Here is a 71,081-nt window from a genome sequence, read left to right as displayed (position 1 = left end):
AAAAGTGGAATGGAGTCTCAGACTCTCCCTTTTGATGCCCACTGTGTAACATAGTTATTCCGTTCCGTATCAAAAAAAGAAGAAGCATAACCCAGGGGAGACTCTCCCATAGGCTACACCTTGAGAGAATCTCTCTTGGTTGTGCTGCGCGCAGTGGCTCCACACACCGCGCAGCGGTTAAGTTCAGAGTATGCAGCTGCCAGAGATCGAATCTATGCGCAAAGCCTTGGTATGTTTAAACCGCAACTTGCGGCCCGATCCATGACCAACTGCACTACACTCCTGGGGCTCCGTTCCGTATCAAATTTAACAATAAAGTAAAAAGGTGCTAAAAGGAGCTACTTTTTTAGTAAAATAATTTATTTAATGGGAGCTAAAAGGGATTACTCAGCTTTATTTAAGGGCCTGTTTGAATGCGGGAAAAAAATTGGGGGTTAAAAATATGAAGGGGGATAACATAATATGGGGTATTAATTTTGATGGGTTGGCCCACATTGATTTGATGTATATGAAGGGGGGATAAAATAATACGTGGTTTGGATGGGGTATTAAAAAGGGGGATAAAATTTAACTTCGTTTGGATGGTTTATAGAATGGGGGGATAAGAAGGGGTGGATGATGGGAAAAAATATCAAATTACTATTTTGCCCATGTGCAGAGTTATATTTAATTATGTATTAAAACCAGTATATAAATTTAAATATCAATATATTTAATCAATTTTGCACAATTGGAAGTATTAGAAAATGAATTTATTAAAAAACGTATATTCTATAAAATTTATATTAAAAAACGTTTTTAATATAAATTGTTCGTATTTATGTATGGTTTTTTTTTTTTTGGAAATTGTTTTTGTTTGTTTTAATGAAAAGACAAATTAGGATAGATTTGAATGGAATTTTTTTTAATTTAGATTGAATGGAAAGTGAAAGTTGGTTGAATGGTGAATGGTGGATATATTTTTGAATGGTGGATATGTAGTTGAATAATTGTTGAATTTTTGGTTATAAATAGCAAGCAAACTTGGTTCAAACTCATTCAATAATTTCAATTACAAAAACTTGTTTCATATTTCTTTTTAGTTGTATGGCTGGTCGTCTGCCTCCTCGTCACAATTGGGTCCAGGCTGAGGAGATGCTGTTGATTAAGGAACTGAAATCAATGGCGGTGTCCCGATTGTGGACCACCAGCAGTGGACACTTTCGTCCAAGTTACATGAGCTACTTGAAACGTTTTATGAACAATAATTTTCCCGATGCTAGCATTGAGGAATGGCATATTGAAGCGAAGATAAAGAAGTGGCGCCGTACTTGCTTCATCATTGTCAACCTACTTGATCGTCCCGGGTTTGAATGGGATGCAAGTCAAAACATGGTGGTGGCTGAAGACGACGTTTGGGATGCATTCGTCCAAGTAAGACTTAATAAAGTATTATAAATTTTTGTGAAATGTCAAGCTATTTTTTGTTCTTAATTTTTTCATTTTGACTTAGGTTAACAAACAAGCTAGGGAGGCAAGAGATGTTCAATTTCCACTGTTTGAAGATTAGCGTGTTTGCTTCATTCCTCCTCCCGAAGAGCCCGAGGAGTAGGTCAAGATGGCGGAAAAATAAATAGCATTATTCATGGATGTTATGTCATTTGTTATCTCTGTTCATGATGTTCGAATATAATGTTAAAACGTCTTCATTTAAAATAAATTACAACTTGTCTCCGTTCATAACATGTGAATTTTACATAATATTGGAACATCCAACTTCATTCGGAATGGAGAACAAGTGCCAACAAAATACAACCTACGAAACCTAAAAAAAAACATAGAACAAACGACCAGCATCCATTGATTTCATGTTGAAGTCCCACCGCACTTGCAGATGTAGAACTTTTGGCTTCCAACTTTGTGAGCTCGTATCTCTTCTCGTGAAACTTGAGCAATGCTTCTTCGGCTCCATCGAATGTCTTGTATCTTTTCGCCATGCTTCCTGAGTATCCATTAACTTGGAGTTGAGCTTCTTCCCAAGTTGTATAGATGCCCGGCTTACACCCAACGAAAACCACCCAATAATAGTCTTTTTCTTCACCTGTCATTGAATATTCTATTCGAAAATAACATTATAAGTCACCACAAACGCATGAACCAAAATGCCTTTTAATCACTAATAAATAGTTGGAAAAAAAAAACTGCATTTGGCTTAAATTTCATCATCGCCAATTGACACATTTAGGACACAGACTACGACACAAGTAACAATGGTACCATATATAAGAGGACTTTTGTAGTCAAATAGTTGCAAACATGTAGCTCAGATTTGTAGACATCTTTTGCAAGGACTAGGCTGCAACATGAATTGCCAAATGACCCTCTCAAACATTGCCCCGCCTAAGTCCCCAACGTGTCTTGTTAAATTTTCATCATAGCCACATACATAGATATACACACACAGGTTTTGGCCTCTGTTTGTGGGTTAAAGTTGCAGGTTTTGGCTCAGTTTGTGGCTGCATGTTCATTGAGTATATACATGCAGGTTTCAGTTCAGTTTCGTGGCTCAGAAAACTTTCATCATAACCACACAAAAATCTGAGCAAAAACTCCCAGTTTTAACTCAGGAATGCAGGCACAAAACTTAAGCAAAGCCCCACAGTTTTCACACATACACAGAAGGCCACAAACCTGCACGTATGTACCCATAAACTGAGTCACAATATAAAAACCAACACATCCTCACCAAAACTGAACCAAAGGCACATAACAGAACCAACCAATGCAGTTTTGAAGCACAAATAGAACCACAATACTAAACCAAAACCTGCAGGTTTTACTGAACCACAATCTGTTTGCAGGAAACTGAACCAAAACCATGGCAGAAACTTGAGCAAAACATAACCATAGGCCACAAAACTGAACCAAATAGATAATCAAGAGAAGAAACTAAACGAAAACTGAACCAAACAGACAAGCAAAACCAAAATTGAACCAAAAGTGTAGCAGACAGATGACGAGAGCCAAAACTGAACCAAAACTGTACCAGACAGACAAGGCCAACCAAAACACAACCAAAACAAATAAGCACAACCAAAACTCAACAAAAACTGAACCAAAACAAAGAAGGAGAACCAAAACTATAGCAAACAGATGAGCAGAGCCAAAACTGAACCAAAACTGAACCAAAACAGATAAGCACCGCTTAAATTGAAAAAAAACTCTAGCAGACACATGAGCAGAGCCAAAATTTAACCAAAACTGTACCAAAACTAAGCACAAAACAGGACCTGAGCATAAAACACAACCTGCATGTACGAATAGTGACCAAAACCTATAGCTTTAACCCACAGATATAGTACAAAACATGCAGTTTTCAATGGAAACAAACAGAGCCCAATACTTGCAGTTTTAAACCAAATGAAACAGAGGTCAAAAGCACAAAACAGAACCAAAATGCTGCATAAGTACATTATGTAAACATAGGCCAAAAACTTGCAGTTTTATTCCACAAACAGAGGGCAACCTACTGAACCAACCTCTGCATCTAAAAACAGAACCAAACACTTGCAAATTCATCCACAAACACAAGCAAATGGTAGCCAAAACCTGTACCACCACACACACACACACACTCACTCAGAAAATCAGAACCAAAACCTTATCCCACAAAATTGAACCACAATGTAGGCACAAAACTGAACCAAAATACTTTAGTTTTAACACATAAATATAGGCCAGAAACATTGATACAGTTTTATCTCATGTATCCATTTGGCTCAGAAATGTTTCATCATAGCCACCAACATATGAGGGCTTATTCATAAAATATTCTAACTATCTGTTAGAAATCGAGAGACATATGAGGGTTTATTCGTAAAAGATCGAGAGGATTACCTACTAATATCTCATGAATAAGCCATCACATGCCTCTCAATCGCTAATAAAGAGTTCAAAACCATAATTAAGGCATTTGGCTCAGAGTAGTAGACAAATTTTTCAAGGCATTAGGCTGCAACATGAGTTGCCAAATGACCATCTCATGTTGCCCCGCCTAAGTTCCGTACGTGTCTTGTTAAATTTTCCTCACAGCCACACACACACACATACAGGTTTTTACCTCTTTTGTGGGTTAAAACTGCAGGTTTTGGTTCAGATTGTGGCTCCATTTTGGTTCAGTATAGACATGTAGGTTTTGGTTCAGTTTCTGGCTCAGAAACTTTTCATCATAGCCAACCCAACCCAAGACCTGCTTGTTTAAGCAGAACCAAAACCTGTATTTCTTACCCACAAACATACCCCAAAAGTGAACTTTAACTTGCCTGTACCAACAGTTGTAAACCACAAACAGAGGCACAAAACTGCACCAATTTACACACAGTCACTCACAAAACAAAACAGAACCAAAACCAGACCACAACCAGCAGCTTTAAAGGAAACCAAGCGGAGGCCAAAACCATGGCAGAAAACAGTCCAAAAATGAAGCCACAAAACCTTGCAATTTCACACACTCACTCACACAACTGAACCAAAACGATGGCAGATAACATATCATACCCATAGGGCCAAAACCTGCTGCTTTAACCCACCAAAAGTGGCCAAAACCTGCAGCTTTAACCCACAATTAGAGTAACTGAACCAAAATTGAACCAAACAGACAAGCAGATGCAACAGTGAACCAAAACTGTAGCAGACAGATGAGGAGAGCCAAAACTGAACCAAAGCAGATAAGCAGACCGTACACTTAACCAAAATTGTAGCATACAGATGAGCAAAGCCAAAGCTTAACCAAAACTGAACCAAACAGACAACCACAGCCTATGAACAAAGCCAAAACTTAACCAAAACTGAACCAAACAGACAACCACATCCAAAACTTAACCATAACTGAACCAAACAGATAAGCAGAGCCCAAACTGAACCAACACTGAACCACATAGATCAGCACAGCCAAAACTGAACTAAAACCAGCCCCAAACATGGCCAGGAACACATCCACAACCTGCAGGAATTCTGCAGTGCTAAAACATAACCAAAACCTGCATTCCTACTTAACACACAGAGGTAGAAAGCAGAACAAAAACCTACATGTTTCATACCACAATTGAACCACAGAAACAGTAACAAAACAGATCCAAAACTCTGCAGTTTACACCCATAAACAAAGGCCATAATGGATTGGGCTCAGACAATATATAAAAATCATAAAGGTACTCATGGCTGCAACTATTGTTACCCCGCCAAGGTATCAACCTTATTTAATAATGAAAATGTTTCATCATTGCCCACAAACATAAGTACAGTGCAACTTGAGTCACCCAGGAACCTGCATTTGTATAGCATCAACGTCAATATCATTCAAGGACAACTGTTTTAGCAGTAAATACCATACATTGTTCACATAACCTACATTACATTAGAAGATATAATCTACCATTGTTTGTAGACCAAAAGGCTATTAACATTACAAGGGCCCACATGTATACGAGTGAAAGATTGGCCACTTCAAAAATAGGCCATATGAATAGAGTTAAAAGAGCGGCCACTACAAAAAATAACGTTCCATTAGTCAAACTTCAAACGGGACCAAATATGAGACCATCCAGCCCGGCCTCAACCTAAGCTTGTTTTTGATGATCTTTGATGCCATAGAATAGGTCCAACCTATCTTCAGCTGCACAAATGATGGCACCTAACCTAAATCGTTGGGTATCGGTAAGGTCAAGCTTTTCAAGCTCAAGAGGCACTTGGGTGCGACGAGCGGATAGTTTGTTCGAATACCCCATTGCATCGGTCATTTTCTCCATATGACTATCACTTTTTTCTAGCCATACCTCCATACTTGCAGCAAGGGATCCACATCACCCATTCGTGTCCTCTTCTTCCCCTTTGAGTTACGGTATTGGCTGGAGGTGTTGAGGTTCGGGGAGTGGATGTCGAAAGTGACGTACGATGTGCGGAGTTTGAAGTCATGGAGACTGGAGGTGTAAAGGCTGGAGGTGTGGAGGCCGGAGGTGTGGAGAGTGGAGGTGTCGTGCCTAAAGGAATTTCATTTGACATCCTCGTCAGTCCACTTGTGGGCATGCGATGAAATTCTTCACCAAAGTATGGAAAGTAGCAATCCTCATTCTCCTCAATTTCTTCATTATGCATGACATGTTCATTTTGTGGCGGTCGCGCCATTTCAGACGAAACCTCCGCTCCGTCCCCGTTGGCCCTATCCTTTCCGAATAGGATTTCCCAATCTTCAAAGTAAAGGAAACGCTTCCCACCAACCTCTTTCGCCTTCTTAGGGTAGGCCTACAAGAACATTGGAAGTTTAGAACATGATTTCATGCCATAACATATCAATTGAAGCATTGGAAGTTACCTCTTCGTAGATTTTCCACACCTCGTCATCCACGTCAATCCTTTTGTTGACATGGTCCCACCCAAACCCACTAAGTTTTAAAACGTCGATTAGTTTGGCATATGTTTGTCTCCAATACTTGACTTTGGAGTCAATGTGTGGGGAGGCCTTAAGTTTGCTCTCCGGCATCACCTTTTCCATCTCTTTCTCAAGTAAGGTGAAGAACCCGGGTTTAAACCCATTCTCAGCCCTCCATTTGTCACACAATTCAGTTAGCATGCATTTCATGAGGGCATCTTCTTCAGATTTCCTCCACACCCTACGCATCTTTCCAGTCTTTCTTCTAGGCACATGACCTTGTTGGGTATCCTTTGCTGAAAATGGATTTGAAGTTGGACAACAAATTATTATTTATCAAGTTTATGATGAACTACAAACCGGAATTCAATTACAATAAAGTTCATACAATGTTCTTCAAATAGAATTCAATTACACCTTAAAAGTTATTGAAACCGCAATTAGAATGTTTACATCATAAAAGTTTTTCAAATACTTCATACAAATACACTAAACAAACTTCCTCATTGTGGGAAAACCTCTTGTCCCCCACCATTTGCTAGCCAATGGTTGTACATGGCTGTAGCCAATGCATCCCTCTCCTCGGTCTATTGATTGGAAGTCTCTATGGTAGTGATGTGATCATCTGCCTCGACCTCGTGTATGTGGTCACGTTCCCATGCCGTGTACTCGTTCTCAATGGGATCGTTGGGCATCTCTCTTTTGATAAGGTTATGGAGAAGGCAACATGCTGTGACGATACGTGTTTGAGTCCTAATGGGATAATACGAGTGAGACCTCAATATTGCAAACCGCATCTTCAACACACCAAAGCTTCTCTCAATCACATTCCTAGCAGCGGAATGCTTCATGTTGAAGTACTCCTCTTTCGTAGTCGGCATATGACCTTGCCTCCATTTATTAAGGTGATATCGTTGCCCGCGGTATGGTGCTAGAAAACCCTCAGCATTTTGGTATCCGGCATCAACAAGGTAGTAATGTCCTGTACGAAATGAAAGTTAAGGCATTAAAAGAAGGGTTCATACTAGGAAGCGAGTGAAAGGAAGGTGAACTAAGGATTTGCCACATACCACGAGGGACTTTAAAACCATCGGGTCTTGAAATAGCGTTCGCCAGGATCCTAGAGTCAGTGGCCGACCCTTCCCAACCAGACAAGACGAAGACAAACTTTAGGTCTTGACTACATACACCTAAAACGTTTGTGGCAATCTCACCCTTCCTTGACCTATAGCGTGGCCTGTCAACGGCGGGGGGATTAACTGGTACATACGTCCCGTCCAATGCCCCGAGACAATTCTACGACAAAATGAATACATTATTGCAACTATCTTGACATGGTGGAGTAGAGAAAACCATATGGAAGATTTACAAACAATTGAAATGAAGTTTACCTGAAACCAACTCCATCTACTATCGTGGTAGTTAGGAGGTACGGGCTCAGGTCTTACTAGGAGCATGTCGAACAGACGCAATACACCTTGAAGTATGACATTGAAATGTCTGCTTACAGTTTCATTCGATCTCCAAAAATGCAATTTCGTACGCCTCTGTTTTGTATGGTGACCAAGGATATACAAGAAAATGGCTACCCTCTCCTCAAGACAAACATTGCGCGAGTCTCCTAACCTAACACCTCAAAGAAGACAACACAGCCTAAAAAACGTATGCCTATTTACCCTCAACTGCTCATGACAATCTACTTCATTACCATTGACTAGCCTATTCATGGCATCTACTTGGGTCTGGTAGTAGTTTGGATTTGGGGACAACTCAGGACGGGGATAATGTGCCGTGGACACGATGAAGCAATAAAGTCGAAACACGCCCATTGCAGCACGAATGTACGTGTTTAAGGCGATGAAGGCCTCTTCCTCTTCTCTTCTCCTTATTTCTGTTCTGTTTAATCTTGGCATTGTAAAAAACCTAACAAGGGGTTCATGAATAGAACAAAAACACATTTTCTTAATTAGCAAAGTACAAATACTTATTTATTGTTTTATTATCTTAAACGAAACTATTTTGTTCAATCCGAGTTATCTACACACAATACATAGTCAGTCACACAACAGTTTTTTTATGGTCTTGTGATTAGTTCAACTGTTTATGTCATAAAAACTAACAAGACAATGACAACAACTTTTGATAAACTTTCAAACAATAAGTAAACAAATAATTTCAACACCAAAAAAATAAACAATATACAATGTAAGTTGAAAAAGGAAAAAAATAGAAACTACTACCAGATTCTTGCCTACATTGAAGGTTGTTGCCCTTTTACCCGTCTGTGCACTTTCGAGTAGTTATTCTTTGTAAACTTTTGTTACTATATATTTATAATTGTTTTTCTTCGTAGATATTGTGGTTCATTTTTATAATATGGCCAAATGATCTTTCCAAAGGTACTACTAATAAAGTGTAGTCGGCAGTAAGATTCACAATCAAAAGCAACCAAAGGCCAGGAAGTAGGAGTAAGATTCTAGGGCAGCTGATCCAATAAGTTTGAAGAAAAAAAAAAGAGTTAAGTAGATACGTATGATACTTGAGAGTTTTGGGTTTGGAATTTTTACGTGAACGATCAGTGCGGTAGAATGTAAATATAGGATCTTTCTGAGTCTATCTAACCTTTTTCTTAATCTTTTTACATATTAACTTCGAAACCAGTCTAGAACAGAAACAATTTCAAACGTTGGCTTTAGTTCTTTATTAGTACAAGCAAAATGAATTGAGTTAACTGAAAACCCTGTTTATTAGTAAAAACTCATCAATGGATGTTAGATTGATGTAATCCAACTCATCATTGAACCCTTTGGATGAAATTCTACCCGCCAGCATAAAAGGCCATGGAATCACTGAAGAATTTTGCAAAGGTGTAAGTAACACACAATGAGTGAAGAAGAAATCACAGCTTCCATTATACTTTTTACAGATACCACTAATAATAGAACAGACATGACTTGCATAAAAAGAAGGCTCCTTTTACCATAAACCACACACACGGATCTGATCAGAAGAAGAGCCACCAGATTTTGACTTTAGCCCGTACACACACACACACACACACAAAGAACAGAGAAGAGGACCCCGTCGACACACACACACACAGAGATCTGCTCAAATGGAAGACACAGTAAGCAGAGGTCAGATGAGGAGCCATTTTTGCGTGCACACACACACGCAGGGGTGATTTCGTACACACACACACACAGAAATAAGAGCACCCCGTACACACAGACACAAAAAGAGTTCTGCAAAAAATGGAGGCCATATCTGAGTTGAGGAAGCTGGTTCGACTGCACTCCAAATCGCCACCCAAAACCCTATTTCTTCTCCTCCGCAGAGAACAAATGAGTCGGCAACAGAAATGAAGCCACAAATCGAGACCTGGGGTTGGGAAAAGGGGATAACCAGGGGTGATTTCGTCCAATTTCCTCCCCTCCACAGCCTGATTAAATTTGGGGAACCCAAGAGGAGCCCAAATTTTGAACCGGAGAAACCCTAGTACGCGTGAAAACGAAGAGGGGGTAAAAATGAAGACCCCTGAATTTTTCATTCCCAAACACCGGCTTACCAGTCTTTTACCCCCTCTTATATTTCCCCCCCTCTTTTAACTGCACCCAAACAGGGCCTAAAGCATTTGAGTGGATATCTTGTACGAGAGGGCGAGAGGGGATATGACGGTTAACCAATGCGGCTAATGGGTATGGTTTGGATTTATTCGATTTTTGAAGGGTTACGACTTTTGCGTATGAAAATGATAAACCGCGAGATAGAATTTGGTATGATTTTAATTTCTAGGCTAACCTGAATCCCAAAGAATGATCAATTTCGATTATAAGTTTAATTACTTCAAAAATTCAAATATGATATATATCGTATGGACGTACTCAAATATAGATGAGTGTTGTAGTATTTTAGATTCTCCGATTCTATAATTAATCTCAGTGTATATCTGAATTTTGGATTCTTCAACTTTAGAACCTAACCAATCTGTGGTTAATTTATCATTCTCCCTTTAATTGGCAACGAATTTACATTTCGGTATGTCTCGAAAACATTTTTCTAGACAATATGCACTAATAGAGACCGAAGCGCGTGCCTAGGGTGTAATGTGTGCTTCTCCATTCTTGTTTTCTCATTGTTATACCTTTTTTGGGTTTTAGATTGGATGCTTTGGCTTTTCTCATTGTATTCTGATGAAATCTTTGTTAAGTGCTACAGTACGTGGTTTTGGTATGGAATTTCCAAGTTCAAAAAATAAAAATAAAAAATGATTACCCATATCTATTCATTTTGTTTTTTAATTTTTTTGGGTAATGATGGGCTTCTAATGCTAGGGCCAGCGCCCAGCGGGATGTGATAGATGGGAACGGGACTCGTGCCTACGGCTGCAAACGAGCTGAGCCGAGCCGAGCTTTACGGTGTTCAAGCTTGTTTATTAAGTTTTTAACGAACACGAGCTTGAGCTCGGTGAAAACTTAACGAGTCGAGCTCGAGCCGAGCAGGTTTTGGCTTGACTCGAGCTCGAGCTTGTTCACGATCCTTAACGAACCAACGAAAAATGTATATATATCCTCGCATAGGCCTAATACAACCAAAAATATTTTGATTGTGAAGATATATATCTTTCATTTTCCTATGGAGCGGGGTGTATTGATGTGTGTGTGCTCTCGCTTCCCTTGTTTAACTAGACAGTGAAAACGGAAAAAACAAATTATGAAATAACAATAAAAATCCTAAACTTAAGTATATATATCCCGGCTCGCGAGCCGACTCGAGCCAAGCTTATCCTAGCTCGAGCTCCGCTCGTTTACAAAACGAGCTGAAAAAATCGGCTCGAGCTCGTTCATTTAACTTCCGAGCCGAGCTTGAACGAGCCACTAACGAGCCGAGTTGTTCGTTTGCAGCCCTACTTGTGCCATTCTCTGTAACGACCCGGATTTTTACTCTATTTTTTTTAAATACAAATTTAAAATGTTAAATTCTAATTCAATAATTAGTTAGATTAATTAACTAAAATACATTATTATGTGTATATTGATATTACAAACAAAATCGTATACGAAAATTTTTATACTTTAAATATGCACACATTTATATTAATCCCTTATTCTTTCTAACTAAACCCTAAAAACCCTAACTAAAATCCTATCCAAACCAAACCCATACTTATCCCACGTTTCCACACTCCATTCCCACGTCCCTACAACAACCAATCCCTCCCCCATTCCCCATCTATTCGGCTGAGATAGTGGAGAGAGGGAAATAATTTCTCTTCCTTCTCCTGTATTACTTTCTCCCATTAATTTCCATTCCCCATTTTTTTTGTTCCACTACGAGAGAGAGAGAGCATTTATAACTCCCTCCCTTTTCTTTTCTTTTTTGTCCGAGAGAGACAGAAAGAAGAAGAAAGCAAAAGAAAGAATAAGAAGGAAGAAAAGTACTACCGTTGCGGCCACCAGCCCCGCTTACGAATCCACCATTTTCATCCGTCCTAGCTAGAACTCCAAGGATTAAGGTAGATTTTTCATTACCTTTAACTCTAAGTATATTATGTGATTATTATGTGTTAGAGTGGCTTTATACGAACCCAATCGAAAAACATAGATTTTAGGATCGAACGTTGAAACCCATATGCATACTCGATGTCCGGGCCGCCAAATCAAAACTAGCGCCCGCCACATGGGACCTCACGGCCGCGAGCCTCCTCCCTGGGACAGAACACGTTTTTAACTTGGATTTGATTAGTAATCTTTAATGACTTGCATTACTACTGTTAACATTTATTTACTATTTTCTATTACGGGTACTAGATTAGTTTGTATGATAGTAACATAAAAATATGTTATTATATGAAGTTAATGCATGTACAAAATTGTTTGGGTGAATTTTTTTAAGTAATGAGTTTACAGTACTATATTGTTTTGAAAGCACATGGATACAAGACTTAAGAAGTTAACGACACTTGAAAAATTATGAAAATATATAGTTGAAAGAATAAAGTAACAGTTAGAAGAATTTAGGTAAAATAAAGAATTTAATCTAAATAACACTATATATGTAGTTTAGTCAGTTCAGTAGCGGAGTAACTTGTTAACGTTAGTTCAGTAGCGGAGTAACTTGTTAACTTCCATTTTGTAAAAAGAAATGTTAACAGGAATATAAGTTTTCGTCACATGCATACTAAACAAAAAAAAATATAAAAATAATAATAAGGTTTTATAAGTAAAAGAAATATTAATTTCACTAATATTAAGTTGTGTGTTTTAGATTATACTGTAATCGACTACATCGGTAATATTATTTGAAGAAGCCTAAAAGTACTAGAACTACTAAAGTATCCCTACGGCTTACGAAATAACTTTTCAATCCTCAAGTATTATAGTTTACTATAATGAACTTATGTGCAAAATCCTAATGAAACCCAAAAGTCACAAGGACAAATTTGAATACTTTATGTGAAATATTCTTGGGTCTTTTGAACTGTTGATAATGTATTGCTTCAGTGACTCTTTATGATCTGTTGTTATTATTGATCCACTTGCAAATACTTTGGTGTTGAAGCATATTGAAATTTGTTGTGAAGTTAGTTTGGACTTAAGCTCATTGGATATGGGTGTACGGTGGTTCAATTATCCTGTGTAGGTGGTGATATTATGATATGTTTACTCGTCATTTGAAATAATTGCATTGTCGATTGAACTGAGAACGTGGAAAGGACATTAGAGACATTGGAGGAGTTGTGGACTTAGAGAACTTATGTAGACGTTGTTTTAGTTAGCGGAAAAAGGAAACATATGAAAGGTGGTGGGCTTAGCAGGACCTTAGGGGTAGCCTGACAGGACCTCGTGTGATCGGGGGCAGCCTGGTAGGACCTTGAGGGCAGCCTGAAAGACCAGGTGTGGTTAGGGTGGCCAAGCAGGACCTTAGGGGTAGCCTAGCAGGACTTCAGGTATTGAGGGTAGCCTAGCAGGACCTTGAGGGCAGCCTGATGGACCTAGAATTGTGGGGGTGACCAAGCAGGACCTCAGGGGTAGCCTGGCGAGACTTCAGGTATTGAGGGTAGCCTAGCAGGACCTTGAGGGCAGCCTGATGGACCTCGAATTGTGAGAGTAGCCTACTAGGACCTCGTGTTATGGAGGGTAGCCTAGCAGGACCTATAATGTATATCCAGTGAAATTCTGAGTTTGGAACGTGGTGAATACTGCGGTGTTGGAATGATTATAGAAGCTGAGATTCTAGAATTTACTTAAGTTGAGATAGTTATATAATGAAATAAGTTTTGTGCTATTCAATTCTTACCTCCTTTTATTATAAATGTGATTGTTTGTAGAGTAAGGGTTAATGGGTAAGATTTATCTACTGAGTTTCAAAACTCATTATAGTGCCGTTGGGCTAGCGTTTCATGCCAGGTAATCAAGAGACCGAAGAGCAGAATCCGCTGCAAGACGATCCGTACCAGAGTGAAGACCTCCCTGCTGAGGAAGGGGAGTTTGTTGAGTCTTGGAGGCCATACCCTTAAAAGCTCTGTTAATTTGACGTACTATTATTTAAATTTTCATAAGTGTTATCACATTTGTCAAACTCTATTTTATTTTGTTGATTTGTAAGACAATTAAGTAGGTTTGAATTTGGTATTTGTGGTTTCCGCTGCTAAACTCTATTTAATAAAATTTCATTTCTTATATATCAGTTTTATGAATTATTAAATTAGTTGAAAATGATTTAATTAACGTGTCCGAAAATCGGGGCGTTATATTCTCTCTCCATAATGTAGTAGCAGCATTTTTCCGTACTCTAATTTGGTGCAAATAAGTTTAAAAAATATGCACATTTAAGTATCTTTTGAGTCAAAAATTGCCTATTGGGGCGGAGGAATACCGTTTTTATGTCAACGTGGGGAAATAAAGCATGGAAAGGTACACATTTTGTTTGGGCCATAAGGGAGCCCAATAAACCCCTTGGCGGGCTTGGACTACGGGGACTACCTCCAATTCCATGTAGCTGAATGGACTTTTTAGCCCATTAAACACTTTTGGATCAAATAGTACTTTGGGAAAATGACGGCCAATAACGTGTTTTGATAATTAATATCCGGCAATGACATTTTCTCCTGCAAAATGGAAATTCCATTTTCCTGGTAAAAAAGAAAAACAACTCTGCTAGCACCCTAACCAAACACACACCCACACTCACTCAAGTCCCGCACATATTGGAGGTAGCGCGGGCGTGTATTTGAGTGTGTAAGTGAGTGTGGTAATATAATTATTGAAAGAATAAAGAGAGAGTCCTTTTGCCCGAGAAAAATCAGCTTAATTGTATATGTATATAGATGTTCGATCCAATCTTCCTATTAAGATAATTTTTCACAAGCCCACTCGGTTTTTTTTTTAAATCATTGATCGGCACGGGTTATCCGTGCATGCCCCATAGTGAGCCTCGCGTGTACGTATGTGCAACGTCGGTGTCCATAGCAATTTTGAAAAATAATTATGCTCATATATTTTGAGGAAAAGGTAGGGCTAAGAGCATCTCAAACTTTGATCCATTTTGAGACTCAAATTTAAAATTTGGGCAAAACTCAAAAAAAATCATCTTTAATTTTTGATCCAAATCCTTTCTCATTTTGAGTTTTACCTATTTCTTTTTTCAAATTTGAGACAACCCAAGTCTCTCCCTATTTTTTTTTCTCAATATTCCAACGGCTCTTTTCTCTTTTCAACGGGTCATTCCATGCCATTCTAAGATCATGGCATTGGCTTTCCCATGCTTAGATACATGCAACTCTCTCTCTCTCACATGGCTGCTGCCGCCAGAATGAGTTCCTACAGATGGAAAAGAAAGGAGGGTATATGGATCAGAGTTCTGTGGGTGGCGTTAACTGGTAAGTGGTAAACTGTTTGCGTGGTTGGCCATGGTTACGGAGGTGAGCCGAGTTCTTCTTTTTCTTCACAGCAGTCAATCACTGTCTACCCTAAATCAAATTTGTTCCCTTCTATATTATTTACATTGAATACTTAAAAAATAATATATTTGGATAAAAAATTATTTTGCCATTGAAATGAAGCTGATTCAAAATGAATTTTTACCCAAATTTTGATACGAGTAAAATTTTGGGTTAAGATTAGAGATGTTCTAAGCGGTACGGGTGTAGCAATGCCAAACGACATCTCAACCAGACCAATCACTCGCACGCACTCCTAACGAGAATTGAAGCTCTCCCTCGTGGAGGAGTGGCTGATATTTTTGTTCGATTGCATCTCCGAACGCTAACTGGCGAGAGAGATAGAGAGGGAGAGAACAGAGGATAGAGAGAGACAGAGAAACCATGCATTCTCGTTTCACATCCCTCACCCGATCCCTCAAATCCAACCCCCACCACCACCCCACCCTCCTCTCTCTCTCCACCCTCCTCTCTCCTCCCCACCCCTTCTCCTCTTCCTCCTCCTCCCCATCCACCCCCTCTCCTCCCCCCCACCATCATCCCCAAACCCTAGAATCCCTCCGCCACCGCCTCGCCGTCGAGTCCCCCACCCTCACCGACTTCATCCGCCTCCAATCCTCCGACGACTACTCCGTCGAGGTCGGCACCAGGAAGAACCCCCTTCCCAAGCCCAAATGGATGAAGGAGGCGGTCCCCGGCGGAGAGAAGTACACGCAGATCAAGAAGAAGTTGAGGGAGTTGAAGCTTCACACCGTGTGCGAAGAGGCTCGGTGCCCTAATTTGGGCGAGTGCTGGTCTGGCGGCGAGACTGGGACCGCCACCGCCACGATTATGATCCTTGGGGATACTTGCACCAGAGGTTGCAGGTGATTCGTTTGAATAGGAGTTCGTTTTTGGCGTATGTTGAAATTGATTTCCATTTCGTTGTTGTTTTTCGTGATGAATGGTATTCTCAATCGAAATTTATCATAAATCAGTGATCTTGTAAGCAAAAAGGTTAGTGGTGGCTCCATAAATGTGTCATGTAAATTTTGAAAAGCACAAAATTGTAGAAACGCAAACTATAAGTGTTTGTCATGTAGAGTTTTTAAAGCTCAACATTTCCAAAACTCGCACTAAATTTTTTTTTTCTTTTGGATGAAATCCAGTTACTATACACACAATAAATTTTGTACCTGAGGTTGCAGCTGATTCATTTTGATTATGAGTTCGTTTCGCGTAAATTGTTTTTGATTTGATTTCTTGGTTGTTTTTTTGTGATGAATGGTGGAATCGACTATTATATTAGCGAATGGTATTCGCAATCGAAACAAGCGATTTATTTTGTTCGTTTCATATGAATTTGGTAATTGCACACACCTACTTCGAATGCACAGGCGTTATTTCTGTTTAGTGATTTCGGCCTAAAAGATGTATGTGCACATACTTTCAAATGCAATTGTCGAGAAATGATTTATTGTGCAATTGTAGATTGCCCCCAACATCTTTGGAAATCGTTGGATATGAATCACATTATGATAAATCCAAGGGACAATAAGTCCAAGGAGTGGGCGTGTCGTCAGGAAGACAAAACATATAAAATCCTAGCTTCAGGGTTGACTCAAGCCCTCTTTGTACAATGCAATTTGTTGGGTAAAATACCCGGTCACCCACACAACGGAAGCGTAACGTAAAACAATCACACAAAAGAGACACAATATTACGTGGTTCCCCAAACTCGGGTACGTCCACGGAGAGAGAAAAACTTCCACTAATATTGAATGAGTACAATGAGATACAAAATACCCTACTCTAGCTCTCAAGCTCTTGATATTTTTATCTCTCCCACACTCACCAATATTCTCACACAATTTTGCTCTCTGCCCTTTTTTTTTTCCACTCACACAGCACACTTGACTTTTCTCTTGGTTCTCTGTTTTTTTTCCTCACTTATCACACACGGCTCAGTTAGCCTATTAATAGGCTTGACAAAAGCTGGCACACGCCTCTTCATCTGCCGAGATATATCTTGAACTAGCCACAAATGCTCCTTGGGACTTTCCAAGCATAGCCGGCTAATTAAAGAGAGGATTCTAGAGCCAAACAGCCAACCCATTTCACTGCTGCACCACCAAACCAATTAAAAAACAAACCAACCATAATTATTTCCTTTTTCTTTTTCAATATCACATGGGCAAAACCCAACACAATTTTCGTCCAACCCCAATGACGATCGGAACTTTTCAGGTTTTGCAACGTGAAGACGTCGCGGACTCCCCCTCCTCCAGATCCAAATGAACCGTCAAATGTAGCTGAGGCAATTGTGTCGTGGGGTTTGGACTACGTGGTGATTACTAGTGTTGACCGTGATGATTTACCCGATCAAGGAAGCGGTCATTTTACTGAGACAGTGCAGAAATTGAAGAAGTTGAAGCCAGAAATGCTTATTGAAGCCTTGGGTATGAATCATTGTTCTCCTACAATATGTGGTTTAATTTAACTTACCCGCCTCCAGGGAATGTTCAAAGTACGCATTTTCAGTTGTGACATCGATTCAGAAAGTATGTAGTAGTATTTGAGTCTGGCTTGCACGCTATATCGCTACATATAGACTGTTGGATCACTAAACCATTACCTTATGTTACGAAAACATGGGGGCTATAAGCTGAGAACTGGATTAATGCAGTAGCTTTTAAGTTTAGCAAGGTACTTTTGCATTTTTGGTCTATTTGATGCATTAAGAAAACATGACTGCTACTTTATATTGAAGTAAATATGAAAAAATGACAATAGTTCAGATGCATCATCGATTCACCCATATTCGTACATTTATTGCTTCGGTTTTAAATGCTGGTTTGATTATGACTGTGCAGTTCCTGATTTTCGAGGAGACCCCAGCTGTGTAGAAAAAGTTGCAAAATCAGGATTAGATGTTTTTGCTCATAACATTGAAACGGTAGAAGAGCTTCAGAATGCAGTAAGAGATCACCGTGCTAATTTTAAACAATCCATAGATGTTTTAATGATGGCCAAAGACCATGCTCCTGCCGGCACACTTACAAAAACTTCAATAATGTTGGGGTGTGGGGAAACACCTGAACAAGTGGTGAAAACAATGGAGAAGGTGAGGGCAGCAGGTGTAGATGTGATGACATTTGGTCAGTATATGAGACCATCAAAGCGCCACATGCCAGTATCTGAATACATAACGCCTGAGGCGTTTGAGAAGTATCGAACTCTTGGCATGGAAATGGTTTGTTCCTATCCTTTCAGTTTCGAGAATATATGATCTTGATATTTGGTCAAACTGGTCCTTGAAGGTTACTCGCTTGTGATGTTTGCTCTAGCAGTTTTAGCAGAAAAGTTTTTTTTTTTTTTTCCAGGCTATTACATTGTGTCGTTGGGATTTCCTACTCTGGTGACTAGTAGGATGTGCCTGGCTGGTAGGACAGCCGCCCTCCCTCACATTTTTCCACTCATATATATTTTTCAATAGATCAAACCACAAATTGTCTGAATGCTTACAGAAGGGATATATCTATGTGAAGTACTTAATGTTATTTATACCTTCTCTGGCTAAACAGCTAGTTGTGAGTGTCATTCTTCTTAAGCTGGACTCGGGACTAGCTATGACCATTATGCTACACCCATAAGTGCAAATACAAAACAAATCTTGTTTGTTGGAGATCCACTATTAGTTTAGTTTTTATTATACATGTGGCCAAGTGCTATAGGGTCGTGTCTTTAGACTTCTGTTGCTAGTTGGATCATATCTTTGATGTTCTGTGGGCCACAGGTTTCATTTGAGTGGATTTTCTCCTACTTTATTCTGAGTTTGTAAGCACAGTTTTGCCCTAGCGATTAAAAGTATTAGTTTCTCAGGTCCATTTTGCCTTGGGCATGGAAATTAGATGAACCGTGCACTTGGACATATACCAACACATGATACCATATGCCTAGTCTAGGTGTCATAGGCCATGTGCAATTTGCTAGAATAGTGATTCTGCATTTTGTCGAGAGGATGATAGTAAGAAGAAGACTTCATCTTTTGAAGAATCTCCATAAACACCATTCAAAACTCACTAAAGTTCAACTACATATGCTAGGATTTGTGCTCTAGAATAGGTAATTATGAAACTTTGACTAACTAGTGATTTTAGGCCGAATGCACAGTTCAATGTGTAGTGATTAGTTACTCAATCACACAATCTGGTTGTCATGACCCGATAGACCCATATTGCAGATCTTGTTTTAGTTATCTGAAACCTTCCAAAGTACCCTTGGCTAAAACCTACTAGTAAAATGTTGATAAATCCCTAACTTGATCACCCAAGCGTAAATAGGCCAAATATAAAGTGATAGCTTTGCTCGGTTTTCTTGTCTAGGAACTCGAGCAACACATGCAAAGGGAGCTGACTCATGTCCAGATTCTCACACTCAATTGCCTCTGAACTTTTTGTTGTTGTTCTTAGCCTTACCAAGTTACCATAATTAAGAGAGGAAGACATAAGAATGAGACTCTAAATGGAGTAATATATTCTGTAACTTGCAACATTATGCTTCCAAGCATATTTTCTTAGAGCCAACATATAGCGACCAAGCTCGAATATCATCTCATTTGGTACTCTTACCATTCATTTACAACTTAATAAGCACGCAGAAGAGTTGAGGATATTTATTTTGTTTTCCTACTTATTGCTACCATTTGTCATTTCTACATCTCCATTTCTAATGTATGGTTGAAATTTGGCAGGGATTCCGGTATGTGGCATCTGGTCCCATGGTCAGGTCCTCGTACAAGGCGGGTGAATTCTACATAAAATCCATGATAGATTCAGATCGTGCTGCATCCTCTTTGTAGAGTGGTGTCTCTTTCGTTGAAGTTCTACTGTAATTGCCCATTTCATACAATGTTGAAGCCCATTTCATAAGATGTTCTACATTGCTGCCGTTATTTCCTTGGAAAGAATTAAAATGCTAAAGCAGGGTCAGATATAGAACCTGTCTGAAGCAAATTGGCTGACTTGCGAATGTTGGGAGATCGAGACAAGAAGAGTATTCCAGAGAGATCCGCTCATTCTCTTGAGATCGCCTGATTTAGTGCTTAATCGTAATCTATACACTTGTATATCCAAGTTTATGAAGTTGTATGGTGCTGCGTTTCACCGGTCTCTTTATCTGGTTTATGACAGCAGTAACAATATTTTTCATTCTATTGTCAAGGATGGTGCATTGCATGTTGTCAATGTGTATCTTGAGCTCTTTCTTGGTTCTTTTTTGGTTTGTTTGTATCATGAACTTGCACTTCTGTGGAGCAAGTAATAAAATTCGTTAATGTATAAACAAATGTAAATCAGATTTCTCTTGGTCCTTTCGATTTTGATGCCCTGTTGAGTTGAACATTGCCGCTGTTGTTTATTGTGTTTGTTTTAGCAGCACACGGTGTTGTGTGGTTTTAGAAGTCGGGGCTTTTGGCTTCATTATGTCTTGCCTAGTCTTTTTTAAGTTGTTAAGAGCGTCTCCAATGGTGGGTGCCATTTTGTGGGCGCCAAAGCCAAATTTGGCATGCTACAGTGCTCTTGGCACCCTAATTTGGCCAAACTACTCCAATGGTGGGGGAGCCAAAATTTGGCACCTTTCCTTAACTATTTTCAACCACCTTTTTTTATAACTAATTTTTGAAATATCAATTAATTTTTTTTATATACTTCAACTATCGTCTAACCACGATTTTAGGGCTCTACCTAATTTTTTATCTATTGTCTAACCACCTTCTAACCACGATTTTAGGGCTCTACCTAATTTTTTATCTACGATTTTAGGGCTCTACCTAATTTTTTGTCTACCTCTCGTACCTACTTTTTTATCTACCTCATGTCCCTACCTAATTTTTTTTATCTATCCTTCCCTACCTAATTTGTTGAAACTCTATAAATAAACAATTCATTTGTTGAATAAACAACACACAAAACAATGAGCAAGTTAAAAAAATGCAATTCTAAGAGGAGATTTTGACTCTCTGTTAGATGACGATGATGATCGTAGAAGAAAATTTGTCACTTTGGTGGCATCGGAGTATGTATCAAGCCGTCAAAGCAAACATGGTGGCTCTTCAAGTGGTTACCGACACATCCCTCGATATATAGTCGGCGCGAATGAGCAACTAATGAGTGATTACTTTGTTGAAGAGCCAATCTTTAATGAGAGATTACTTTGTTTTGGAGATGCTCTAATGGGGAAGACTCCATGGCTCTCCTTCTGAAAGAGCATCTTTGCTGGTTAACAGGCAAAATGTCAACGCCATTACCAAAGCTATTTTTACCAGCTATCTACATAGACAAATCCCATATTTAACACTGCTCCATACTTTTTCCCCTTTTTCTTTTATGATGAAGGGTCTCTCGGGCTGTGTCCTGCCTAAATTTCTAGGTACTGCATGTAGTTCCTTATATCTCTTATATGAATTATATCAGGTGATTATCGAGTGTAACTTCTGAGGGCAGTCTAAAGGAGTGGCGAAGTGAAATCTAACCGATGGATTTCTTCAGCAGACAGTAATTGTGGTTGAAGATAGTGAAACCATGGTGCTGGATTTGAGCTAGAGAGTTGGTAACATTTAGAGTGATGGGAGCCGAGATCGTCTTTGTATTTGTGCGGAACTGGCGGATTTTGTTAGTGTGCTGTGATGGGGTTTGTATGGCGAACACAAATGGAGATTACTAATGAGTGACAATGGAAGTTTTAGCTTGTTTCCATCGAACATGAAGTAGAAAACTCTAGTGTGGGGTAGCTTCTTTGGCTGTGAAGCTATCAACCAAGAAACTTTCTTGTTACTCGCGATAGAGTGTTCGATATGCTAGTGTCCTTTCTCTGAATTAAGGGATGAGTAGGTCAATTTCAAGGCAAAATATTCATCAAATCAGGAAGATGTGATTGTGGGGTTACTGAATCTTGAACTCCTTTTTCTGACTTATTCACACTTCTGTAGCTTCTTTCTCAGGCTGCTTCTTGCCTTATAGCCAGCGTTGAAAACCACGAAACCAACCGGTGGTCCAGATACGGAATTACTTTTTAGAAATTTGTTAAGAAAGTTTTACTGACAGCCCTTCGGTTATTGTGAGCGCCTCACTATATGGTGGCACTACATTCTGGACACTTTTCCATTAAATTCTCATCTTGCGAAGTGTGATATTGTAACCAAAGATAATTGGAACTAATAAGCCTAAAATGAAGTGCATCTCGAGCTGCCTAGCAATCTCTAGCCTTGTACTGAATAGCATTGTTCTTAATTAGTACACAGAGAATGGATATCCTCCAACGAGACACAGTCAACCGGCCATTGATATTGGTCATCTGCAATGTGTCCCATAGCCGCCAAAATAAATTCTCCAATCCTTTTTAAAGAGATTGACTAATGGTTGTCCATAAGCTGTTGAAGATAAAATTTCGCAGATGTTTTTCCCCACTGAAACCAAACAGCTCATGACTAGAGTACTGTTTAGACGTTTTCTAGACAACTTCATTAAAGCAGGTGCTTGCTGTCGTTTGAAGATACTGACTGTTGCTACTTTCGGTGCTGATATGACCAAAAGTTGAAATGAACTCTCGGTGCTCTTCAAAAGTAGAAATGACCAAAAGTAGATACAACTTTTGACTATTGCTTTCATGATATTGATACTTTCATGATGTTGCTTCGGATATTATGACCAAAGTAATTGCTGTTGTCATGATGACTAGAAATAATTCTTCAGGCTATTGGACAAATGGGTCCTGAGCATCCTGGAAAGGTGATCCAGATGGATTTTTGTGGAATGTTGCTGTGGCCGATTTTTCTGAGGACTCATCATCCTTTTTTTGACTGGCTTGAGCTATTAGCTGCTGAGCTAACATTAGTAATTGTGAACACTTAGTTTTTGACTTGGATATTGAAGGTCCAGAAAAACTAGGCTAGTGACTAGAGTAGATGTTTTCTAGACAACTTCAAAATTCAAGCCACTGGAAAACTAGTTTTCGAAGCATTTATACACGAACCATATGCATTTGATTGATTCGACTTATCCAGGATGGCGTAAGAACAAAGTGCCCACTGAGATTATCTTTGTAGAAAAACATTCCTTATCCAAACGTAGCCTATAGTTTAAAGCCGATGACAACCAAACACTGTATAAGTGGTGTGTGGTTCTTCCAAAAAGCAACGATGTGCTATTCATTCACTTGCCGAGAATTGCCAGTTCTTTCCATTGATGATAGAAGAAGTACCTTTAACATCGAGTCAAATAATGGAAGAAAATAATGGGGAGCAAAACTGCAGTTTGCGACCCCAGACATCCTTTCTCTTCAAATTATGAGCGATGGACAGAAAAATTCAGATGGGTTATAATCTGCGAATCATGAAGGGAGAGTAAATGAACTTAAGAGATGATACTCTTCCAGTCTTCCTACAAGGCATTTCGACAATTCAACAGCTGTAGCAGGAGGAAAAATTGAAGGTTCTTGAGCGTATGGACGTTTTAATTCCAATTCCATCTCTTCAGATACAAGCATCAAGAAGCTTAGTGCACTAAAATGGGTTTCTGTGACATTTCGGCATTACTTATTTTGCAGTCAAATAAAAAATCTTGCCAAACACCATCATATGGATGGACAGCACGACGACAGTTCGCACAGTTACAAAATTTTCTTGTCTGCAAAGTGCAAACTTCCCCGCCAAACTTCACCATGTATATATAACACCTAAATTATAAAGAAGGTAGCTGATAATAAGGCTGTGTGTCTGAGGTCATTTACATCTATGTGTATTTTCCAACCTTGGGTTGGAACCCCCTCCCCTTCCCCCCTACTTGATTTACCCTATCAAGTTTCTAAATAAAATGTTACTTTTGCCGATTAAAAAAAATAAAATAAAACCATCGCTAACAAAGTCTGGCCAACAGTCAACTGTCAACGAGAATCCGAAACTTGACCCGCCTTTTAATGCTACCCATCCGGTCATACCCTATCCCAATCTTACTATGCATCAACTTCATTGCCAAATCGGCATTCCCCGCTTTCCTCAAGGCATTGATCAAAATAGTGCGAACTCTCCCTGGTATTTCTCTACCCCTATCAACAATTCCATCAGCCAACTTGCAAGCCTGCTCAATACGCCCAGCCTTGCACAACACATTGATCATATCTTCAGAAGCCGTTTCCAGAATGATCCCCATCGGCGCCAGCTCATCTATGATCTTACACGCCCTTGCTACTTTGCCAGAAAGACAAAGGCCAATAGAAAGAGCTCTAACAGAGGCAGCAGTAGGAGTAATGCCCTTATCAATCATCATATCCCACAACTTCAATGCCTCTTCGTTTCTATGCTCGTTGAATAATCCACTTATCAATATCGTGTATGTATACACAGTCTGATCACAACCTTCATCTTCCATCCTCTTAAAGAGGGCTAATGCTTCGTCAATCTTCCCACTCTTAGCTAAAGCATCAATAAGTGCATTATAGCAGTACGAATCCCGTGTGCATCCCTTTTCAACCATCTCTTCGAAAAGTTTCTCAGCTTCATCTACCCTCCCGGACTTACCAAGACCATCAATGAGACTTGAGTAGAAGACGGCGTTAATAGCCACATTGCTACCTTTGCAAAATTCAAAATACTCCATGGCCTCCTCCAACCTCCCACTTTTGCATAGACCATTGACAATTACCCCATAAGTAACTTCATCAGGTTCAAACCCATCACTTTTCATTCTCTTGAAAAGCCTTAAAGCCTCTTCCATGTTCCCACATTTGGCATATGAATCCATCAAAGAAGTGAATATCGCCACATTGGCTTTACAGCCTCTCCGAATCATATTTTCATAAACAAAATAGCCTTCTAAAGACTTCCCATCTTTACAAAGCCCTCCAATCACTAGACTATAAGCATGAGGTGGAATCTCCAATTCCTTTTCTTCCATATCTTGGTAGAGACTCAAACAAGCATCATAATCACCTTCCGAATAGCACGCCTGCATCAAAGTTAAATACGTAATCTTATCAGGTTCCACATTCCTCACTTCCATTTCTCTAAATTTCTCAATTGCCTTTTGGGTCTTCCCAGACTTACAATACCCCTTAATCATCGTGTTATAAGTCACAACATCCGGTCCAACTTTCCCACCTTCCATCGCCTCAAACACCCGCTCTGCAGATTCAATAAACATCGAATTCACCAACCCATTCATCAAGAAGTTATACGTGTACAAACTCGGCTCAATCCCATTCTCTTTCATTCGACGCCACACCCACAACAATTCCTCCACCATTCCAAGTCCCCCAAAACTCCTAATCAACGAATTTGCCGCGGATACATTCATCAACAAACCCGTATCCTTAAATCCACCAAACACACCTCTAATCCTATCCCATTCACCAGATACGGACAACACATCAATCAACACAACATAACATTCAATACTATGAGCATAACCCTTTTGCTTACCAGCCCAGTGAAAGAACCTGAAAGCCACATCGGATTCCTGGCGAAGTGGGTCCAACCGCAACACGAAGGCCACAAAGCTGGGAGGCAATTTGATCAGAAACTTGAGGCAATAAGAATCCAGATCTTGCTCCATGTTGGGTGAATTGTCCAAAAGGTTGAGAATTTGGTGGACCCAGGGGGAGGGGTGGAGGTTTTTGGGGTCTGTGATGAGATCAGAGACGTCACTGAAGGGTTGAATCCATTCTGGAAGTGGGACTGAATTGGTGAATACCCACCTGGGATTTGAGCTAAAATTTGCATTTCGGTATAGTATTGTGGGTTTTGGTGGTGTGTACACAGGAAAAGGGTACCTGCCGCCATGGACGTACGGACGGGAAGGTCGAGGGATTGAGGTGGAGAGAGATTTGGTTAGGGTTTTTCTCATTTGGGTTTTCGATTACTCTCTACTGATCAAGAGTAGATGGTGTCGTTGTCGAGCATTTGGATACTGGATTAGAAATTCCACATGCTATTAGTTACGATATATTTATAAAACTTTGCGACTACGTAGCAAAGCAAGGTCCCATGGTCTAGTGGTCAGGACATTGGACTCTGAATCCAGTAACCCGAGTTCAAGTCTCGGTGGGACCTTTATAACCCAAATATTTTTGTTACTTTGAAATTAATTTATGTTATTGAAGTTCTATTATGTTTTCCAATAAAGAAAGATCATCATTGTAATTTGTAACATTCTTTTTGGTCTTTTGATAATTTTATTTTAATCTGTGTGAGATTCTAGTCTTCACCCATGCAAACCTATTTTTTTGATCCTTTAATATTTATATTTTTGGGGAACTCTAAAATCTAGCCTTAACAGCAAGAGAGATTCCTTATTCTGGTCCTCTGTCATGCTCGTGCTATTGCGCTTTGTTGCCCGTAATGCTTCCCCGTGGTCTTTGACTGTTGCTCCTCTGCCACCAAGGGCCTTTGTAAGCGTAATCAGGGTTCTACCACACTCGTATTTGTCCTGCCGATCCCCATAATCCTCAATTAAACCATGACTGGTGAATAACTTATTTTTTTACCTGTGTTGATATATTATATTCTCTCCGTCCCAATTTATTTGTCTCATTTATTACTCTTAGAGCATTCACAATGTAATAATCAAAACTAAAAAGTTGTTAAAGTTAGCAATATTTGCTCAAAAAAGTGCTCACATTGTAATAACCAAACTTAGCAACTTCTTAGCAAATCATCAAATTTTGGCATTTGAATAATCAAAATTAGCAATCTTTTTGCCAATAATCAAATCTAATGGTCCCCACATTTTCTCAATCAAATACATTCATCATTACATAAAATCATTCTCTCTCTCTCTCTCTCAACAATGTTTCTAGAAAATTATTTTCAAAAACTGTTTTTTTTTTCAGAAACTAAAAAAACAGTATTTACAAAAAACTTTTTTTAAAAGTGTTTTTACACAAAAACTTAAAAAAAAAAAAAACAGTTTCTGATAGTTTTTCAAAAAAAAAAAGAAGTTTTTTTAAAACTGTTTTCTTTTTGAAAAAAACTATTTTCAAATTTTTTTTCACTAAACTATTTTCTTAAAAAACTGTTATTTTTTTCAAAAATAGTATTCAAATTATTGTCAAAAATTTTAGTTTTTCGAATTTTTTTTAGTTTAAAAAGGTGATGTGGCAAGTTTTGGTTATCCAATTTTGATTATTACATTGTGGACCTCTACATTGCTAACCTTAGCTTAGCAATGTCTTAAATGGATAATTAAAAGATGATGTGACAACTTTTGGTTATCCAATTTTGATTATTACATTGCGAATGCTCTTACATGTCCCAAAATGTTGGTCTAAGTTGACTACTTAAAATTCCTATAGTATTGGAGGAAGTGCCTTATCATTTGGGGAAAATTTCAAAATACCCTCAACCTTTAGTCTAAATTTTAATTAGATTTCTAACCCTTTAAAAAAATCAATTTTACTCCCAACGTTATCTTCCGTTAATCAAAACGCCCCCTTCCGTCCGAATGACTAACGGATTTTGTTAAAGGCTCCGTTAAATAGCGTCCCGATTGAATTTTGATGATCTGAGCCGCTCAATGTGTTCAGAATATGATTTTAAGGGTACCCTCAATGAATCAACAAAAAAACAAACCAAGAAGGGCTTCATCCGAACAATTTTTTATTAAACAGTTTAATAAAAACTGCTCAAATCAAGCCCTTTCAAAACTTCTTTTTTTTTCTGATTTTTTGTGAGTATCCTTAAAATCACGTTCTAAACACATTGAACAGCTCGAATCATCGAAATTCGATTGGTAAAAGGGAGGTGCGAACCGATCCGGATTTTGTTCTAGCCAGAACGTCCGAATTTTGCTTCGGTCCACACCTCTCCTTTTCCCCTACTTGATTTACCCTATCAAGTTTCTAAATAAAATGTTACTTTTACCGATTTTGAAAGTAAAATAAAATAAAATCGCTAACAGTCAACTGTCAACGAGAATCCGAAACTTGACCCGCCTTTTAATGCTACACATCCGGTCATACCCTATCCCATTCTTATTTTTTTTTTTTCACGGCCCATTCTTATTACTATGCATCAACTTCATTGCCAAATCGGCATTCCCCGCTTTCTTCGAGGCATTGATCAAAATAATGCGAACTCTCCCGGGTATTTCTCTACTCCTATCATTATCAACAATCCCATCGGCCAACTTGCAAGCGTGCTCAATACGCCCAGCCTTGCACAACACATTGATATGCCTCTTCGTTTCTATGCTCGTTGAATAATCCACTTATCAATATCGTGTATGTACACACAGTCTAATCACAACCTTCATCTTCCATCCTCTTAGAGAGGGCTAAGGCTTCATCAATCTTCCCACTCTTAGCTAAAGCATCGATAAGTGCATTATAGCAGTACGAATCCCGTGTGCATCCCTTTTCAACCATCTCTTCGAAAAATTTCTCAGCTTCATCTACCCTCCCGGACTTACCAAGATCATCAATGAGACTTGAGTAGGAGACGGCATTAATAGCCACATTGCTACCTTTGCAAAATTCAAAATACTCCATGGCCTCCTCCAACCTCCCACTTTTGCATATATAGACCATTGACAATTACCCCATAAGTAACTTCATCAGGTTCAAACCCATCACTTTTCATTCTCTTGAAAAGCCTTAAAGCCTCTTCCATGTTCCCACATTTGGCATATGAATCCATCAAAGAAGTGAATATCGCCACATTGGCTTTACAGCCTCTCCGAATCTCATAAACAAAATAGCCTTCTAAAGACTTCCCATCTTTACAAAGCCCTCCAATCACTAGATTATACGCATGAGGTGGAATCTCCAATTCCTTTTCTTCCATATCTTGGTAGATACTCAAACAAGAATCATAATCACCTTCTGAATAGCGCGCCTGCATCAAAGTTAAATACGTAATCTTATCAGGTTCCACATTCCTCACTTCCATTTCTCTAAATTTCTCGATTGCCTTTTGGGTCTTCCCAGACTTACAATACCCCTTAATCATCGTATTATAAGTCACAACATCCAGTCCAACTTTCCCACCTTCCATCACCTCAAACACCCGCTCTGCATATTCAATAAACATCGAATTCACCAACCCGTTCATCAAGAAGTTATACGTGTACAAACTTGGCTCAATCCCATTCTCTTTCATTCGACGCCACACCCACAACAATTCCTCCACCATTCCAAGTCCCCCAAAACTCCTAATCAACGAATTTGCCGCGGATACATTCATCAACAAACCCGTATCCTTAAATCCACCAAACACACCTCTAATCCTATCCAAATCACCAGATACGGACAACACATCAATCAACACAACATAACATTCAATACTATGAGCATAACCCTTTTGCTTACCAGCCCAGTGAAAGAACCTGAAAGCCACATCGGATTCCCTGCGAAGCACCTCGGACCGCAACACGAAGGCCACAAAGCTGGGAGGCAATTTGATCAGAAACTTGAGGCAATAAGAATCTAGATTTTGCTCCATGGTGGGTGAATTGTCCAAAAGGTTGAGAATTTGGCGGACCCATGGGGAGGGGTGGAGGTTTTTGGGGTCTGTGATGAGATCAGAGACGTCACTGAAGGGTTGAACCCATTCTGGAAGTGGGACTGAATTGGTGAATACCCACCTGGGATTTGAGCTGAAATTTGCATTTGGGTGTAATTTTGTGGGTTTTGGTGGTGTGTACACAGGAAAGGGGTACCTTCTGCCATGGACATACGGACGGAAAGGTCGAGGGATTGAGGTGGAGAGAGATTTGGTTAGGGTTTTTCTCATTAGGGTTTTGGATTACTCTCTACTGATCAAGTTCAGATGGTGTCACGGCAGAGCATTTGGATACTGGATTACGAATTCCACATGGTGTTAGTTAAGATATATTAAAAAGATATTGCGGTTCCATAGCAAAAATAAGGTCCCATGGTCTAGTGGTCAGGACATTGGACTCTGAATCCAGTAACCCGAGTTCAAGTCTCGGTGGGACCTATTCTACTTAAAGTTTTTGGTCCTTCGATACTATGGTTTTGAAGTTCTATTATGTTCGGATCAAAAAAAAACAGAAAAGGAAAGAAGTTCTAACATGTTTTTCCAACAAAGAAAGATCATCATTGTAATTTGTAACCTTCTTTTTGGTGTTTTGATAATTTTAATTTGTGTGAGATTCTAGCCTTCATTCATGCAAACCTATTTTTTTTGATCCTTTAATATTTATTACGACAATGAACGGCTAGAGATTGGTTCTGTATTGTGTTTTATACAACCGTTATGTGTGTAGCACTTTTGTCAGGAAAAAAGACATTTCCTTTTTATTTACTCTACCTTATTCATGATTTTATCAGAAGTACCTTAAAAAAAAATTCTGAAAACAAATTTCCTGCACCAAGGATGCAAGGGAGCTTTATGAATCATCATCTCATGCATGCTCCTATGCCTTTACGTCATTATTCAATAATACTTTTCGCTCTCACTCACACCCCCAATTATCATGGGAGTTTATAAATGTAACTGCGAATTTACTGCATGTAACTTGTTTTTGAGTAAATAATATTCAGACAAAAATGCCCTTACAAAAATAGACAAAAATATTCCTACTTTTATTACATACAATCACAAACATATAACCACATCTATAACATATACCCCATAACCCACATTTTCCTCCATATTTTCAATCTCATTTTCTTCTTCCAGGTTTCATCTTCCTACTTTTGTTCCAAGTTCACCACCACCATTCCAGGAGCTCCCACCTCCCACCATAAACCCAGTCCACATTTGCCTCCGAACTCTCATCTCACTCCTCCTACCTCTCAATGGAAACCTCCATTACTTCTTCTCCCTCCATTGGTAAAGAAGAAGTCTTTGACCCAATATATGAGAGCAATGTGCATTTTGATTGGGGATTAGAAGGCTGTGCAATGTAAATGGAAGTTGACAAGGAAGATGTAGCCATGGATGCTGTAGTTTCAGAGTCGAAATCACAACAACAAGTAACTCATCACTCCTCCATTTTTAACCTGGTTCTGTCCCGACATAGTCAGATTCTAAAACTTGAAATTATGCCAAAATTTCAAACTCTCGAGTTTGAAAATTGATGACAATATCATATTTTAAAACTCAAAATTCTGACAAAATTTCAAATTCTAGAGTTTGAAAATTGTAGACAATAATTAGTCCTCCATTTTTAAACTGGTTCTAGCCCGACATTGTCAGATTATAAAACTTGAAAACTCTATAGTTTGAAACTTATCATTCTTCCATATTGTCTAGAGTTTGCAAACTCTAGAGTTTGAAACCTATACACAATATCATATTCTAAAACTTGAAATTATAACAAAATTTCAAACTCTTGAGTTCAAAACTTGCTGACAATATCATATTCTAAAACTTAAAATGCTGCCAAAATTTCAAACTCTAGAATTCGAATATGACGACATGCGAGAAAAGGGGGATGGGGAGAGTTAAAAGGGATAACCCAGGTAGTTTTGAAAGTTCTTGATTATTTGTTGGATTATATGTAGCAAATTCTTATAACATTTTGTGACTTTATTTAGTAAACGTTACATGTAGTAAATTTACAGTTGCATTTATAAACTCCCATTATCATTTTGAGCTCTCATTTTCCAATCTTGGCTCTTGTAAATTTCAGATGAATTCGAAAGACAACTTTAGACGTAATAGCGATTAGACGTCGCGACCACTAGTGACCATGGATTTGCAAACCAGCAGCAGGAAAACGCATTCCCATTCGTTCATACAACCAATTTATATGCCACCACTACACCGCCAACGGGCATCCCGATTCATACTATTAAACTTTTCTCTTTTCCTTCTTCTTCTTCTTCCTCAACTTCCAAAAACATGGCTTCTTTAACAGGCATCACTGCCCATATCCTCTCTCCACTTACCAAACCCACCACAGAATCAAAGAATCCCAATTCATTTTGCATCACTCTTTCGCTCCCTTCTTCCCGAATCTTGTCCAAATCAAACCCATCTCTGAATTCAGTTCTTTCCACCAAAAAGAGGCCCAATTGGGCTGTTAACTCGGTCGCGGAGGACAGGGAGGTGGTTACTGCGGAGGCCAGGGTTTTAAAGGATAAAGAAGAAGAACCCAATGTTGGGATTGGACAGGAATTGGAGGGAGAGAACCGTATGCCTAGTTTTGGGTCTGAAGATTATGATAAGTTTGTGGGTAGGGGAATTAATGCTGCTATTGTTCTGGGTTTTGGTACTATTGCTATCACCAAGTTGCTCACCATTGATCATGATTATTGGCAAGTAAGTTGACCCAAATTCTTAGATGAGGTTTTCTATATGGTTATGGTGAAGTATCACTTCTTGTTACATAAGATTGGGCCCTTTTCCATTATGATGACTCAAATTTGTCAACTTTCTTGAGTGAAAATCACAAGTCTACTCTTGAATATTGATATTTGTCTGCTTATCTGAATTTTTGTTTTCGTTTTCGTTTTTGTAAATATCTTGTCATTCAAACGGAAGTAAATCTGCTACAAGACTACTGGGAGGATACTCCACTTGGAAAACGGAATGGAACACGGATTTTTAGGCATAAAAAATCAACAGAGCTAAAACAAGTAACACTGGAAGAGCGAAGAGGACAACATTCAAGAGGAGCTTTAACAATGGAATGCTCCACTGGTTCCCAAGAACTCAGCTTTAATCTGATATTGCTTTCGATTTGGCATCCCCGAAAATATGTTTAATCACTGGCTGCCCCAATTCTCGTTAACAGTCAAAGACTAGTCCCCAGGCTGCACCATACTTCGTAAATAGTAGTGCTCATTGCTCAATCACTGAAGTGTTAATTCACTTAACCCAAAACCTGTAACCTTTTCAGATACTGCCCACAGGTGCCTCAGCATGGTGGCTTTTCCTTTAGAGATATAAATCCCAGACCACCCACCCTAGTTAGGGGCACACACATATGTTCCCATTCCACCTTTGCTTTAATGGTATACAGTCCTCAGCTTTTGGACTAGATGAAACTGAAGGAACCCGAAGATGCTTCCATGGCAGCTTGCATTTGGGAATGTTTAAAATCTGACTCAATGCAGCTTTGGTTAGATCATCCTAATCCACCCCAGCAAACAACACAAGATTTTTTTTCAGTCTTTGTTCGGCTGAAATGTGAAAGGTCTTCTTTAGTGCCTCATTTATGAGCTGAAGGAACTCGTAATCAGCCTGGATCATTTGCAGATGCTCTCTGAGACAACTTCAAAGCTTTGCATTTTGGGTGGTGTGAAAACCCTCCCTGCTCAATCTTTTTCTGAATAAGTTTAGCAAAACCTCCAAAACAAGCAAAAAGAGGGAGGGAGAAATGAGAGTACCCTGCCTTAGCCATCTTTCACCTTGGAAGTAGCCTTCTAACTCAGAACTAAGGGCAATAGAAAAGTTAGTCGAGAGAGACCTCAATTGATTGGGACTTAAGGCTCGGTATGGTTTTTTTAGAAAATTCAATAGGCTCAAATTTATTTATTTATTTGATCGGGAGGATCAAATTTAGTTTTCCTATTCATTTTTTGTTGGGCTAAGATCATAATAGTTACATAGTTGGGATACTAAATTAAGACACCTCGCTTGTTTTCATATGTATTTTTCAGGGATGGACCCTCTATGAGGTACTGAGATATGCACCTGAACACAATTGGGTTGCCTATGAAGAAGCTCTTAAATCAAACCCGGTATTAGCGAAAATGGTGATTAGTGGAGTTGTCTACTCAATAGGAGATTGGATTGCTCAAGTACGTGTTTCCAATGATAATTCTTAACGGTTATTATACACCTCAAGTTGTTTTTATCTTGATCCTTAGTCACATGCTACTGAATTTGCAGTGTTATGAAGGGAAACCGCTTTTTGAATTTGATCGGACACGTATGTTTAGATCAGGCCTTGTTGGGTTCTTGCTTCATGGGTTCCTTTCTCATTATTATTACCAGTTCTGCGAGGTGATCATTGTAGACTTTTACTAGTTCATAATTTGTTCCTTCCAACTAATTTCTTGAAGGTTGCTGTAATGGCTGAAATCGTTACTTTTGCTTTCAGGCTCTTATCCCTTTTGATGATTGGTGGGTAGTCCCTGCAAAAGTGGCATTTGACCAAACTGCATGGGCAGCACTTTGGAACAGCATCTATTTCGTTGTTTTGGGTTTCTTGCGTCTGGAGTCCCCAGAAAATACTTTTAACGAACTGAAGGCAACCTTTTGGCCAATGTTGACTGTAAGAATCCCTTCGCGTTTTTGCATCTGCGCAATTTTGGGTGCTTCCAAGTCATTCTTGATGACTAGCATGTTTACCATATGCATTAGTGATTAGTTTGTGAAGCTTTCTGGTTAAAACACGTACTTTTCAGAATTGGGCCTGCTCTAAGATGTGTCTTTAATTTGAAACCTAAGGAATGCGTTTAGTTCGATTTAGAAAAACCGCTTGCTCCTTTGCGTATGCAACTGGTCACTATGTGTTCTCTTAGTAATGTGAATCAAGATGAATTTAATTGTCCAAACATCAAGGACTTTGTTCTTCTAGTTTGAAATTTGAACTGGGCCGCAGTGCACTATCTTTACTTATTTTTAATGAACTAGACCAACTTGGGTGCTACAATAGTTAGATCAAAAAAGTATGTCAGATATTTGGCGGAGTTTGTCAAATTAGGAGTCAAGAAACTCAGCAGAATGTGTCAACAAAAATTCTACACACTGGTAGGAGTAGAAATTTTCAAGGGACTTGAGCTTGTCCTATGTTTGTTTTTGGTTTGGCCTTTGATGAGGCTGAGGTGTGGGAGGGTATGCCATTGGTTGTTTTGTACTTGTTCTCTTTGTTTGGTAATATAACTTGGAATCCCTCCCAAAAAAAATAGAAAAATAAACAAAATAATTAAAAAAGAAGAAAAACTCAGTGGAACATGACAGTTGTTTGGTCTGATTGTTATTGCAATAGTCCTGGGTGTGAGGAGTAAACTGACCCATTTTTGGTGCATGCTTGGGAAGTTTGCTATCAGTTTGGAAGTCTCCAAATACAAGTTATTATCGATGTCGCTCAATTTTTTTTTAATGGGAATATGTCACTCTAAACTTCTGAAGGGGTATTCCTCCCGAAGATTTAAAATCTATCAATACATCAACAGAACTGGGTCCGAATCATTTGAAAATATAGCAGCAGTTCCGTGGTTTTTTAGATCATGAAAAATCAGTTGAAGGTGTATTCCTCCTGGCTATTTGTACATGAATAATTAAGACTGGGTTCCGAATGATTTGATATGTCTAACAGCAGTTCCATGGTTGTAGTTTATCATTAGATTCTAGACAAAAAGCGATTTCAAGTAAAAAAATGTTTAGCAAGTCTATAATCTGTTATTGTGATGCGAAAAACTTATTTCATTGTAATTTGCTTGACAGGCAGGATGGAAGCTATGGCCTTTTGCTCATTTGATTACCTATGGCGTGGTCCCCATAGAGCAAAGGCTTCTTTGGGTGGACTGCGTGGAGCTCATCTGGGTTACCATACTATCCACGTGAGTTGTTTATCAACCAGTTATAATTTGTTGAAATGACAGGACAATAAGAATTGAAGTAGTGTATAGCAATTTGCAGTTTCTCGAAGATATTTTAGTTCTTTTTGTCGAAGTTGCAGAATCATGCAGGTTCCATACATGACTGCATAACTGTAGATCACATTTGTCCAGTTGATGGATTGCAGTATGCTTTTAACATAATGGCTTATACAACGTGTAAATTCCCGGTTCTCGTGTTGAAATGTGGTGACTGTTTGGTTATCTCTTCTGCCATTTGACAAGGTGTAAGATACTATCAATCGAGATGACCAACAGTTGTTAGTCTGAGTAGTGTCAGCTGCCGCCGGGTAGCACTGAAATTTCTGCGGGGAATTCAATGAAAATTTCTGTGGTGAGTAATACTGAAAATTTCTTTTGCAGTTATTCAAACGAGAAAGCTGACATTCGAATATCAGAAGCATCAATGGAAGCAAAGTCCGGTTCACCAAGCAATTCCCACAAGGTATGATGAAACTGAAGTGCTGCTGTGGGGTCTCGTAGCCTCGGGAATCAGGATGTCTTAGGATAGCCCTACCTGTACCCAAACGCATAGAGACCAATGCAAATGCATTCAGTGGGCTGTATAGTAATGAATGATGTCCTAATCCGCGTGAGAAATGGATTTTAATTAGGGCTTCGTTTTGCGGACCCTTTTTTTAGCCTCTCAAAAGAGTGTATTCTGACCTAACCTTTCATAGTTTTATTATGTGGTTGCATCTTGAATAACCGAGATGCTTTCGTGTGATTAATGGTTTGCAGGAGTGATTGTGTAAATGACTTGAAAGTACATACAATTGAACCATGTGTAAGTTTTATGGTGAAATAGCAGTTGGAAGAGGGTTACCGAAATCATCATTTCCGTTGTTTCAAGACGGAGATATGCTTGTACGAAGAACGTGCTCATAATTGGCGATCTTTGTCTACCGGGCTGCTGTAGGTTATGGACGCTAAACCACTTTTAATCTAATACCATTGACTATTTATCTTTTTCTTTCCTTTTTTTGTATTTGTATTTTGATTGTCGGGATAGGAGGGGAAGCTAAAATGTATTGTAAGAAGAAGCTTGTGATAGTACAACAATACCGTGTGTAATTCTTTTTTTGTGTTAGCATTTGTTCTTGAGTTGAGATACATATGAGACATACCAATTCCTCTTTCATGTTTACTAGATGTTCAGGCTCGTCTAAATGATCCCTAGCTACTGCTTTCCGAGTTATAGATGGCCAAATCTGCACTCGTATTTGCAGCTTCTTTTTCAGCCTTTATTCTTTCTGGTTATTCAAATAGAACTGTCTGTCAGACTCACCAAAAGTTATCGAGTTTTCTGCACTGAAATGGGTAATTTCTTTTGAATTTCCTAGTCCCGGTATGGATGGTCTGCTTTTGACCGGGGAAGGGGATTAGTTGACATATGAATTGATTTATGACTCTACTATGCTGAGTATTTTTTTGCTCAGAGGGTGTCCGGGAAGTCATCTCATATTCTCATCATGGTAATCAAGTGCCTACAACGTCATTTTGTTATGTACCTCTTGAAGAGAGATGCTAAGTTTGTCCGGGCACAGCACTGCGAGCAAGCACTTCTTTAGATGAAGAAGGATTCCCATAACTTCTTATACCAGACCAACCTGCTAAAATGCAAATAGCGATAAGAAATAACGCCAATATCACGAATAATAAAGAGATACCGTCTATACCGCCCACTACCAACCTCTTATGTCGGGATATTCGGGTTGCCAACTAGCACCCGCTTCACTTCTGACAATATATTCTACACAGCGGAAGCAGCAATGCAGATAATACAATACCCTCTATTTAAAGAATGCATGCTCGATTTTGCTATTGGACGAAAACACGATCAAGAGTGTATTTGTTTTTAGATTGCTTCTCCTGTTTTCTGGGTGATCAAAGTATGTAATAATTCCACCTAAAAAAAATTCATTTGATTACTTGTGTATAATTTCTGGAGTGTTATGATGAGGATAACGAATAATAAGTTGATGCAAAAATTAAAGGAAATCAGAAAAAAAAAAGAAATGCGATAACGCGGGACCAATATGGATCCAAGTCACATAATGTGCGTGCGTGAGCAAGGGCATGAGAGTGAAAGCGTCTTTAAAAAGCACAACAAATTACTAAAATTTGCACGCAAAGAGCGATGATTGAAAGCGCGCGAGCTCATAATGAGAATGGAGAGCAGGAGCGGAAGATCTTACACAAATAATAGTAAGACCAAAGACTTGATCCTCTTTTGAGCCCTCACAAGCTATGCACGTGATTTCTTAACCGTAACAATGCGCGCTGGCACGGTACAACTGTACAGAACGACCGCCCTTGTGCTTCGAGGAGAGAGAGAGAGAGAGAGAGAGAGAGAGAACGGGATCGTCTGCTCTTGAAACCCTAGATTGTGATTCCGAAAATTCAATAACATTCGTACGGAAATGGCGAAGCTTGAACCTCTGGAGGAAACCGTTCCGAGGCAGCAGCAGCAGCAGCAGAAGAAGAAGCCGAAGAATGTGATGAGGAACCATGGTTCGACCAAGTTCTTCGTGCTCCTAGACTACCTCTTCCTGCTCATATTCTTCGGTTTCCTCTGCTTCATCGTCTTCAAGATGGTCGGCATCTGATATTTTTTTTAGGTGATTTTCCGCCCTCTTCTTGCTTCTGCTTTGATTTTTGTTCATTGTTATGATCATTTGCATAATGTGGTTTTGTAGAAATGTATATTCGAGCACTTTGTGGCTTTAATCGACATTATATGAAGGGTTATGCTTGAGTATCTGTTATTGTACGTGATAAGAATCAAATGAGCCCTAAAACATGCAAAGGAGGAGAGTTCGTATGCCTTTTATTGTGGTGGATCCCATTAATTGGTTGACATGGTTTGTAAGGCTGATTTTTTTTGTCTAAATTAATTCGTCCTAAATACAGTTATTATTTTAGTTTTCGTGATTTTTTGTTTAGAAATATGTGGGTTGTTGATCTGAATTAGGGGACCTCTCCTGAGCTCCTGGTTCAACAGCTGAGTTCGCCTAGCCCTTCGCCTAATCTACACAGGGAACGCACGACTAAATGTGTCAATTTGGCCAACCACCGGAATGACCCTCTGACGAGCAAGTCAGAAGACGGAGGAAGATAAGGAAAGTACTAGGGTTTTTTGGGGTGGAGAAGAGTGAGTACCTCATTAGGGTTCCTTCCTTTACTTTATATAGAGTGATTTGCATTGCTCTTAAAGTTCGAACACGTGCCTGACACGCTTTGGTAACCACCTCGGCTGATGTCACCCCTGACGTCATGGATAAGGCAGCTATCAATTATGAGCACCAGCTCTCACCCATGCGCGTCCATGGTTATCTTGCTCCATAACCGCTTCAGGTGACGTCATACCCGCCACTCTGGATAAGGTGGTTACAAGCATGTGGGCTAACTGGCATGAAAAGGGTGGCCGAGCCCCTGTGGCCAAACCGAGGAGGGTCAGTTTGTATTCGGGTTAAGTTGATAGCCTTCAGCTCCTAACTCGAGCATTGTCGTTGCTGAACAATACTGCCAAGCCTATAAGTCCAGTTAGAGGCTCATTCGTACCAGACAGATTTTAGGGGCTGAACCTGGTCTTCTGCCGAGCGTAGTGACCGTGACCGAACCGTCACATTCAGCCCACTACAAAATAGAAGTTCAAAAAGAACATGCTTCGAAGCCATAGAAAACACTTGATGGAAATGCATTTAGGTATGAAATATGGCTCTACAACTGAGAAGCGGGATTCATGTAGCTGAATGATTTTGCTTGGGTTGAGTTGTGTATGTCTTTGAGCTCCATCAAATGCTGATAGAGAAAGCATCGTGTCCGGCCAAGGAGAGATTACCTTGATAGCAACTGCGTCAGCTGTAGTTAATGGCAATCCTTTTGTACATAGAGGAGATACTTCTTGCATTGGTATCTTCATCTTTTATTCTCCTCAAGTTGGGGAAATACCCTACCTGTTTGACGTAGGACAGATTTAGAACCCTTAGCGTATTGCTGCCTACAATTGGAATCGTGGTGGTTTGGGTGGGGAAATAAGAATATTGCTTGAATAAGTGTGCAAAGTAGAAGAAATGAGAGAATAGAAGAAGTTGAGAGAGAAAGAGAGATAGAGGTGCTTCACCCTTGCAAGGGTTAGGCGATTTTTGCATGGAAGGACCGCAGCCCAAACCCCTATTACAAAGGCCTTAACCTTGTAAAACTCAATTCATTAATCAACTCTATTCCAAATGAAAGATTACATCTCAATTTATAATCCATGGGAAAGACTCTTCGAATTCCTAGAACTCTAAATGAAATGAACCTAATTAATGAATACATTGAAAAAAATGTGTGAATGAACCTAGATATAAATGCATACATTGAACCTACTAACATGTGTTTAATGCATCTGGATGATTATTAATGCAAACACTAAATACATGATGACCCTTTTAACTACCAATGAATATTAAAGCAAACACTAAATTCATGATGACCCTTTAACTACCAAACTACCATAGATGACCCTTGAACTACCAACTACCAAGGACACTTATTTTTGGACCAAAAAGCCTTCTTGATGCTCGTGCTATCCTTAGCCTTTGGTCTAGGCTTCCAAAACCTATGAAACTTGTCTAACCACTCCATGGCTGTGTCATCACTTTTGATTTCATCTTCCAGTGACTTCTTGGTTGCATGACAATTTGCATGTCATTTTGCACTTGTTTTGGTTAGTAGATGGGAAACTATTTTCTGGTTCAGATTTCTAGATTCGCCCAAGTTAGTAACTTCGATGTTGAAGCCTGTTGGGTGAATCATTATTATTTATCTTCTAGGATATTGTTGGGGAATTTCTTTTGAGCATGATTTTGCCGAGAAAAGCTAGATATCCTTTGCTGTATTTTTAGTAATGATTATTGAAAATGGGTTCCCGTTTTCAGAGCACCAATTGAACTCACTATAGTCGTCGCCATTGCCATTTTAAGTATTGCATAATACGGGATCAATGGGCCTAATATGTTCCTGAGTAGTAGAAGAAGTTATATTCCTTTGTTTTGAATGATTTAAAGGTTTTTTTTTTTTTTTTTAAAACTACATACATGCCTTTCCCATTGCAGATTTGTGGTATGAAAATTCTGCAACCGTTTCCTGTCTCTGTGTTTTGCTGAAAACTAAATAAACTATAGAACATTGTGTAGGAGAAACTATAAATCTATGCTTTTGAAATGTGGCTCTATCAATGTCCTTGTTGTTTCATGCTGGGATGTCGGAGAAACGAGCAGCCGCGTCAACAACTGCACACATAGCCAACCTTTCTTCATTGGCTCTGTCGCGAAGTTCTGTGCGTGCCTCTACAAAATGATCAAGCTGCTCATATACCGCAATCTCTTCTTGCATTGTTGGAGGCACCACACCGTCTTTGGGATTCCACAAATTCAAGCCCTCAACCGTGGCAAGTAAGGAAATATCAAGGTGTTTGAGTGCATTTATGAAAATGTGCTCATTATGAGGATAACTCGGATTACCTCTCCAACCCATATTGTTTTTCAGAAAAGTAACAGCTCTGACGTCATTCTCATCTGCCATCTGAATGGCTGCCTGGACGTACAAAAGCTCCATCACAGCATAGAGAGAAATCCTTGCTTCTCTGGTAGGAGCAAACGATCCAATTGATTATCCATTGCGTCCGAGAAATTTACAAGGGGTTGGTGAACCCGGGCTTGTTATGGCGCAGACATTCTGGATTCTCGATGTTCGGTGTTCCTCGGTTCGGTTGTGTTAGATAGAGAGAGTTGTAGGCTGTGGTGATAGTCAATTGGGTTTGGAGTTTGATAACCTAAGGCAGTCTAGGGTATTTTAGTTGGTTCTGAAATCAAACACACTATAGGTTTGATAAACTCCCAAACCCAATCGACTATCACCACAGCGGCACAGCCTACAACTCTCTCTATCTAACACAACTGAGCTGAGGAACACCAAACGCTGGGAGTCCAGAATGTCTGTGCCATATCAAGCCCGTATTGATCAGCTCATTGTAAATTTCCCAAATGCAATGGATAGTCTTAGTGGATCATTTGCTCCTACCAGAGAAGCAAGGATTACTCTCTATGCTGCGATGGAGCCTTTATACGTTTAGGTAGCCATTCCGATGGCAGAGAAAATGACGTCAGAGCTGTCGCTTTTCTGGAAAAAATATGGGTTGGAGAGGTAATCTAAGTTGCACGTTTTCATAAATGCACTCGGGCACGGTTGAGGGCTTGAATTTGTGGAATCCTGAAAACGGTGTGGCATCCCCAACAATGCAAGAAGAGATAGTGGTATACGAGCAGCTTGCTTATTTTGTAGAGGTGCTCTCGGAACTTCACGGCAGAGTCAATGAAGAAAGGTTGGCTATGGGAGCGGTTGTTGATGCGGCTGCTTGTTTCTCCGACATCCCTGTTATCCCAGTATGCAACAAGAAGGACTTGCATCTGCTGCTACGTTGGTTAGGGAGTCCAGTTGGCCCATAAAACTAATGTACCCCACGGTTTTGCTAGCACATGCACAACCATTGGCTCAACTCCGAGCTTTAGCGGCACTATCTAATCTAGAGATATAGTTTGTGGGCCAGTGGGGCCCATTTTCAAGCCGTTAGCCATAGAACATGGTAGTGAAATAGGGTGCACAAATTGTGATCGAGTAATAGTGCTGGATTTGTAGATTATGAAATAGCATACACTGTTTTGAGCATGGTTTGACTGAGAAAAGCTACATATTCTTTGCTGTGTTTTTAGTTATGTTCATTGAAAATGGGTTCCAGAGCACCAATTGCACTCACTTTACTGGTCACCAGTGTGATTTAAGTACTGCATGATACACAATCAATGGGGTGATATGTTCCCGAGTAGTTGAAGAAGTTATATACGGTTATTTTTAATGAAGGTTTTTTAAACTATATAGAGACATGTCACATTGCATATCTAGGTGTTTTAGAAATTCTGTAACCATTTCCTGTCTTAGTCGTTTGCTGAAACATAATTAAGAATTTTGTGTTGGGGAAACAATAAATTTGTGTTTTTTAACATGGAGAAATAGTTTTGCTTTTCTGATTACTCTTGTGTACTTTTCATGTGCTTCGGTTGTTGCACTGTGTCTTGGACCAGGTCCACCTCCCCTTACCACCGCCACTCAAAAGAGAAAGCGTGTGAAGATAGTTGTGTTATGATTGTTAGCTTGATCTGACAAATTTTGTTGAAGCTTATAAAAAGATATAAACGTACTGCAGATAGGGGTATTATAAGTGTAAACTTTCTTCGGAATAGCAATGATAAGAGAGTTTTGGGTGGTATTGGCAGACAGATTGGCCTTGTGTTTTTGTTTTGCAATCTCTTTAGTAAAAAGAGATTATTTGTGTAATAACTCCGATTTTTAGTAAATAAAAATTTCGTTAAATATTGAATTTCTTTAATTAATTCTTGGATTGCTTTATAAATTCCGTTTTACTTTCTAATAGTCCGTCATAATTAATTTCATTCTTCGTAAAAATTGAATTACTACGCATCGGGCTATCTAGCCATTTTCTAAAGACAAGTGGGCTTATATATACACTTGTATATTTACTTGGTGACCAAAAAAAAAAAATTTATAAAATTACATTTCTTGGCTAGAAATCCTACTTGGCAAGTCTAGTTAAATTCCAAACCCTAGTTGGGCCTTTTTAACCCTAGAATATGTAATCACTTCTCTTCCAAGTGTAGTCTTTTCAAGAATTATGCCATATCTCTCATTATCATCATTTTTTTAGTCTTCCATGCATTAGTCAAATAAGCCATATGCACACATCACTTGACAAGTCGAAACCAAATCCCATCATTTCTTCCTAAAGTACTAACAATGATGACTTGGATTACTTGTTGACCTTTCCAAATAAGACTAGTCAATCCAAAAGCCCATGATTGTACTCTTGTCCTCTTCCTAGCAAATGATTTTGTAATGCCCCTAATTTTGGAAACGTTAAATAAACATTTTTATTGAAAACCTAAATAGAGTCTGGCTCATTATTACAGCAAATTGCTCCTCTCAATTGATCAAACAGGTCATCAATCCTTGGCAACGGATACCGGTTCTTGATTGTAACCTGATTTAGCTTTCTGTAGTCGATGCAGAGCCGCAAGGTTCCTTATTTCTTTTTCACAAATAGTGCTGGTGCTCCCCAGGGTGACGTACTTGGTTTGATAAATCCTTTGTCCAACAGTTCATGCAATTGTGTCTTGAGCTCCCTTAGCTTTGCAAGGGCCATCCGGTACGGCGCCATAGAAATCGGTGCGGTTCCGGGTTGGAGTTCTATGTGAAGTCTAACTCTCTCTTGGGGATAAGCCAGGAAGTTCTTCAGGGAAAACATCCGCATACTCGCAAACGATGTGTGGTAATCCCAATTCCATCTTGTCGGCTTATTCCATTTGGAGACTAGCTAGCCATCCCAACAGTTGATTCTGCCACTTTGATCTTCTCGTCGTCGAATTTGTCGTCTGTCTATCCCCCTTAAATCGGAAACGAGTCCCATCAGGAGTATAAGCCGTTACCATCTTCTAATGGCAGTCTATGACAGCTCGATGTGCTGATAGCCAGTCCATCCCCAGGATTATGTCGAAATCTGCCATGTCAATCACTCTAAGGTCGCAGGTCAGGCTCATGTTGGCTACTTCTAGTTCGCATCCTCTACACACTAGACTAACAGCTATACTCCCCCCCAACGGTGTTGCTACTTTCATACTCGTACTTAGGGGTTCTGTTTCTAGTGCTAGTGCAGTTACGCAGGCAGTAGATATAGATGAGTGTGATGCTCTAGAGTCAAACAAAGCTTGTATGCAGGAACTGAATAACAGTAGCGTACCTTGATCTTAGACGGATCCAACTTTGTCTCCTCGGTCTGCAGAGCGAAGATACGCGCTCCTGTAGCTTGCTGGGTCCCCATAGGCTGCTTCCCATTTCCCTTGTTCTGCCCAATCTGCTGTTGCGACGGGCCCCTAGAGTTCTGCTTCACAAAACCAGTCTGTTGATTCCTTTAACTCCCAAAGTTTCCATTCCCCTCCCTCTGAGGTTGTGGGCATTGGCGGTTGTAGTGGCCATAGTCTGACAGTTGTAACACTTAACTGTCGACAGGTCCTGACCGCCCCTCTGTTGTTCGCCTCGACCAGATGCAGCATCCCTTTCGGCCTGGTTGTGTTGAGGCTGTCTATAGGTTTTGGTAGGATAGGGTCTGTGGTTACTATTGTTGCTAGTTTGGTTGGTTCGGATGGGTCCACCAGAATTGCCCGCAACTTTCTTCCATCGGGCCTTGAAGTCCATTTCTTCTCTCTCCAGACGGAGAGCACATTGCACCACTGCAGCATACGTGGTGAAGTTATGAGCTACCACAGCCCTCCTTGCGGTGGTCAGGCCCCACTCCGGGCCTTGGCATCCTCGGTTGGTATGCAATTGAGTGCATAACGCGACAGCTCCTCGAACTTAGCCGCATACTGGGTGATAGTCATCGTCCCCTGCTTCAGACTCATGAACTCCTGCTCCCCAGCTTTAGTGGTGTCGGGAACTATTTGTCCAGAAAAAGGCTCTCGAACTGGGCAAGGGTCATAGTAGCCACAATGTGGGTTGCTTCCATTGGGTCTCACCAGTAACGGGCTTCTCCTTTTAGCTGGTAAGTGGCCAGAGCCACACAATCTCCGTCTTGGGTGATTCCCAGGGTTCCAAGGATAACTTTGACTTCTTTCAGCCATGTTTCTGCCACGACAGGGTCAGTGTCACCATGAAAGGTTGGCGGTCAGCATTTACAGAACTCGTTCATGGCTTGGGTTCGGGTCATAGGTCCGTTGTTGTGGTTTTGGGTTTGACGGTTGGCATTCAGGGCGGCCATGAAAGCTTGCATGATTTGGGTTAGGTCCGGGTTTCCGTTGTTTGCGTTAGAGGGTTCACTGTTATCATGGCCTAATCCGTTGCTTGTGTTCACCATCTACGAGTAAAAATCGAAGGGGATTCAGTCTACTTGCTAAACAAATTTTCTTTTGCAAAGGGGTATACTTTCTAATAGATTGAAAGCAACTTATAAAGTAGTATGTAACAGTACTCTTATCTAATAAAACAAGCTTTTCATAGATGAGCAAAAGATACAACAGAGGCATAGAGTTCTACTACAATGACAAGAGATGAGCAGGAACACAAGGTGAAATTCTCCTAATACAAGCCACGACGAAATGGTCATACATAACTCTACTACATGGTCCTTTTTGCCTTAGTGTACCACAAGTGCAAACCACAGACTATCAGGGCCTTATTCTAACACTGCTACTACTCTACTGTCGGGGTGGAATGAGTTCATAGAACTCTCTCAACTGCTCCATCCACTCCCTCTCCCTTTCTTCGAGCCGACGCTCTCCCCTCCGGCGAAATTGCTTGGCTAGCTCCGTTAAAGTTAGAAGGGGCAGCTCCTCAAGCGGCTCAGAGCCAAAGTACGGTAAGTCTTGAGTGTCAACATCCATGTCCTGGACTTCATTGGTAAGAGGTGTCATCACGACTAGGTCGTATAACTGGTAGCAAGTCTCAGGGTCGCGGATACCTAGGCGAGACATGGTGGTAAAGCTCTCAGGTGCCAGCAGGGCCTTGTCGTACAACAGGTCCGCTACGGTGGTCAGGGCAATTGAGGTACAGCTAGCCATAACTATAATAAAGAAAATTATATATTAGACTTAACAGTGTAGGGTGTAGACCGTACACGAACAGTAGGCAGGCACAAGAATAAAAATTCAAGTGTGCACTTGAACAGTGATCATGTACTAAAAGAAGCATATAAGAACAAGTAGCAAATGAAATAACCAATCTTTTATTACTAAACAGAAACGAGTACAGCATAGATAGTCCTACTAGTCAAAGCTTTCTACTGCATCCCTACTTCATCAAAGCCTAACCATCACTAAGCTTTTCTTAACCAATCTAGAAGATGTCCGAATATCGGATCACAAACATGCCTATGTCAGTCTCGTATGGTGGTGGAGGAATATCACCCGAGTCCGGGAGTATATCCATAACCTCCGGCTCCTATTCAGCCACCTCAGGTTCCATCTCCTCCTCAGGCTCTATCTCCCAGTCCTCCGGTCCAATCTGAGGCACATTCTCCTCAGGATCCTCCTCCTCCATTGGTTCCTCCTCGGGATCCCCTTTCAGCTCCTCGGGTTCTTCTTCGGCTCTTTTAACCACAAACTCCGCATCGGTTGGGGGTGCTATCTGAACTAGGACGGGTGCCGCTTCGTCTCCATCCTCCTTATCCTCGGGAAGCGGAATGACACCATGCTCTTGGTAGAGGATATCCCTATTTCCCCTATGTTTTCCCCTATGCTCACGACTTCTACCAAGAACATGGTGCCATTCCGCTTCCTGAGGAGGAGGATGGAGACGTAGCGGCACCCGTCCTAGTTCAGATAGCACCCCCAGTCGATGCAGAGTTTTTGGTTGAGGGAGCCGAAGTGGACCTCGAGGAGGACCCCGAGGAGGAACCAATGGAAGAGGAGGATTTTGAGGAGAATGTGCCTCAGATCGGACCGGAGGACTGGGAGATAGAGCCTGAGGAGGAGATGGAACCTGAGGTGGCTGAGCAGGAGCTGAAGGTTATGGATATACTCCCTGACTCCGGTGATGTTCCACCACCACCATATGAGACGGACATAGGCATGTTTGTGATCCGATATTCGGACATCTTCTATACTGGTTAGGAAAAGCTTAGCGATGGTTAGGCTTTGATATAGTAGGGATGCAGTAGGAAGCTTTGACTAGTAGGACTATCTATGCTGTACTCGTTTCCATTTAGTGATAAAAGATTGGTTATTTCAGTTGCTTCTTGTTCTTACATGCTTCTTTTAGTACATGATCACTGTTCACGTGCACACTTGTAATTTTATCCTTGTGCCTGCCTACTGTTCGTGTACGATCTACACCCTACACTGTTAAGTCAATATATAATTTTCTTTATTATAGATATAGATAGCCGTACCTCTACTGCCCTGACCACTATAGCGGACCTGTTGTACGACAAGGCCTTGCTGGCACCTGAGAGCTTTATCCCCGTGCCTCACCTAGGCATCCGCGACCCTGAGACTGGCTACCAGCTATACGACCTAGTCGTGATGAGACCTTTTACCAGTGAAGTCCAGCACATGGATGTTGACATTAAGGACTTGCCGTACTTTGGCTTTGAGTCGCTTGAGGAGTTGCCCGTTCTAACCTCAACAGAGCTAGCCGAGCAATTTCGCTGGAGGGGAGAGCATTGGCTCGAAGAAAGGGAGAGGGAGTGGATGGAGCAGTTGAGAGAGTTCTACGGACTCATTCCACCCTGACAGTAGAGTAGTAGCAGTGTTAGAATAAGGCCCTTATAGTCTGTAGTTTGCACTTGTGGTACACTAAGGCAAAAAGGACCATGTAGTGGCTTGTATTAGGAGAATTTCACCTTGTGTTCCTGCTCATCTTTTGTCATTGTAGTAGAACTCTATACCTCTGTTGTATCTTTTGCTCATCTATGAAAAGCTTGTTTTATTAGATAAGAGTACTATTACATACTACTTCGTAAGTTGCTTTCAATTTATTAGAAAGTATACCCCTTTGCAAAAGAAAATTTGATTAGCAAGTAAACTGAATCCCCTTCGATTTTTACTCGTAGATGGTGAACACACGCAACGGATTAGGCCATGATAACAGTGGACCCTCTAACGCAAACAACGGAAACCCGGACTTGACCCAAATCATGCAAGCTTTCATAGCCGCTTGAATGCCAACCGTCAAACCCAAAACCACAACGGACCTATGCCTTGAACCCAAGCCATGAACGAGTTCTGTAAACGCCGACCGCCAACCTTTCATGGTGATACTGACCTTGTCGTGGTAGGAACATGGCTGAAAGAAGTCAAAGTTATCCTTATAATCTTGGGAATCTGTAGAGACCCGTATTTTATTTCCATAATTCTTTATGTTTTATGAAGGCATGAGTTGTAATATAAAATGGAGAATGAGTTCGGATGTCGAATGTGCTAGAATTTAGAAGTTCGGGATGCAAGTGTAATATGCATGGGTGTATTAGTGAAGGTGTGTGTAGGGGATAATTTTCCCCCACCTATATTTCTTTTCTTTTCCGGGCCAGACACAACACACACCCACGCCACTCTCTCATCTCTCCCACGGCTTCTCTCTCTCTCTCTCTCTCTCATCAAATTTCTTCCCCAAATCTCAAATTAACCAAGGGATCTTGGAGTATTCTTCCCCTAGAGTCGAGTTCTAGCCTTTGATCGCGTTGGAAAGCTCGGAGGGGGTGTTTTCGGGAGAGGTTTTGCCTGGAGATTCTTGGGGTTTTAATTTCAACCTTCGAGGTAGCGATCTCCTGCCTTCTTTACATGTCTAAGTGTTAGTTTGATGTACGGGAATCAAGTTTGATCATTTATTTTGAGTCTTGAACAAATCTGTTATATGCTGAAAATTTCGTGGGTTTTGGAAATTTGTCTTTTGGGAGCCCTTCTGCTAGGAATCAATTTTTGGTGTCTTCATATCAGTTAAAGTACGTTTCAATACGAAGATTTCGGTACCAAAATCATGCAAAACCGATAATCACACAATTAGTTATGGATTTTTGAATACTGGCTGTTTGCTGGATGCGCGAATCTGTGCGTGGCTGTCTTCTTTTAACTTTCTGGGCATGACGAACATTTTGGGTGGCTTTGGGTCTTTTACAGGAGGTGCATATTTAAGTTAAGAAGAGATTGGCGTTGGAATCAATTAATTTGGTTAAGTATACAATTTTTGGTGAATTTCTAAAGCTGGGTTGGTTGATAGGTGCGAAAATGGTTGCGAAACTGTTTTTCCTTTGATTGTTGGGTTAATCTCCTCTCGTTTTTGAACCTGGGATTTTTACTGATCGTAGGGCTTGTAGTTGTGCAACTTTTGGCGTTGGTTTCAATATTTTTGGGTTTAAGATGAAAGGGAGTATGATTTATTTGGATTGAATTGAACTTAAACACTTTTAGGGTATTGTATTGAGCATAAATAGAATCATTGAGTATTGTCTAAACATGTTTCCATTTGATTGAATGTTCTAGGAAGTTCGAGTCGTCACGTGGATCGAGGTGAGTGATTAATACCCAAAACACATGGTTTGTTACAAGCTTTACGCTTCAATGATGTTTTATAATTTGATATGAACTCCATGGAATATCAATGGAAGGTGGACATGTTTTATATCTATTAATGGCATCCTCCCACGTCCCAGCTTGCTAGGGGACACGTGCTAAAAGGCTAGCAAGACATGGCTATCAAATCGGATAACGAAAGACGTCTTAACTTATCCACTACCGGGGACGCCTGGTAGACATGAAATGAATAGAGGATGTGCATTACTATGCTATGTTGCTATGAAATGTGATTCGATTTTAAATGGTTTTATCATTGTCCATGGAAAGCATGTGAATTGCGTATTAATTATTCATACGAGCTTTGGCTTATGTATTTTCTTTTCCACCTTTCAGGAAGCGACGCGTAGTGTGGCAGAGTGTTTACTTTTGAGATGTGCTGTATATTTGGAAAAGGAAGTTATGCTTCATGGTCACTTAGCTTTGTGTATGATTTGTTTAGTTTGTAAATTTGTAGGTAAGCACAGCTCTGAGAGGTTTATCCTTTTGGTTTGTTAACCTATGTAAGACTTTGGTTTGTTATCAATAAAAGTTAACTTTTGCTTCCACTGTTATGTTTAGCCCCTTTTGATTATCGTTTGCTTAGATGATATTTGATTTGTGATTTGGCTTTAGTGAGAAATCACTGGCATTTGTCATGATTAAGACCTCAAGGGGCGGGTCAGGGTCGTGACAGAATCACCCAAGACGGAGATTGTGTGGCTCTGGCCACTTACCAGCTGAAAGGAGAGGCCTGTTATTGGTGGGACGATGATTGTCACCCAGTATGCGGCTAAGTTCGAGGAGCTGTCGCGTTATGCACTCAATTGCATACCATCCGAGGATGCCAAGGCCCGGAGATTCGAATGGGGCCTGGCCATCGCTAGGAGGGATGTTGTAGGTCAGAACTTCACCACGTATGGTGCAATGTGCTCTCCGTCTGGAGAGAGAAGAAATGGACTTCAAGGCCCGATGGAAGAAAGTCGCGGGCAATTCTGGTGGACCCATCCGAACCAACAACAGTAACCGTGGACCCTATCCTGCCAAAACCTATAGCCAGCCTCAGCACAACCAGGCCGAAAGGGATGTTGCATCTGGTCGAGGCAAACAATAGAGGGGCAGTTAGGACCTGGCGACAGTTAAGTGTTCCAACTGTAAGACTTTGGGCCACTACAGCCGTGAATGCCCACAACCTCAGAGGGAGGGGAATGAGAACTTTGGGAGTCAGAGGAATTAACAGACTGGTTTTGTGAAGCAGAACTCTAGGGGCCCATCGCAGCAGCAGAATGGGCAGAACAAGGGAAATGAGAAGCAGCCTATGGGGACCCAGCAGGCTACAAGAGGGCGTACCTTCGCTCTGCAGACCGAGGAGACAGAGTCGGATCCGTCTATGATCCAAGGTACGCTACTGTTATTCAGTACTTGCGTACAAGCTTTGTTTGACTCTGGAGTATCACACTCATTTATATCTACTACCTGCGTAACTGCACTAGCACTAGAAACAGAACCCCTAAGTACGAGTATGAAAGTAGCATCACCGTTGGGGGGGAGTATAGCTGTTAGTCTAATGTGTAGAGGATGCGAACTAGAAGTAGCCAACCTTAGAGTGATCGACATGGCGAATTTCGACATAATCCTGGGGATGGACTGGCTATCAGCACATCGAGTTGTCATAGATTGCCATTAGAAGATGGTAACGGCTTATACCCGTGATGGGACTCGTTTCTGATTTAAGGGGATAGACAGACGACGAGAAGATCAAAGTGGCAAAATCAACTGTTGGGATGGCTAGCTAGTCTCCAAATGGAAGAAGCCAACAGGATGGAATTGAGATTACCACACATCGTTTGCGAGTACGCTGATGTTTTCCCTGAGAACTTCCTGGCTTATCCCCCAGAGAGAGATAGACTTTACCATAGAACTCCAACTCGGAACCGCACCGATTTCTATGTAGGGCTGTAAATGAATTGAGCCATTCGCGAACTGTTCGAGGCTCGGTTCGGCAAGAGCTCATTCGAGTTCGATTCGTCTGCTAAACGAACTGAACCTGTTACTCAATTCTAGGCTCGTTCTGTAAATGAGCCGAACCTGAGCCTAACGGTATTCGGCTCGGTCAGGTTCGCGTACCTATACTTAATTAATAAATCAATAGGGGTCTATTTGTAGATGTAAAATTTTTTAAGGTTGTATATATAATTCAATACTTTATTTCTCCCAAATTCTATACGATCAATGAGAGAGTTTGGGTTCGCTTGAGTTTAATGAGCTGAGCTGAACCAAACCTGAGTCTTGACGAGCTCAATTCGAGCTTAGATTCGGCTCGGCTTGATTCATTTGAGTTTAACGAGACTTGCGCCAAGATGTTCAAGTTTGAATCGAACCCGAGCTGAACTCGAGCCAGACTAGTATCTTAATGAACCCAACCGAGCCGAACCCGAGCCTTGAAAAATTTTAACGAGCCGAACTCGAGCCAAGTTGTTCAAGCTCGAATCAAACTCGAGCCGAACTCATACCTTAACGAACCCAAGCCGAACTTAACAGGGTTCGGCTTGATTCGGTTCGTTTACAGCCCTATTTCTATGGCGCCATACTGGATGGCCCCTGCCAAGCTAAGGGAGCTCAAGACCCAATTGCATGAACTGTTGGATAAAGGATTTATCAGACCAAGTACGTCACCCTGGGGAGCACCGGCACTATTTGTGAAAAAGAAAGAAGGAATCTTACGGCTCTGCATCGACTACAGAAAGCTGAATCAGGTTACAATCAAGAACCAGTATTCGTTGCCAAGGATCGATGACCTGCTTGATCTATTGAGAGGAGTAACTTGCTTCTCGAAAATCGATCTCCGTTGAGGCTATCATCAACTAAGGATCCAGGACGAAGATATTGCCAAGACAACCTTCTGCACCAGATATGTGGACACTACAAGTTTGTAGTGATGCCGTTCGGACTAACCAATGCTCCAGCGGTATTCATTTGTCTCATGAACAAGATCTTTCAGCCCTACTTGGACAAATTTGTAGTGGTGTTCATTGACGACATCTTGAATTACTCCGCCAGTAAGGAGGAGCACGAGGGACACCTTCGGATAGTACTATAAGTTCTCCGAGATAGCCAACTCTATGCCAAAGCAAGTAAATGCGAGTTTTGGTTAGAAGTGGTTAAATTCTTGGGGCATGTGGTATCCAAGGACAGAATCGCGGTGGATGACAGGAAGGTCGAAGCAGTGCTGAACTGGAAGCGACCAACCTTAGTGTTTGAAATCAGAAGATTCCTTCAAGACTTCTCAACCCTTGCCAAGCCAATGACGAGACTAACTCAGAAAGGAGTGAAGCCGGATTGGAACGAAGCCTGTGAGAAATCCTTTAAGGAGCTAAAAAAGAGGCTGACCAGTGCACCGATACTTATCATTCCCGAGCGGGGTGTAGGTTATACAGTCTACTACGATGCGTCAAGGGATGGTTTGGGATGCGTGCTAATGCAGAATGGAAAAGTTGTAGCCTATGGATCTTGACAACTTCGACCGCACGAGAAGAATTACCCCACTCATGACTTAGAATTGGCTGCAGTAGTATTCGTTCTCAAGTCCTGGCGTTACTATCTGTGGGGTTCACCGACCACAAGAGCCTCAAGTATCTGTTCACACCGAAGGAGCTAAACCTAAGACAACGTTGATGGATGAAGTATTTGGAGGACTACAAGTTTACAATGTCTTATCATCCCGGTAAAGCCAACGTGGTGGTTGACTCTCTTATCCAAAAAGACGGCACAAAAAGTCAAGACTGCCACCAATGAGTGGGAAATGGTGGATACCCTCAACGAATTCAACTTGCGACCATCGTCAGGGAATGAGAACGCACGTCTGTATGCTCTTGTTGCTGAACAAGCACTCCACTGAGAGATCCTACTAGCACAGACCATTGAGCAAGATTGCGAGTTCATACAATCTCGAATCTGAGAGGGGAAGGCACTACCTGGATGGACGATCGAGAATGATAATAGCCTGAGGTTCAAGGGAAAGGTGTTTGAACCTAACAATGGAACTCTTCGAGAAGCCGTACTCCGAGAAGCTCACCATTCATTCAAACTTTGCAGTTCACCTTGGCGGTACAAAGATGATCTGCGAAGGACATATTGGTGGGAAGGAATGAAGAAGGAGGTGGCCCAGTTTGTGTCTACTTGTCTAGTGTGTCAGCAAGTCAAGGCTAAACACCAGAAACCTGGAGGAGATCTTCAACCATTACCGATTCCGACCTGGAAGTGGGAGCATATTTCGATGGATTTTGTGACTGGACTGCCAAGATCCGCCAAGTCAAACACTGTTATTTGGATAGTTGTGGATCGACTCACCAAGTCGGCGCATTTTCTACCAGTCAAGATGACAGAGAACATAGAGAATGTGAGCCTGCTGTATATTCGAGAGATTGTGCGCCTACATAGAGTACCTGTTTCAATAGTATTAGACAGGGACCCACGTTTTGTGTCACATTTCTGGAAGGGACTACAGAAGCCAATGGGTACATATGTAAGGCTTAGTACGGCCTTCCACCCACAGGCAGATGGACAAACGGAGAGGACAATACAGACGCTGGAAGACATGTTGAGAGCTTGTGCCTTGGATTTTTTCGAAAACTGGGAGCAGCACTTGATGTTGGTGGAGTTCGCTTACAACAACAGCTACCAGGCAAGTATCGAGATGGCACCCTACGAGGCCTTATACGGATGACCTAGTCGATCGCCAGTCTGCTAGACAAACGCCGGAGAAACAAGATTGATTGGACCCGAAATAGTGAGGGATACCACAAAAAAGATAAAGACCATCAGACAAAGGATCCAGACCGCTCAGAGTCAACATAAAAGTTATGCTAATAAGAGGAGCTGACCTCTATCCTTTGAAGTAGGAGACCATGTGTTCTTGAAGATCAAACTAAAGAAAGGAGTTATCAGATTCGGGAAGAAGGGGAAGCTGTCTCTATGCTACATCGGACCTTTTGACATTTTGGAAAAGATCGGAAAGGTTGCGTATCGTCTAGCACTGTCGCCTTAGCTAGATAGAGCACATAACGTGTTCCACGTTTCAATGCTCCGCAAGTATCTCGCATTGCCCACACATGTCCTAAATTGGAATGACATCACCTTGGACGAAGATGTAACGTACGAAGAGGAACCAATAGAGATTCATGACTGAAGTGAGAAGGTCATCCGAAACAAGATGATCAAGCTGGTAGGAGTTCTGTGGGAGCACCGTGGAGTTGAGGAAACCACATGGGAGAGAGAAGAAACCATGAAAGTAAATTACCCACACCTGTTCCAATCCTAGCGTCTACTAAATTTCGAGGACAAAATTGTTTAAGGGGGATAGGTTGTAATAACTCCGATTTTTAGTAAATAAAAATTTCGTTAATTATTTGAATTTCTTTAATTAATTCTTTGATTGCTTTATAAATTCCATTTTACTTTCTAATAGTCCATCATAATTAATTTCATTCTTCGTAGAAATTGATTTACTACGCATCGGGCTATCTAGCCATTTTCTAAAGACATGTGGGCTTATATATACACTTGTATATTTAAAGAATTATGCCACATCTCTCATCATCATCATTTTTTTAACCCTAGAATATGTAATCGCTTCTCTTCCAAGTGTAGTCTTTTCAAGAATTATGCCACATCTCTCATCATCATCATTTTTTTTAGTCTTCCATGCATTAGTCAAATAAGCCACATGCACACATCACTTGACAAGTCGAAACCAAATCCCATCATTTCTTCCTAAAATACTAACAATGATGACGTGGATTACTTGATCTTTCCAAATAAGACTAGTCAATCCAAAAGCCCATGATTGTACTTTTGTCCTCTTCCTAACAAATGATTTCCTCAAACAAAGTCTAGTGTTATCCTTGAAAGACTACTTTTTTTTTTTTTGATTGAGGTCAAGTAGGTAACTTCACCTACCAACTCACCTAGGCAAGAAAGACTACTTTGAGTAGTCATTTTCACCTTGTTGATCAAGTAAACTAGTTCTAGGGTAATCATGGCCTAATTTAGACTTGACTACTCATAAAACCCCTCATGATGGCCTAAGTTTGAAGTGACAAAAGAGAGGAGTATGGGCCTTGCTTGTTGTAGTTTTGAGCAAAATCTAGTGTCTTGAAATTCTAAGTGCTCTTTGAATGCTCTTAGCTTATCCTTGAAGATCTAAGCCTTGTTCTTGAGTTCTTCAAGAAACTCATCCAAAGCCGCCACCAAATCACCACTCGACCACCCTCTCGACCCAAAAAGTAGTTAGGAAAGTTCACATTTTTGTTTCTAGGAAAAGAAAGTCCATTTCTGTTCCTTTCGAAGCAATCTGGCAAACCGTTATTCTGGCCGTCCGACGAACCGACCACCTTTTGATCCTAGCAAGCCTCCTAGTTCAAGATCAAGTTAGTTTCTAGAGAAAAAGAAAGTCTCTTCTTTTCTCTTTCGAAGCTACCGTAAGCGGTCACTCCGTTCAATAGCTACATTCACCATCCATAAGCCGATCACCTTCTTTTCCGTAGCCATACCATCCGCCAAGAAGAATGATAGAATATTTCTACTCACTTTCTCTAGTAAAAATTTTAGTTATTATTATTATTATTTTTTTTTTTGTGTTTAAAAATGCATGTTAGTTAAAGTACTAAAAATAGCTTGCAAACTTGTTTTACTAAAATTTTGAAATGAAATATGATCATATTGAATATTTCAACTATTATTCCGGAAAATATATGTGGTTTTGAACTTCCCAAAAAGGAAGAAAGAACGGATTTTTAATATATAAGAAATAATAGTTTGATTGGTAGCATGGTTACTTAGATTTTATTTGAAAGGGGTTATGGGCATGTATACATGTTTTTAGTTCTTAATTTACTTATCTTGATGTTGTGTTATGTGCATATCTTGTTGAATTTATAGACTCGTCGATGGATTAAGCATCGAAAACACCATAGAGTTGGATTATCTTGTTGTTTTAATTATTCTAGTTTGGTTTCAAGATTACGATCAATGATGCATGTTTACAAGACATCGTATATAGTGTTCCTATGTGGAAAGTCCGACTGTGGAGTCTTTGCATGAAAACGAGACACGGAAATCGAGAAAGTCTAGAAACATGAAATTTAGGGTACTAGTAATGAAAAGGCATGTTTTTCAAGGATGGAAACGTTTTTGCGACTGCAATGAGGTCGGACTTGGTAGCCCATTGTGTGTGTGTGGGTTGCCAATGGGGCCGGACTTGGTAGTCTCATTAGAGGTGTGACTTGGTTATTCGTGGATAGGAGCCAATGTGATTGTGTGCCAATGGGAGCCCAGAACAGTGGAACCATTGTGAGGATACTCGGGAGCCTGGGACAGTGACACCGAGGTTGGGTGTGTAAATGATTTTGGAAATGTTGATTTGGAAAATGAAAAGTGAAATCGTTAGGAGAAACTCTGATTACACGGACACTGATGCCAGTTGAATAGTGAATGTGCATGTGTTATTGTTAATCTCTTAATTGGAAGTTGTTGAATGCACTTGTGTTATTGACATGTTATCGCGGATTAATTACCTGCTATAGTATGTTGCTACTATGTGCTGTTATTAGAAATTAAGGGTTAGCGGGTATGGGATTATCCTACTGAGCTTTTGTAGCTCACGGTGTTACTGTTGTAACCTTAATATATTATACTGGGGGCGATGCTGGTATAATGTGTCAGACTTTGTAGATGAGCAGGGCGAGCTCTACACCTTGGAGGCTTTCAAAGCCGAGGAGTTGGCTAGGATGGAGGAGCAGGCGGAGTAGTAGATAGGAACCCTAGTTTCCCTCCGTTTGTTGAATAAATGTACTCTTGTGAGAATTATGCTGTAATAATGAGTCAAACTCTATTTAGGTTTTCAATAAAAATGTTTATTTAACGTTTCCAGAATTAGGGGCGTTACAATTTGCTTGTCACTGTTTTATATGTACTTAGTTTTCTTCTTATTTATGCTTCAACCGACTATAGACTTGATCGATTTTTTCGTCTGAACTACCATAGTGAGCCTGTACTACTTGAACTTCCTAAATGTACCTACAACTGTACTCTTCGGTAGACATTTCCTCTTTTGCTTTATGGTAGCCTTTTGGAAAGCCTATGTAGAAGTTATTGATTCAACCCGATGCATATGAGGAATGTAGGTTTCGCTTAGTCCAATTTGTGTTTGCATTTGTGGTTTATTGGTTTATAATTAGCACAATGGTAATGACTTATTTTTCTCCCATCCAAAAAGCTAAAGTTTTAGCATTAAAATTGGTCCATAAACGAGGATTTAAAAATAAACACATTTTTTACAAGAAAAAATTCAAACTTCTTTCATAAATTAAAAGAACCCATTGATATCTAGAAATTGTTCAAAAAAATTTGACTTAAAAATTGTATTATTTCTAAGTTATTGGTTTACTGACGGAACAAACCTTTTGAGACGGAGGTAGTAAAGGGGTGTGCGTGCCTATATATATGTATATACTATACCTACATATAAAACATGAGAAAGATTTCTCATTCCTTAACCGGTAAGACATGTAGCCATGGAAGAAGGATTAAGTGGAACATAATTGACTGGGTGGTAGTTGTTAGACTTATCCCACATCGCTCATCTAAGCCACCCAAGCTTGGTTAATAAATTCTAGAGGCTACTCCACTTGTTGCCAATTGGTTTTAGGTTGGAACCCTCCAAGAAATCTAACATGGTATCAGAGCTAGGTCTTGGGTGGCCTCACCTCTCGTGGGAAAGTCTCTGTCGCCCGAGTTAGTCAGTCAGCTCCTGGTCTGTCACCTCCACGTGCATCCGGGCTGCACGTGAGGGGGAGTGTTAGACTTATCCCACATCGCTCATCTAAGCCACCCAAGCTTGGTTAATAAATTCTAGAGGTTACTCCACTTATTGCCAATTGGTTTTAGGTTGGAACCCTCCAAGAAATCTAACAAATCTAACAGTAGTGTCACGGAAACACTTCTTTCTTCCATATTTTGGACCTTAGCTCCATGGAACAATATGCTACTGTAACATGGAAGAATTGAATATTAAGATCAGAGCAAATGTATTGATTGTATAAAATACCTAAAAAGAATTCTTGAACAACGAACTTTAGATACACACACACACACATACATGGCTGAAAGTAAGTGTTGCAGACACTCATGTGTAATAGTTTTATCTCAGCTGAATATTGTTTCTTCATCCATGCGATAGGCATGTGTTAGACACACTCCAAAAAGCGTCTATAAATCCAATGCTTCCTAAACCCACTCTATAACATTGAAACTTAATTTTGTACAGGACAAATGTTGGGCAATGAAAAAACAACACACAAGTAATTGTGCAGATTAGAATGGTTAGATGGATTTATGGTTAGTCTAGAAGAGAGAATAGTAGTTATGCAAACATATTGAAGTAATAGGTGTTGCACTAATTGAAGGCAAGCTGAGTTAAGGTGAAGTGGTCACGTGCTATGAAGAGCATAAGATTATGCAGTGAGGAAGTTTAGTAGGTTACGTTAATGGAAATCTCAGGGGTGGACAATATCGAAATTGACATGAGATGTTGTAGTAAAAAACTCTTGAGGGGCCAGTCCATACGGGACTTTGCCCTGGCTTTAATTTAGACTCCTTGCTAGCGGATGATGGATTGGGTACACCGGTGTTCAAAAACAAGGAATTAATTGGCGATTAATTGCTGGTGGGGCCTATCCGTTCAGATTTGACTAACGATTTATCGCCGATTACTAATTAATATGCACCGATTATTCGCTTGATGGTGGCTGACCGCCCGACTAGCCCCTAGCGACTTTTAGAACATTGGGGTACACCATGAATTATGAAAACCAAAGGGTAAACGAATTATTGAATTTATTTCAACCTAAAGCCCTTGGCAAAGCACAATGGAGAAAAATGTTTGATGTAGTAGAACCCCATTGATTGACACTAATTTGTCTCTTTGCTTTGTGTAGTTCAGACTTTGGTATGCATGTTTTAGCTTTCCCTACCACCAAGTGGTATCTGAGTAATTAAAAGAAAATACCCAGTGTCTGGTAATGGTTTAAGTCCATTTTTTTTTTCGTGCAAGGTCAAACAAGGAAAGATCCACCATCAATTTTGTACTCTGGGTAGAGGTACATGGAGCAGATTTATAGACCTCTGCACAAAGATTTAACCTTCCATATTGTTCTCTATTCCTTAGAATCTTAGATGCTTTTGGAGATGGTGTCCATTCGTGAGGGAGAATAGAAAGCCTTGAATCAATTAGAGGGTAGCTCAAGCATTTAAGTGATGTGGTTGTTGCTGATAGAGACAGGTCGCAGCATCTTTCATTTGTTTAAATTTCAGAAACCTGTTTATTTGGAGAGAAATGGACTTTTTCTGAATGAAATCCCAGGTTACACATTGATAGCCCCAGAAAATGACTTTTAGGAGGCGAGACTACTTTTATTAGGCAACCTTTTTATCATCCAATTAGTCATGTGGTTGGTGGCTTGGTGCTGATGGAGACACGAGATGGCATCTATGGTTAGTTCAAATCAAATAGAGTTGGTACTTATGAAAGCATTAAGCTGTTTTTAAATAGTGTATTGTGCTATTAGGATGTTGATGGCATCTGTCGTAGAGTAAGAAGTAGTTGGCTAAAACTTATTCATAGATTGCTTAAAACAGGATCACAACTGAGAGCTTTTAGCTGTGTATACAAGATTAGATGAAACCTGCTTCCGCTTCTTTCTTTTTTTGTTTGCCTGAGCAAGTGATATTCATACTCTCCCAAGCCAGAGTGAAGTGTATGAATTATCTGTTTGATCAGTGATTGGTGAATGACCATATAACTCTACCAACTAAATTAATATGTGAGAGGTTGAATGATGACCTTAAATGCACCGACTATGTTATTGCTTTCACTTACAAGTTATGACAACATATATGGCTTGGTAGTTCTTTTGCCAAAGCATCTGTGGACACACAGAGGCAAATATATTATGGTTTTTAGTAATATTCTGTTACCTGTGCAGTTGTGTGTCTTTAGTGAAAATGAAGCTCCGTAATTTCCCTCCCTGTTTTTAATAGACAATTACTTTTTTAATCAGGTGTTTTGAAGCACAATTTTAGTGGAAGTTTTGAGGATTGAAGTCCTGAGGATTGGAACATAATAGTGTATCACTTTGTACTGATGATACTGCTTTATGTTGAAGGAAAAGATCATATTTTTTAATGGTAGATTTTCCCTCACCTGGGACTATTTCTCCTCCATTTGCCTACAGGATAAAGTTTTGACTTGCTCTAGATTCCAGAATCAGCTCGTACTTTCAATTGGGTTTTGAGGCAGCAGCTTGGTCATCTTAAAGGCATGTAAAGTTAGGTCTAATACATTCACTCATGCCTCTTCGAACATGCCTCTTCGAACATGCCTCTTCTTCGAACATGCCTCTTCGAATGCTATGCGTTAGTGATCATAACTATTCACTTGTCTTGCATTCGTTGAATGTTGAAATTACTTCGATATTTCATGTTGATTCCACATGTGATTCGTCAATGAAATGATCTCAGAGCTTTTCTGTTGACAGTTCCAATCCCTTGGTGTTTAATCTTGAGATTATGTTCTTGGTTCATCTCAGTAAAATTGTGTCAAGTACGTGCAAATATATGTGTAATTATCTATGACTCTTAATTGTCCACTAAGTTTTGAAGAAGACATTTATTGCATCAATGTACGGCATTCACTACAAAGATAGTTGGGTACCCATATTATCAAGGGGTTATTTGTCTTGATTACCAGATGTCGTTGTCTACCTTGAGGGGTAGCTCGGCTGGTAAAGACCCTACCTCTGTTTTCAAGGAGTTTCCAGTTTGAGCATTCTCGTAGTCATGGGCGCTAGAGCCTAGAGGGTTGCCTGGTTGTCAATTTCAGGCCCCTAGATTAGTCTCAATTAGGCTAGCAGGATAGTGGGCTATTGAAAGAAAATACTTGACTGGTTATCCTTTTTTGGGTTTAAAATATATGTTGCATAATGCACATGCGTGAGCGAGAAAGCGCTTTTTGAAAACATCTCAAACTACTAAAATTTGTTAAAGCCAGAATTTAGAGCAGCAGTGAAGAGTTCTACCAGAGGATTCTGTGACCTAGTTTGGGATAGGAGGCTCTCACATCAGATAAACATTAAACTCCTTGAAATTATGCGTGGATGGTTAGAAGACTCCTGAAGATGGTAATGGACATTGATTACTATTCGTACAAATCGAAGGAAAATAACTTCATAAATCACTTGAGGGTTTTGACTCATATGGATGTTACACAAGCATTCAAGTGGTGTCTTAATCGTTTAATCATGCTATGGTGAACTCTTAAGGTCTGTCTTCCACAAGTGAAGGCTGATTTTGTAGACCAAGCTGGTATAGATCTTTTGATTAGATGGACAAACTATGTAAAGCAAGCTAGTCTGTGACAGAATCCTGGTTGTTGGTGCCTTTTATTAGCCTCTTTAAGGCACATCCCACACTTGCCTTAAATTTTAGTTCTCCAAAGAACTCTCAAGTGTGTTGGTTTTTAAGCTTCACGAAGAAATACTGAACGTTACCGACTTATACTTTTCTGGGAAAGAAAATTGAACTAAATATATTTTAACCTAGGGTTATAAGTAAGCTGAGTCAAGCTTAGTGTGCTGAAGTTTGGCTTGAATATTGTACCGAGCAACACATTGCGTTTAGTCTTGGCTTATGTGATTTGGAGTGAATCTCATATAAGTTTCTATTGAGCCCATTGCAAGTTGAACTTGATTTTTAATAGTCTTGGAGTACAACTAAATTTACTGGTCAAGCTTGAATATTTAGGGGTTTCAAAATGTGTTCAAAGTCAGCTTGATAATCTCGAATCTGCTCTTAATGCACAAACTTGAGCCGAGCTTGAATAACTTGGCTCGATTGCCTCCATAGTTGAACGTTTGTTTTTTCTTCTAGACGTGTAGTTCAAGTATCTTCTTTATAGTCAATAAGGTCTTCTTGGAAACTCCTAAAACTGGTGTTGGAAATATTGAGATTAGAGTGCTAAGTTCTGGTGGAATGTTATGTCAAGCACACAAGGACTAATTGGACATTCTTACTGCTGCGTGCAACCTTCCCTTCTTTTATTTCCATCTTTTTTTTCCTGCGGCATAACATCCTTCGAGTTTCTCGGTTTAGGCTGCCCATACCCCCTCGATTGAGGATTGCTTAGGTATTGTTATTGTCGTTTTTTTCCCACCATTTGATAGGAGAGCCACATTTAACTTGCCCAGCCACTGGTCTATCATGTTGAATGAGAAAAGACTTTTGTTTTTCTTGGTCCTCTGAACTGTGAACAACCCCAATTTCAGATGTACTGATTAATGACATACTCTGTTTTCCTGTTGTACTTGTACTGATTAATTTCAGTTCTACTTGTACTGACGTACACGTAGCATAGGTATAATGTAGGGGGAGTTGTACTTCTCTCTCGCTCTGCATAGCTATTTCAATACTCCACCAAATGGGTTCGAACTTCGAATCCAGTGTGAACGATACATTTTTTCAATGTAAATGTGTGCCGATCAAGTATTAAACGGTATCCGATTAACAAGATTTTTTGGCATGGTTGAAGTTTTGACGAGGTCTACAACATGAACGGGTCCGATCATTGTTGTGGGCCCGGGATGGACCCAGAAAAGTAGAAACTGGAAGAGAGAACAACTTGAGAGGAGTCGGTTCCTTGATATGGTCGGAAAAGGGTCTGATTTTGCCATTCTCATTTTCTCTAATGGCACTCCCCTTTGTGTCTCTATTAGGTGATTTGTTTTGTGAGAGAAGGGGAGTGTGGATAGAGAAAAGGGGAGTGACAAAATCAATTCCCGAAAAAAAAAAAATGGATGAGAAAACTGCTTGATTCTTAGAGTATTCAACAAAAAAAATGACATTCTTAGAGCACAAAACAGAGAGACTCTTGATTACTGACCCCAGTACAATAGCAGCAGATTCCATTGCTCTTGCATTTTTGAAAAAAACACTACGTCCCAGACGTTTTATCAATCAACAGGAGTGCTTGGAACACTCAAGGACGAGCTGGTGCAGGACTGCTGCCACCACTCCCAGTGCACCTTGACGCCAGGGTTAGGGAGGAACATATCGTCACCACCGGGTACATAGAAATGAGGGGTAATATGGACATCCAAAATTGAAAAGTTTTGAAACAAGCACATCATTTTGGGACATCACAAAAAAGAATAAGGGCACAACAAAGTGGGACGATGAGAGTATTTTTTAACCTAGGGCTATAACTACACTGAGTCAAGCTTAGAGGGTGTTTCCACTAAACTAAATGGACTAAAGCCCATGTTTTTATGTATTTCTAGGCAGGTCAATATCCTCGCATACATCAACTAAAATGCCATTTAGCATAAACAACATGACTATTGTCATTAGCCTGAAGACAAATATTTAGCTGAAAGTTTGGCTTGAACTATTGTAGCGAGCAACCCATTTTGTTTAGTCTTGGCTTGTGTACCTTGGAGCTTATCTCAAATGAGTTTCTATTGATCCCGTTGCAAGTTGAGCTTGAATTTTGTTATTAGCCTTGGAGCACAACTAAATTTACTGGTCAAGCTTGTAATATGTAGGAGTTTCAAAATGTGTTCAAAGTTAGCTTGATAATCTTGAACCTGCTCGTAATGCTGGAACATGAGTCGAGCTTGAATAACTTGGCTCGTCTTGCATCCATAGTTGAACCCTCCTATTTTCTTCTGGACAGAGACTTCAAGTACTTATTAGTATTCGATAAGGTTTTCTTGGTAACTCCTTAAACTGGTGTTGGAAATATTGAGATCAGAGTGCTGAGTTCTGGTGGAATATATGTCGAGCACATAGGACTAACTGTGCATTCTTATGGCTGCATGCAACTTTCCCTTCTTTTATTTCCATTTTTTTCCCCACGGCAAAACACTCTTTGAGTTCCTCACTTTTTGGAGGTATATGAGGACCGCTATTATTTCAGCGATAAAATTTTCTATGAGTAGTTATTTTGTGCTTATATTGTCAAAAGTAGGTCTGTCCTCGGTCCTCCCCCATCCATACCCGCATCGGTTGAGGATTACTCGAGTTCTGCTCGTTTTTTTTTTTTAATTATTGAACCGCTCGGATCATCCGTGCGCGGCTTGGAGTGGGCCACCGCATTTTGGTGCGGTGGCTGTAGACTTTCTGAAATAAAATTACTTCGGAACTTAAAGAAGGGGTTTATGGTCTGACTTTGTTCAGAAAATGACTTGTGTGGACATAACACAAGCATTTAAGTGGCGTCTTAATCATCCCTTTTTGCTGAAATACTCTAAGGGAAGTTTGCATCAAATGAATGGCTGATTTTGTTTAGATAATGACTTTTATTTAAGTGGTGTCGTCTGTACTGATTACGGAACTCTAAGGAAAGTTTCCATCAAATATAGGGCTGATTTTGTGGACCAAAATGGTATTAATGTTTCGATGAGGTGGACAGAAACAATCTAGTTTGTGACAGCCTGCTGGCGTCTTTTGTTAGGCCTCTTTAAGCCACGCCCCACAGGTGGATAGATTTCTTTTTCTTCCAAGAATTTTGAAGTAAATTTTGGTTTTGCAAGCCTGCCAAAATTATTCGACCCATTCAGACATATTAGTCTGGAAAGAGAAAAAACATTGAACTGTATTTTCTTTCTGCATTATTGACACTCTGGATTTTGAATGACGGGGCTCTGGGATGTCTTCTCTATGCCTTTTGGCTTTGATTTGGGGGCATGGGGCCGGGCCACCGTTTCTAGTGGTGTAGCTAGGAATTTAGGTCGGTGGGGGCACCATTGAGCATGGTCTTAGAATTTTCTATCTTTTACTTGTAGTAAACAACCATAACATGAAAGAAATGAACTTAAGACATAAAATTTGCTACAACACACACACACACACATGTATATAACGAGTCTTTATGGAAAACAAGTACGTAAAAGAGTATTTTTTTGAAAAATTGACAAAGATACCAAGGAGTAAGTGTTATAAGAGAAAAAATGCGTATAATTTTTGAATACAAATTGTGATGGCATTTATAATTTCGGGTAAAAGTGAAATTAGTGATGGCATGTGCCCCTACTGGTCTTCATGTGGCTTCCATTTTAGTGGTAAAACATTCTGAGAACAACTACTTTGTGTTTTCATTGCCAAATGGTAGGTCTGTCTCTGATTCCCCACTCATATCCAGAATCGATTGGAGATTGCATGGTGATTGATATGGTGTGTTCGTGTGAATTCTATTTTCTTGCACTAGGGCTGTAAATCAGGAGAGTCAAGCTGTTCATTAGTGTGCCTAAACGATCCTTTCAAAATTAATATCGACAGCAAAGATAATCAAACTTTTTCTTATACAGTCTTAGAGCACAATTATACTTATTGGTGTGATGTCAGCGAATTAAAACATTCCAAACCTTAGTACTCCTTTACTGAAGGGTTTGTTCAGTCGTTAACTTCAGGGCCCTGAAATTAGTTGAGCTGCACGCAAGTTGGCCCGGACATCCAGTTAAAACTGGCTAGTAGAACACGTCAGTTATCTTCTTGATAGAACTTTCAATTATGTTAGTGTTCGACGATATTCTGAAGATAATTACAATTATTTCCTGTTGATTCTGTTGTACATATTGGCTGATAGAGTTACCTTCTGGTGGAATGTTTTGTCAAGAACAGAGGACTAACTCTGTGTCATTACAAGGTATCTATTTTTCTATCTTCCTGTAGTGTAGGGAATCAAGGACGTTACGTAACGGGACTTTGGGCCCCCGATACCGTTATTTACTTGCGAATCGACTAATACGATCCAATATCGGCCGATATACATCTATGACCGCGCCGTATCACCATTACGTTTTCCGATACCACTATTTAAAACCGGTGGCCTACAAGTGCACAATCCGAGGTTGAAATCCTGTTTGCATTTTGCATTTGAGGATTCATGAAAACAACTCCTTGAATATCTCTCTGTGCTCATAATTTGTTCCCAACTTCTTGGATCTCATTCAATGTCAAAAACTCACACATTCTGTAAACACAAAACAGTACAACTCCAGTACACAAAAGGAGAGTACTCCACTACACTTGCATACTTGGACTCCAAAATAAAAACCACATCCGCCATGTTTATTTCTTGGACATTGAATCAAAGAGAAATGGTTGGAAAACTCAAGGACTAGCTGGTGCGGAAGGGCTGCCGCCGCCCGAGGGGACCTCGACACCGGGGTTAGGGACGAGCGTATCGTCGCCGCCGGGAACGTAGCTGGGGCTTGCGCCGCCACCAGTTCCGCTGCTGCTGCCGCCGCCGCCGGCTGATCCTCCGCTGGTGCCGGTGACTGGATTGTAGGTGAACGGGTTGAACCCGTGTCCTTTTTTCGGGAACATGAAACGGCCGATGCCCGGAACAAGGAAACTGCCGTCCGTGTCGACCAGAAACTGAGGCTGTTTCTTGTCTGCGTTCTTTGAGTGTTTTGGAGTTTTGCGGCCGGCGATTGTGTGATCAGTTGTGGCAAGCAGGATGCTGAAGACGAGGAGGAGAGCAAGGAGGGTTTTAGGGTTGTAAAAGGCCATTTGGTGGTACTGAAGAGTACAAGACAGGGAAAGCAGGTTGATTGATAAGGTAGTAATGCTTGAGTTGGTTTTGTGAGGAAGATGGGATGGGAAGAGGTCTTCTTATAGTTCAGTTTTTGGGGAAGTTGGGTGAAGTTTTTGGCGGTGAGTTAAGGAGATTGTTTAAACCTGGATCCTGCGAACACATGCTCATGCACTGCATACCCCACAGAGAGAGAGAGAGAGAGAGAGAGAGAGAGAGAGAGAGAGAGAGAGAGAGAGAGAGAGAGAGAGAGAGAGAGAGAGAGAGAGAGAGAGAGAGAGAGAGAGAGAGAGAGAGAGATGTGATGTGCATGGATATCTGCTCAAACGGCTAATAAATATCAGTAGACATATGTCCATTTTGTGAATTCAACTTGACCTGTTTACTTCCTAGTGATTAAGTACAAAAGTAAACCACCTTACCAAAGAAGCACGGCTGCACAAGCTTACGGTTCGTTTTTTTTACAAGTATTGAAGAGGGTTTGGGTTCTCTTATCTCCAAGTTCTGGACCGGACGAGATAGTCTAAATCTAGATCATACATTGGTATAATTAATGGTTCGAATTTGTTCAGAGACTCTTACCGATAAGAGAGACTGTGAGCAAATTTGAACCCATTAATTACAGTACTAATGGATGATTCAAACGGGTTTCAACAACTTAGTGATGAAACTTGGAGTTGCAACAACGGGTTACATCACCTTCATTCTGCTTTAGAAAAGCATAAAGAGAGTAAATTTTGTTCGGCTAAGGCGGAAAAGGGGGGTTTTCTGCCACCCCGTGGGTTTCCTTTGCGCATTTTTTGGGGGTAATCCAAATTATGCATCTTGTAGGGCCTGTAAAATAATGTATCCATGCAAAAAATCAGTTTGTCCGGATATCGATAGGTATGTCAAAAGTTGAGTTTTTTGACGAAACAATGAACGGCTGTAGACAGTTTAACTTAAAAACCAGTTCACAGATCCAGGCCGTCCATTTTTTTGTCTAGAACTCCACTTTTGACATATTTATGAATATCAATGTCTGAACAAGCTGATTTTTTGCGTATATACATTATTTTACAAACCTTACAAAATGCACAGTATGAACTATCCAAAAAATGCGCGAAGCGGATCCACGAAGGGTGCTAGTGGAAAACCCATTTTGTCCGGATGAGCCGGACAGAATTTAATCTCAAGCATAAAAAACTACATTCTCAGAATAGATTTCAAGAACCCTACCACCATTGCTCCCTTTTCATGTCCACCAAACTCAAGCGGTGCATTTACCTGCCTAATCTCTCTCCCTCTAGTAACACACACAGCCTCCCCCTTCCCCACGACGCACCCCCACCGTTTCCCTTCCCCACGACGCGCTTAGGCACACTAATGAACAGCTTGACTCTCCTGATTTACAGCCCTCTAGGTGCAAGAAAATACATTTCACACGAACACACCATATCAATCACCATGCAATATCCAATCGATCGGGATATGAGCGGGGAGGACCGGAGACAGACCTACCATTTGGCAATGAATACACAAAGTGGTTGTTCTCAGAATGTTTTACCACTGAAACGGTGACCCCCATGATACCCCCAAATCAAAGCCAAAAGGCATAGAGAAAACAGCCCAGAACCCCGTCATTCAAAATCCAGAGTATCAATAATGCACAAAGAAAATACAGTTCAATGTTTTTTCTCTTTCCAGACTAATATGTCTGAATGGGTCGAATAATTTTGGCATTATTATGCTTGAAAAGCCAAAATTTACTTCAAAATTCTTAGAAGAAAAAGAAATCTATCCACTGTGGCTTAAAGAGGCCTAACAAAAGACGCCAACAACCAGCAGGCTGTCACAAACTAGATTGTTTTTGTCCACCTAATCGAAACATTAATACCATTTTGGTCCACAAAATCAGCCCTTTATTTGATGGAAACTTTCCTCAGAGTTCAGTAATCCGTGATGATTAAGACACCATGCACTTAAATAAAAGTCACTATCTAAACAAAAATCAGCCATTCATTTGATGAAAACTTCCCTTGAGTACTTCAGCAATAAGGGATGATTAAGACGCCACTTAAATGCTTGTGTTATGTCCACAAAAGTAATTTTACAAACAAAGGCAGACCATAAACCCTTCTTTTAAGTACCGAAGTAATTTGCTTTCAGAAAGTCTACAGCCACTGCACCAAAATGTGGTGGGACACTTCGGGCTCCGTACGAATGATTTGAACCGTTCAATAATTTTTTTTTCAAAAAAAAATGGGCATTGTGAAACATCAACTCGATTCGATATGTGTAGGTGCTCGGATCAAGCTTCTCATCTTTCTGTACACCAGAAAACCAATCTTTCAATTTTTTCCGATTTTCCAAAGATGAGAAGCTTGATCCGAGCACCTACACATATCGGATCAAGCTGATGTTCCCCTTTGCCCACTCGGTTTAAAAAAAAAATTGAATGGCTAGGATCATCCGTGCGGGGCTCGGAGTGGGCCCCACACAGCGTGCGGTGGCTGGCTACAGCATTTTTGGTGCGGTAGCTGTAGCGCTGCTCATTTGCTTTCAAATAGGGCCGGACTGGTCATAATTGGGTTCTCCGCAAGTGGTCGGTGGGATTGGACCCCTAAGATTAATCGAGGTGCGCATAAGTTGGCCCGAACACATGAATTTATCAATGAAAAAAAAATCTTGGAGTCACCTTCAATGTACAATCCCATAGTAAGTAATAATCTATCTATCCTGGACATAATTTCCTGGTACAATTCTTCGCTCATATTAGAACTTATATTACAAAAACAGACAACCATCTGAACCATAGATTTTCACTCATTCACAAAATCATTTGGGTGGAAAACTCAATAGGTTCACATAGTTATTAGCCTTAGAGCCCAGTACCGCTACAGCTCGTTTTGATGGACCGACTTCGAGATAAAAGAAACGAAACTGAGGGAGAGCGCTCTCTCGCACGTTTGGCTTGACAAGAAGATGATAAACGGTGGTAGAGGGTGAGAGAGTAGAACCCCTTCAAACCCCTATTTCATAGTGGTAGAGGGTGAGAGAGCAGAACCCCCTTCAAACCCCGATTTCGTTTCTCACCAATATTGGCGAGATTCTGTGAGAAAGGGAGCTTCTTGCAATCTTATCCCTACGCCACTCCCCTCGCCGCTGTCGCACCACCACTTTGCAAATAGTACACCTGAGTTCGAGTGTCACAATTCGAAGGTTTTGGGGTTCAATTCACAGATGCGAGGCTCAACAGGTTCGATTTGACTTCAAATAGGTTCGAAAAATGGTTCGTGTTGCTTCGATTAGGGTCTGAAACAGATCGATTCTTGTAAATAGAGGGGGGGAAATGGGCCTCGCTAGAGATGGAGGCGCGAC

At 40.3% G+C, this 71,081-nt stretch overlaps 5 protein-coding genes, 2 long non-coding RNA genes, 2 other non-coding genes and 1 pseudogene across 9 annotated transcripts; 6 read left to right on the top strand and 4 right to left on the bottom strand.

Moving 5' to 3' along the window:
- Positions 1 to 6,758: 6,758 nt before the first annotated feature.
- On the bottom strand, positions 6,759 to 7,871 carry LOC131329022 (protein ALP1-like). Its single transcript, XM_058362045.1, has 3 exons — positions 7,798 to 7,871; positions 7,477 to 7,702; positions 6,759 to 7,388 (listed from the first exon to the last, which is right to left on the bottom strand). Exons 1-3 carry the CDS (start codon positions 7,861 to 7,863, stop codon positions 6,994 to 6,996), a joined length of 687 nt encoding a protein of 228 aa, XP_058218028.1. The 5' UTR covers positions 7,864 to 7,871; the 3' UTR covers positions 6,759 to 6,993.
- Positions 7,872 to 15,556: 7,685 nt separating this feature from the next.
- LOC131329021 (lipoyl synthase 2, mitochondrial) lies at positions 15,557 to 20,720 on the top strand. The gene is made up of 4 exons (XM_058362044.1): positions 15,557 to 16,213; positions 17,574 to 17,785; positions 18,200 to 18,579; positions 20,080 to 20,720. Exons 1-4 carry the CDS (start codon positions 15,732 to 15,734, stop codon positions 20,185 to 20,187), a joined length of 1,182 nt encoding a protein of 393 aa, XP_058218027.1. The 5' UTR covers positions 15,557 to 15,731; the 3' UTR covers positions 20,188 to 20,720.
- A 3,308-nt stretch (positions 20,721 to 24,028) lies between these two features.
- On the bottom strand, positions 24,029 to 26,276 carry LOC131329020 (pentatricopeptide repeat-containing protein At1g03560, mitochondrial-like). Its single transcript, XM_058362043.1, has one exon. The coding sequence runs from the start codon at positions 26,222 to 26,224 to the stop codon at positions 24,260 to 24,262; it is 1,965 nt and encodes a 654-aa protein (XP_058218026.1). The 5' UTR covers positions 26,225 to 26,276; the 3' UTR covers positions 24,029 to 24,259.
- An 82-nt stretch (positions 26,277 to 26,358) lies between these two features.
- Positions 26,359 to 26,430, top strand: TRNAQ-CUG (transfer RNA glutamine (anticodon CUG)). Its single transcript has one exon. It is a non-coding gene; the product is annotated as a tRNA-Gln (tRNA).
- Positions 26,431 to 28,242: 1,812 nt separating this feature from the next.
- LOC131329019 (pentatricopeptide repeat-containing protein At1g03560, mitochondrial-like) lies at positions 28,243 to 30,163 on the bottom strand (annotated as a pseudogene).
- Positions 30,164 to 30,243: 80 nt separating this feature from the next.
- On the top strand, positions 30,244 to 30,315 carry TRNAQ-CUG (transfer RNA glutamine (anticodon CUG)). Its single transcript has one exon. It is a non-coding gene; the product is annotated as a tRNA-Gln (tRNA).
- A 1,681-nt stretch (positions 30,316 to 31,996) lies between these two features.
- LOC131329018 (uncharacterized) lies at positions 31,997 to 37,085 on the top strand. The gene is made up of 7 exons (XM_058362042.1): positions 31,997 to 32,607; positions 33,951 to 34,091; positions 34,183 to 34,296; positions 34,394 to 34,567; positions 35,743 to 35,858; positions 36,279 to 36,360; positions 36,657 to 37,085. The coding sequence occupies exons 1-7, from the start codon at positions 32,188 to 32,190 to the stop codon at positions 36,660 to 36,662; spliced, it is 1,053 nt and encodes a 350-aa protein (XP_058218025.1). The 5' UTR covers positions 31,997 to 32,187; the 3' UTR covers positions 36,663 to 37,085.
- A 1,040-nt stretch (positions 37,086 to 38,125) lies between these two features.
- Positions 38,126 to 38,676, top strand: LOC131329017 (uncharacterized). Its single transcript, XR_009200595.1, has 2 exons — positions 38,126 to 38,536; positions 38,615 to 38,676. It is a non-coding gene; the product is annotated as an uncharacterized LOC131329017 (long non-coding RNA).
- A 10,386-nt stretch (positions 38,677 to 49,062) lies between these two features.
- On the top strand, positions 49,063 to 50,641 carry LOC131329016 (uncharacterized). Its single transcript, XR_009200594.1, has 2 exons — positions 49,063 to 49,282; positions 50,006 to 50,641. It is a non-coding gene; the product is annotated as an uncharacterized LOC131329016 (long non-coding RNA).
- A 16,315-nt stretch (positions 50,642 to 66,956) lies between these two features.
- Positions 66,957 to 67,699, bottom strand: LOC131328628 (putative cell wall protein). Its single transcript, XM_058361546.1, has 3 exons — positions 67,306 to 67,699; positions 67,153 to 67,157; positions 66,957 to 67,043 (listed from the first exon to the last, which is right to left on the bottom strand). Exons 1-3 carry the CDS (start codon positions 67,697 to 67,699, stop codon positions 66,957 to 66,959), a joined length of 486 nt encoding a protein of 161 aa, XP_058217529.1.
- Between the last annotated feature and the right edge of the window lie 3,382 nt (positions 67,700 to 71,081).

The sequence above is a fragment of the Rhododendron vialii genome, chromosome 6a, assembly GCF_030253575.1.
Source record: "Rhododendron vialii isolate Sample 1 chromosome 6a, ASM3025357v1".
Classification (NCBI taxonomy): Eukaryota; Viridiplantae; Streptophyta; class Magnoliopsida; order Ericales; family Ericaceae; genus Rhododendron; species Rhododendron vialii.
The sequence above is the reverse complement of the archived record's forward strand: the minus strand, read 5'-3'. Positions and strand labels throughout refer to the sequence as shown.

Bases quoted from the DNA above. Each gene is read 5' to 3' on its own strand.
- LOC131329022 (XM_058362045.1), bottom strand. From the start codon at position 7,863: ATGCTCCTAGTAAGACCTGAGCCCGTACCTCCTAACTACCACGATAGT. The intron at 7,703-7,797 runs GTAAACTTCATT...ATTTTGTCGTAG, and splicing joins GTAGATGGAGTTGGTTTCAG to AATTGTCTCGGGGCATTGGA. The intron at 7,389-7,476 runs GTATGTGGCAAA...CATTTCGTACAG, and splicing joins TGGTTTTAAAGTCCCTCGTG to GACATTACTACCTTGTTGAT.
- LOC131329021 (XM_058362044.1), top strand. From the start codon at position 15,732: ATGCATTCTCGTTTCACATCCCTCACCCGATCCCTCAAATCCAACCCC. The intron at 16,214-17,573 runs GTGATTCGTTTG...GGAACTTTTCAG, and splicing joins ACTTGCACCAGAGGTTGCAG to GTTTTGCAACGTGAAGACGT. The intron at 18,580-20,079 runs GTTTGTTCCTAT...GAAATTTGGCAG, and splicing joins GAACTCTTGGCATGGAAATG to GGATTCCGGTATGTGGCATC.
- LOC131329020 (XM_058362043.1), bottom strand. From the start codon at position 26,224: ATGAGAAAAACCCTAACCAAATCTCTCTCCACCTCAATCCCTCGACCT.
- LOC131329018 (XM_058362042.1), top strand. From the start codon at position 32,188: ATGGCTTCTTTAACAGGCATCACTGCCCATATCCTCTCTCCACTTACC. The intron at 32,608-33,950 runs GTAAGTTGACCC...TGTATTTTTCAG, and splicing joins TTGATCATGATTATTGGCAA to GGATGGACCCTCTATGAGGT. The intron at 34,297-34,393 runs GTGATCATTGTA...TTTTGCTTTCAG, and splicing joins ATTATTACCAGTTCTGCGAG to GCTCTTATCCCTTTTGATGA.
- LOC131328628 (XM_058361546.1), bottom strand. From the start codon at position 67,699: ATGGCCTTTTACAACCCTAAAACCCTCCTTGCTCTCCTCCTCGTCTTC.